The 67,714-nt window shown below is 43.1% G+C and overlaps 9 protein-coding genes and 1 long non-coding RNA gene across 23 annotated transcripts in view; 6 read left to right on the top strand and 4 right to left on the bottom strand.

Moving 5' to 3' along the window:
• The first annotated feature begins 3,906 nt into the window (after window positions 1-3,906).
• prss56 (serine protease 56) lies at window positions 3,907-10,492 on the top strand. 2 transcript variants are annotated; one of them, XM_031855097.1, is made up of 14 exons: window positions 3,907-4,154; window positions 5,785-5,943; window positions 6,060-6,314; window positions 6,471-6,660; window positions 6,773-6,881; window positions 7,043-7,199; window positions 7,388-7,530; window positions 7,733-7,892; window positions 8,009-8,197; window positions 8,331-8,522; window positions 8,665-8,867; window positions 9,054-9,600; window positions 9,720-9,826; window positions 9,920-10,492. In XM_031855097.1, exons 1-14 carry the CDS (start codon window positions 4,055-4,057, stop codon window positions 10,091-10,093), a joined length of 2,685 nt encoding a protein of 894 aa, XP_031710957.1. In that variant the 5' UTR covers window positions 3,907-4,054; the 3' UTR covers window positions 10,094-10,492. The 2 variants fall into 2 exon arrangements, with proteins under 2 accessions (XP_031710957.1, XP_031710958.1); XM_031855098.1 differs by having other exon boundaries at window positions 6,060-6,227.
• Window positions 10,493-12,030: 1,538 nt separating this feature from the next.
• chrng (cholinergic receptor, nicotinic, gamma) lies at window positions 12,031-17,331 on the top strand. The gene is made up of 12 exons (XM_031855063.1): window positions 12,031-12,113; window positions 13,056-13,192; window positions 13,274-13,318; window positions 13,401-13,525; window positions 13,651-13,806; window positions 14,859-14,956; window positions 15,066-15,266; window positions 15,869-15,983; window positions 16,087-16,201; window positions 16,331-16,592; window positions 16,681-16,814; window positions 16,912-17,331. Exons 1-12 carry the CDS (start codon window positions 12,050-12,052, stop codon window positions 17,131-17,133), a joined length of 1,674 nt encoding a protein of 557 aa, XP_031710923.1. The 5' UTR covers window positions 12,031-12,049; the 3' UTR covers window positions 17,134-17,331.
• A 283-nt stretch (window positions 17,332-17,614) lies between these two features.
• LOC116387672 (phospholipid scramblase family member 5) lies at window positions 17,615-23,156 on the top strand. Of its 2 annotated transcripts, XM_031854966.1 has the most exons (8): window positions 17,615-17,824; window positions 19,617-19,974; window positions 20,075-20,152; window positions 20,281-20,473; window positions 22,003-22,114; window positions 22,210-22,309; window positions 22,588-22,646; window positions 22,866-23,156. In XM_031854966.1, the coding sequence occupies exons 1-8, from the start codon at window positions 17,822-17,824 to the stop codon at window positions 22,890-22,892; spliced, it is 930 nt and encodes a 309-aa protein (XP_031710826.1). In that variant the 5' UTR covers window positions 17,615-17,821; the 3' UTR covers window positions 22,893-23,156. The 2 variants fall into 2 exon arrangements, with proteins under 2 accessions (XP_031710826.1, XP_031710824.1); XM_031854964.1 differs by lacking the exon at window positions 17,615-17,824 and having other exon boundaries at window positions 18,860-19,974.
• eif4e2 (eukaryotic translation initiation factor 4E family member 2) lies at window positions 23,064-27,121 on the bottom strand. 6 transcript variants are annotated; one of them, XR_004213033.1, is made up of 8 exons: window positions 26,942-27,121; window positions 26,100-26,202; window positions 25,864-26,019; window positions 25,426-25,530; window positions 25,166-25,318; window positions 24,930-25,066; window positions 24,304-24,702; window positions 23,064-24,203 (listed from the first exon to the last, which is right to left on the bottom strand). XR_004213033.1 is itself a non-coding variant. In XM_031854971.1 (8 exons), the coding sequence occupies exons 1-7, from the start codon at window positions 26,959-26,961 to the stop codon at window positions 24,331-24,333; spliced, it is 702 nt and encodes a 233-aa protein (XP_031710831.1). In that variant the 5' UTR covers window positions 26,962-27,121; the 3' UTR covers window positions 23,064-24,203; window positions 24,304-24,330. The 6 variants fall into 6 exon arrangements, 5 of the variants coding, with proteins under 5 accessions (XP_031710831.1, XP_031710828.1, XP_031710830.1 ...); XM_031854971.1 differs by having other exon boundaries at window positions 24,304-24,379; window positions 25,864-25,998; XM_031854968.1 differs by having other exon boundaries at window positions 24,304-24,379.
• An 87-nt stretch (window positions 27,122-27,208) lies between these two features.
• Window positions 27,209-34,536, bottom strand: capn10 (calpain 10). Of its 2 annotated transcripts, none has more exons than XM_031854962.1 (13): window positions 34,276-34,536; window positions 33,449-33,703; window positions 32,896-33,027; window positions 32,541-32,737; window positions 32,205-32,431; window positions 31,980-32,121; window positions 31,498-31,664; window positions 31,146-31,402; window positions 30,869-31,071; window positions 29,377-29,632; window positions 28,850-29,043; window positions 28,672-28,717; window positions 27,209-28,300 (listed from the first exon to the last, which is right to left on the bottom strand). In XM_031854962.1, the coding sequence occupies exons 2-13, from the start codon at window positions 33,590-33,592 to the stop codon at window positions 28,271-28,273; spliced, it is 1,995 nt and encodes a 664-aa protein (XP_031710822.1). In that variant the 5' UTR covers window positions 33,593-33,703; window positions 34,276-34,536; the 3' UTR covers window positions 27,209-28,270. The 2 variants fall into 2 exon arrangements, with proteins under 2 accessions (XP_031710822.1, XP_031710823.1); XM_031854963.1 differs by having other exon boundaries at window positions 28,281-28,300; window positions 28,672-28,713.
• Window positions 34,537-35,475: 939 nt separating this feature from the next.
• On the bottom strand, window positions 35,476-36,209 carry LOC116387432 (eotaxin-like). Its single transcript, XM_031854513.1, has 4 exons — window positions 36,106-36,209; window positions 35,822-35,927; window positions 35,635-35,715; window positions 35,476-35,535 (listed from the first exon to the last, which is right to left on the bottom strand). The coding sequence occupies exons 1-4, from the start codon at window positions 36,173-36,175 to the stop codon at window positions 35,526-35,528; spliced, it is 267 nt and encodes an 88-aa protein (XP_031710373.1). The 5' UTR covers window positions 36,176-36,209; the 3' UTR covers window positions 35,476-35,525.
• Window positions 36,210-39,292: 3,083 nt separating this feature from the next.
• Window positions 39,293-40,334, top strand: LOC116387825 (C-C motif chemokine 20-like). Its single transcript, XM_031855243.1, has 4 exons — window positions 39,293-39,439; window positions 39,600-39,708; window positions 39,813-39,887; window positions 40,005-40,334. Exons 1-4 carry the CDS (start codon window positions 39,364-39,366, stop codon window positions 40,051-40,053), a joined length of 309 nt encoding a protein of 102 aa, XP_031711103.1. The 5' UTR covers window positions 39,293-39,363; the 3' UTR covers window positions 40,054-40,334.
• Window positions 40,335-42,893: 2,559 nt separating this feature from the next.
• Window positions 42,894-52,208, bottom strand: LOC116387831 (uncharacterized). The gene is made up of 3 exons (XR_004213042.1): window positions 52,021-52,208; window positions 45,456-45,507; window positions 42,894-43,232 (listed from the first exon to the last, which is right to left on the bottom strand). It is a non-coding gene; the product is annotated as an uncharacterized LOC116387831 (long non-coding RNA).
• A 9,276-nt stretch (window positions 52,209-61,484) lies between these two features.
• ticam1 (TIR domain containing adaptor molecule 1) lies at window positions 61,485-65,250 on the top strand. The gene is made up of 2 exons (XM_031855383.1): window positions 61,485-61,764; window positions 61,896-65,250. The coding sequence occupies exon 2, from the start codon at window positions 62,045-62,047 to the stop codon at window positions 63,836-63,838; it is 1,794 nt and encodes a 597-aa protein (XP_031711243.1). The 5' UTR covers window positions 61,485-61,764; window positions 61,896-62,044; the 3' UTR covers window positions 63,839-65,250.
• Window positions 65,251-65,821: 571 nt separating this feature from the next.
• camsap2b (calmodulin regulated spectrin-associated protein family, member 2b) overlaps window positions 65,822-67,714 on the top strand; it is a 45,000-nt gene continuing 43,107 nt past the window's right edge. For all 6 annotated transcript variants that reach the window (XR_004213044.1, XM_031855373.1, XM_031855377.1 and 3 more), the window contains exon 1: window positions 65,822-66,554. Coding sequence is in view for 5 of the 6 variants with exons in the window: in XM_031855373.1 (XP_031711233.1) it covers window positions 66,416-66,554 (139 nt within the window). In the remaining variant the exon portion in view is untranslated. The remainder of the gene's footprint in view (window positions 66,555-67,714) is intronic.

Consider the following 67,714-nt stretch of genomic DNA (forward strand, 5'->3'; position numbering starts at 1 on the left):
GCTCAAAACCACGAAGGCACACCGAGAGGAGTCATCTGAGCCTGGACTCCCTCCCTGCAGGTAAGGACAGAAGAACACGTGGCCCAGTTAGGGGATTAACTGCAGGTTTTCACCCCTCACATTTAGCCCAAATGTCAAAGATACAGCCTCAGTATCACTGACCATCAAAGCATCATTGTCGGAAGGGGGCCCACCCCATGTTACGGCTGGGCTGAGAAGACAAAGGTCCCTTTGGTTTCCCATAAATAAACATTCACAAACAGAATCAAATTTGAGTTTAATTTAATCATTAAATCAAATTTTGATTTCATCAAGCTACTTGTAAATTACATTTTAGCAAGTACTATTAGTCAATAAAAATATGATATTGTAACACAAGACGTTGTTGTGTGTTGTATAATTATCATCGGGGAAAAAAATCGAAGCAGTGTTTCCATATAAACTTAATCAACCACATCATCATTATCACTCCATTTAGATAAAGCGGGTAATTAATCATTGAACAGTTGGTGGTTAATGTGCATTTAATGGCAGTTAATGTGATTGTTGAGGTCATAATAGATCTAATTAACGACATGTCTAACAATGACCCAATACAGGCCCGAGCAGACGAGCTGCTTCTGCTTGACTATTGTCACGAGGTTCAAGTGTCTGTCTGTGCTGAAATGTTGGGAACCTCTTCTCCGCTGCGTACCCCACTGACCTAGATTTCAATTGTTTTCTGCCTGAGACAATGGGAGAAATGGTTTCATAACTGAACACAATACCTGGGTGTTATTCAACACGACTGTTGTTAAAGTTCTCATTGTGGTGTGATTTTGTGCGGAGCATTGTGTGTTTTCTTTATGTAACCTGCTCAAGCAGCCAGCGACGGGACGGTGCAACCCACAGTAAATCACTTCTAGATGGTTCAACAGATGAATTCATGCAGCCCAGCTAGTCCAATCATTGCTGTGTCAAACACAAACACACTTCCCACATGACTTTACAAATCTCAGACAGCTGTCACCTGGTCTAGAAACAAAATCACCATGGCTATGAGCTACTCATTTGTCACTGAATATTTAAAGTCGACCCACCTACCAAAACGGCTGCAAACTTAATTTAGAGGATCAATCTGTGCACAATGCTTAGACAGACAAAAAAACTTTACGTTTACTGTTAAGCAATGCAATTGTCTTGCTGGCTCGTGTAACTTTTCAGTTTAGGCAACTTTAAAGGGCAATTTAAACATAAGACAAAGAAATACATTAGAAAAACATTTCCAAACACAATAAATAGAATGAAATGAAACACAGAAATGAAATGAAATAAGATAAAAGACCAGAAATGCAGTTGAAAGATAATAGGAAAATAAAAGCACAGTAGATAAATGAATCAATCAAAAGCACAGGAGGTCAGCAGATGATTTAATTTAGATGTAGAGTTGATTTAAGTTCTTCCTGATGATCTAAGAGCCCTGCTGTGAATATATTCATCAAGCAGATCAGACATGTATTTATCATTTGAGATTGTTTTAAACAACCTTCATGGGTACATGATGTACCTAATTTAGCACTCTATTAAAGGCCGGTGCACAGAAAAAGCACATAAACTGTGCCGTTAATTAAAGAATGAATGTATGTAGTCTGCTTCAGCCAAATAAGTATATTGATACAGATCTAGCTATTTCCAATTAAATAAGTCATTACTTGATCACTAACGCATCAGGTTGCATTAAGTTCAGCTCATCTAACAAAGTATAAATATGAAGTGCGCACAATCGTTTGACTCGCAGTGTTAATGACTGAATGTAGCCACCGCTGGACGAGAGAAAGGTAGAACATCACCGCTTGTGGAGATGGAGACAGGCAGGCGGAGGAGAAATGAGAGCCACAGTGCGCCATGCTCTGTGGAAAGATGAAGGAAGAGTGAGCAGAAGGCAAATTAATCAAAAGACATCAAAGGCAAATGGATTGAGGGAGCAAAGGAATGAAAGAGTGCCGCCCGTTTGTCCCCGCTCCGCTCCGCCTGAGCCTGCTCTCAGATCTCAGGGCCATTGTGCCGCACGGGCATATGGAGGGGGCTGCATGGGGCACAATGCACACAACAAATGTCTGAAACCAAGGCTTCAAAAGGAAGACTTGTCATTTTTCTATCTAGTCTCACTCAAACTCTGACTCTTCCTCCTCTGTATTTAGTCTCTGAAGCTTGTTTTTGTTTGTTGTCCTTGCACATGTATGGTTGCTTGTAGTTTGTTTTTGCAGTCAAAGCATTTGAATTCACCAGATTTGAATGCAGAAACGTTGAGTGAAACATCAACACAGTCACACATTCTCAGCCTTTCTCATTTGAATCACAGCTGGCTTCTGTGTTGTGGGAGAGAAAGATATGTCCTTAAATATGGAGATGCTTTGACACAGAGTTATAGTGACAGGATCTAAGCAAACTAGCTGATTTTGACACATTACATATTAGAATATTGTGTCCTCCAGCACACACAGAAACCACTTTTTTACTTCAACACAGTGACTATACACTATGAAAAACCTGAGATTATTCAATGCTGAATGGTGCTCTGAAGGCACATACGTTTTACTTTACTCTCCTCCTACAGTAAATCTCCATTTCTCCACAAACATAAAAATGTATGTGGGGAAATTGACAGGGTTTAAGTTACATTTAGCATTATTAAAACAGTGGGTGGTCATCATACTTTACACATTCACTGTGAAATTTTTTACATAGGTTGATGTATCTCATGTAATATTATTGTTTGAGCTGTAAAAGGCTGACAAGCTACAGTAACTACACACTTTAATACTTTTTTAGATGTAATGATTTAGACAAATCAGCTGTGTTCTCTGGCATTTTTACTTTTCTATAGATACAATATAAATGTGTGTTATCTAATCAGAAGGACGTCACCATATCTTCCTGATTAAATAAACATTTTGCCTGAAAGTGTCAGTTTGACTTGTGTTTCAGCAGGTCCAGTGACAAGACACGACCAAAACGTTGACAATAAATGCAAGACGTTAAAACAAAGGAATGTTAATTTGTTCAATGAATGATTTTTTGGGGGGACTTTAAAAATACATCATGTTCTTGAGGCCTTTTTTTTTTTTTTTTTTACTGTATCTTTATGTAACAAAAGCAGAGTTCAGCAGAGAAAGACAAAAGTGATGTGAACTGACAATATTTTAATGGGGGGGATAAAAGACTGTAAGTGATCAATGGAGGCGGCGGCCAAGTGATGCCCGGGGGACGGCTTTGATGTGGGCATCCTCAGAGGGACGCCGAGGGACAATGCCCTCTTTGAGGGGCATGCAGAATGGCAGACACTTCCCTCTCTCTCTCACACTCTGTTACTCAACCTCCCTCCATCTCCTGCTCGCTCCGCTCACGCTGCGACTCCTGGTTCAGACGCCCGTGGACGCCTCTCTCGCTCTATATTCCTCTACCCCAGCGTCACATCAGCCCATATCCTTATCTGCATAACTTTCTCCCTCTTCCTCTCACATTCATTAATTAGCATAACACCCCCTTTCCTGCCGCCCAGCCAATCACTCCGCCTTCCCCTTCTCCCCCCCCCTCCCTATCTGCAGCTCTCTTTCCCTCCCTCTGTCTCTTTTCATAGAACCAAACCTCTTTGTAATGTCCAGCCTTGGCAAGTTGCACCCGATTTGCTGTCACAGTCTTAATGAATTCATCTGTTTGAGTATTGGCCATGGGAGCATTTCTCCCTCCTCCCTCTCTCTCTCTTTCCTATCCTCTCCCCCCTCCCTCTTACTGGTGTTCCCCTGGGGACTCTATATATACCAGAGACCACTCCAGGCACCTATTGTTCCTCTAAGTAAACTTACAGACAGATGCCCTGCACCACAGTGTGGGAGAGAGCCCAACGAGTCAGGAGGAGGGAGACAGTTCAGCATTGCAGAGAGCAACCAGGCAACAAGGACCTGGAAACGCTGCAGGCTAAAGCATCACCTCTGCATCCTCTTCAGCCGTTCCGCGTGTCTCCTGCCTGTTTGCTTGTTGTCACTGTGGCGTTGAGGTCTGATGCTCTGACACCATGCTGCTGCCGATATCACTGCTGCTTATGGGACTCGACTGCTTGCTGGGAGCCCCGACAGGTCGAGAGGTCTACAGGATGCCCCAGAGCGCACTTAAAGGTAAATGTACTAAACTTGTGCACTGTCTCTCAAGTATGGCACTAATATACAGTATGTTAAGAGTAGTGACAACAGCCGTGACTTTAGGTTAAAATTTGATTACTGCATTTAAAGCATGAGTGTTGCGGATATCCTCAGTGGTGGAGCCAACTAATTAGAAATGAATATATATACATAAATAAAGTACTTCACTATGTCTTATAGACAATTCTTTATCTTTTTCATTCAATGCACCATAGTGAGTCCTCAAACACTGGAGATGCTGTGATGCTTCAAAAGCATTAATATCTCTCTAGGATATCTGGTGACCGTTAAGATAGCCCAGTAGTAATAGCTTAAACATGAGTGTCATACACAATGTCGGGTGCAAGTTGATACTTTTTGGCAAAACAGCTGACACATGTACAAAGAAGAATGAAAAAAATGTACAAATGTTGTTGTTTTTGCTATGGGCATACTTTGTTATTTGATTTGGAGGATTGCTAATATTGTTGGATACATGCAGTATGCTTTAGTGTGTTACTGATGAGCAGGTGTCTCGCCTTAAAAGAAGTAATACAACACATTTCATCACACTGTGCATTTCTGCACTCGTACTGTGTTTTTACATTCAGCCTACATTTGTGTCATTTTTGCACATTCTCGGGCAGGCTGGTCAGACACCCACTGCAGAGAAACTTAAATCCTGCAATAAAGCACCTTAGCGAGGAACCTGTGGCCGTCTCTGGTTGAAGTTCTGAATGCAGCACAGCCTTCATACAAACGGCTGGTGATGGCAATGTGTGTTTGGAGTGTTTAGAACAAGGGACTCTGGGTCCCAGCCACCCCAGGGCTGCCTGCCCATGCCCCTTGGGCCTGTCCCTGCCCGCCCGCCCGCCTCTGCCAGCTCAGCCCTGGCCTTCTAATTAAGTCTTCAATCAGCATTGTTGTTGTTAGTGGCCTATCCTGTGATGTGGTGCGGCACAGAGGGGGGGCTGCAGGGTCGGCGGCCCGATTGATCTGTGTCTGCAGAAGCCTCACCAGTGTGCTGAGCGTGAGCTAGCTTTCCTAACGCGGTGCCAATGAGCTCAAAGAGCAGCATGAGAAAAAGGGGGCTACTCACACACATACCAGGAAGCTGCACCGCTTTATACTAACGCTCACATACACACATAATGTTCCCACAGCAAACAGCAGTCTTCCATCCTAACGACTTAGATGTCCTTCCTATTTTGTCAGAATTCAGTAAATGTACATGCATTCATCAAAAATCTAATACCCTAAAATATATGGTATTAGAACATTATGCCCGGGAGCCCGACCAGGCCGCTACTGTCCATTTTAATTTCCTACAGATTTGAATAAGAATTCCTTAAGTTTGTTCATAAAGCAGTTGTTACCATACATATACTGACAAGGATAGTTATAATGGAGGCAATACCACAAAGTTTGCCATTGTACTGCCAGTTCTTGTCACAAATTGGCCAACATATGCATGATGCAATATATCTGCCTGACCAAAATATTGCTGTGGCTCCTGTCTGTGTTTCCTTCTCACTCTCTCACCATACCTCCTCTTCTTTTTCTTCTTCCCTAGCTTGTCTCACATTTTTGTTCTCTCTTTTCTCTGTCATCCCGTCCTCTCCTGCAGCTCTGTCTGATCGTGGCACTGTGGTTCTGGAGGCGGCCATGACTAGTGCCCTGTCCTCTCTCGAGCGCGCATCATCTGAGAGAAGTCGGGCTGAAGCAGGCTGTCGGGGCTGTGTTCCCTGTTTGTTTCAGGACTGTGGACAGCTGTCCGGGTCCTGTTGTAAGTAAAATATTACACTTCTTGCCCTTTTTCATTCTTGAGCATCTCGAGTCATGTCCTGTATTACCAATGAATGCTTTCTTAGTACGTCCATAACTCCCCCTCTCTCCAAACAGCGTCTCCTGCCAATGCCTTATCAGAGCCCAGCTGTGATGTCATCAGTAAGGCCCAGAAGCTTCAAGATGAAGCTGAGCGGAGTTGGGCTCTGAGTCAGGCCTGTGCATACTATCAGCATCGCTGCCCGTCTGGAGAACTGGACAAAGAGAGCTGCATACGGATCATGGGTGAGAGTTGCAGCGCCCGTGTCCTCCAGTGCAGCCTGCTTAACACAATGCAGAACCTGGAACCTGCTACACAGACGCATGCACAGGGTGAGGGTGATACATGTGTTCACAAAAAAAGTATTCATGCATTCATACAGATTACATCTGTCACTGAAGAGGAGTGAGGCTCATTTGCTAAACTCCAAGCATTCAATGTTGATTTTGCTGCAGTTTCTGACCCTCAGCGTGTCTCTGTCCCAGCAGCAGTGTGCGGTCAGAGGTCGTCCACGGTGCAAAACATCACGCAGCCTCGCTCGCGGATCGTGGGCGGCTCTCCTGCGCCTCTAGGTAGCTGGCCCTGGCTGGTCAACCTCCAGCTAGACGGTGGCCTGATGTGTGGAGGGGTCCTGGTGGACAGCTCCTGGGTGGTCACTGCTGCTCATTGTTTTGCTGGGTGAGTGTGCATCACTGCTTTTCTGCAACTATGATTAGATCTTTGATTTGTTGAGATTATTCGTTTTTTTTCCACTCTCCCTCACTTTCTCTGATTGTTCTGACCTCTGTAGCAGCCGAAGTGAGAGCTACTGGACGGCCGTGGTGGGGGAGTTTGACATCACGAAGACTGACCCCGATGAGCAGGTTCTCAAAGTGAATCGCATCATCCCTCATCCTAAGGTAACAATCCAAAGTGCAGGATACAGTATATATAGTAGGATTGTAACAGGCATAATATAATATTATCTCTCCCATTACACCTCATTGGTCAAACAATCAAACAACCAGCTCAGTCTGTCATTCTTCAACTCAATCTATCAAACTTTCTCCTTCTCCTACAGTTCAATCCAAAGACATTTAACAACGACATAGCCCTGGTGGAGCTGACATCCCCCGTGGTCCTGTCCAGCCGTGTCACTCCGGTGTGTCTCCCCTCTGGCATGGAGCCCCCTACTGGCAGTCCATGTCTGGTGGCAGGCTGGGGCTCCCTCTATGAGGGTGAGTGGGAGATAATTGGCATGGATTTTTACTTCAGAGCTATATATAGCTTAGTTTTCTGTGAGCAAAGCTTAAATGCTTTATTTTTGAGAGAACATGTACCTTCGATGAAGACTGCAAGTCAGCAAATTTGTCTGAATATTTATGTAGTCAACATGGTGCATTTCTGTGTGTATTTTTCTCGACAGACGGCCCATCCGCCAACGTGGTGATGGAGGCCAAGGTGCCCCTGCTGCCACAGAGCACCTGTAAGAGTACCCTCGGCAAAGAACTTGTCACCAACACAATGCTGTGTGCCGGCTATCTCTCCGGAGGCATCGACTCCTGTCAGGTGGGCAGAACAACATTTTTCTGTTAATGCACATTTTTTTCAGATCTTTTGAGTCTGATTTGGTAATTCAGTTACTGAAGTCTCTGTTAAGTTTTGAGTCCTTTCTGTTTTGAAATGTTTAAGCAACAGCCAAACCATTTTCCGTTAACATACTATAAATATGCTTTTTTTTAACTTTTGGGCGACTTTCTGTCATCTGTAGGGAGATTCTGGAGGCCCCTTGATCTACCAGGACCGAATTTCAGGTCGGTTCCAGCTCCACGGCATTACCTCGTGGGGAGACGGCTGCGGGGAGAAGGGCAAGCCTGGAGTCTACACACGGGTGTCTGCTTTCTCTGACTGGATTCAAGCTGAGATACAGAGTGAGTTTCAAGCAACAATAAAACACCACGGAAACTCAAATATTCTGACTCACTACATACCTCAAAATATTGAAATACTCCCTACAATACTACAATCTATGCTTGTATCTTTTTAGAGTCGTTTGGAAGCAGGGAGCCAACGTGTTCGGAGCTTCTGAAGACAACAGAAATGACAGCGGAGGAACAGAGGTCGGAGTTCAGCTCGCTCTGTCGCTTCTACACCCTGACCTGCCCCCCTGGTCAGTCTGCCAGCACTTGCAACCGAATGGCCGAAGACAAGTGCCTCACCCGCTTTAAGAAATGTCGTGAGTACTCTTGTTAAAAAGCTCAGCCTGATGGATGTAGGACAAAAACATGAATATACTCATTATCATTTATGTATTCATGTTGCTTTGAGGCTATAGGTTTCTGATCAGCTTCTCCCTCTCTGCCATTCAGAGTTGCGTTCGTTCCTACAAACACTGCTGGACTTGCTCCAGAGGGCCGAGGACTACATACGGGACAAAGTGGACTTGACCTTCTTCACCCAGACTCTGCCTCAGCTGGTGGAGCACATCTACAGCACAGCTTTCACTCACACCAGAGAGAGGAGGGACCTGTGCCTGAGCCATGGTCTCACACAGATTAAAGGTACGGGATTGACAACTTGTTATTCTATCTTCTGTCTTACATATAACAGATAACGCAATTATTACATTTTCTCTGTCTTTCTCTGGTGCAGTGGTAAATTATGTTGCCGGTCACTATTCTAACACACGTTTGTTACTTGCAGAACAGCTAGGTGGAGCTGTGGTGCCAACAGAGCAGGGTCCTTCTCCAGTTCCCCCAGCCTTATTCAGAGAGGTGGGACCCTCAGTGGATGACTGGGAGAAGTACTTGAGAGGCATGGCTGAGGACCTGGACAAACAACACACTGACACGTCCACAGACACGTCCACCACACCAACAACACAGGAGAACAAGCTTTTCCTACAGGTAGATTTCTAAAATATCCAAAGGTGCAGGACTTCTGGCTTTGAAAGGCAATCTTTGAATTGTAGAATGCCAGTGATTGAATATGTAGACATCGCAATTAAACATAACAATAATTTAATTGTGGATTTATTTTGATGTTACTTAGAAACTTAATAGCCAAATGTATTTTTTACATGTCATCTCCAGACACAGGACTCCTCAATACATCAGCTGGAGGGAGAATTTCAATCTGTTATCTCAGCTCTGCGCTCCAAATTGGACTCCAGATCTGCTCCTCCCAGCCTGCACTTGGACACGGCTTACCTCCAGGAGGATTCTTCCAACACTCACCCTTTAACTACTTCTTCCACTGGAGCACCTGTCCACACCGGCCCCTCCTCCTCCCAGGAATCACAGGAGCCTTGGTCACTTCTAACTGCCCTGATGCATGAATTTCAGGAATCAAGCACACAGGATGAGATTGTGACAGAAGATGCGTCACAAAGGGAAACCTCGTCCGATAGAAACGCTTCTCCTGATGAAAAATGGAGCACAACGTCGGAGGATTTTACTTTTGTTGAGAATGAAGAAAGAACAGAATTAAAATCCTCAACATCTGTCGTTCAGCCGGTCACTGAGGGTGCTCACGCAGAGACGACCGCTGACCCCAGACAAGCTGGAAAGACTTTAAGTCCACACAGAAAATACAGGAGCCTTCTTCGCAAGAGGCAGATACCTGGGGCCAGTGGGAAAAGTAGGTACAACACGTAGTTCAGACAAAACTTTCATTAAAACACCATCACAATGTATTCCATGTAATGTTTTTTATGGCTAGATGTTTCTCAAATGAAATGCTTTTGTTTGTTCCTGTAGTTTGTCCTGGAGTGAGAGAGTCCTTGCAGCAAGTTAGCCAAGTCAGAGACTCCTACAGCTGGGTCTTAAGCGTCCCAAGCAAGAACCTACGCATGAACTTCCAAGAGGTAAATTATAAATTTAGATGGAGAAGTTAAGAGCAGTTGATATTTCTTTTCTTTGTCTCTCTTTGCTTCATTTGGGTTTCGTTCTTTGTTCAGGTGTTAGTTGATCTGAGCTCCAAAAATGATCAAGGACTTTATCAGGCACGAGTCAGAGCAGTAGTGGGAGGACGACCTTTAACCTTCTACAGTCTTGTGGGCCTAGAGAATGAGTCGTTCTACCGCAGCGCGCCAAGGATCATCGCTTTGGGACTGGAGGCACTCAAGACTTAACTTTATCTCAACAAAAACAAGCAAGACGACATGAAACACAAAAGACAGACTCAAATGAGAGATGATGGCACAAAGACTTTCAAAAAGACGTGTTTGCACCAGAAAAGCCTCGTCGTGGGACAGAGAGAGACGCACGTGCAACGCACAGTCACTCAAACTTTACTTATTCTGCCATCTCCTGAGAAAAGCATTTTTTTGTTTCCCCTGTCGGACCACCTGACTTTGGCTCTAAATGAAAACACAACCATGAATGTATCAATCAAACTATCGCCACCCATCATGCCACAGGATTTTTTTATGGGGTTGGAGACGCAGCCTTGTCTAACTTATGAATCTGTATAAAATGATAAGTTATTCGTTTTGTCTTTTGCAAAGGTTGAGCCTCTTGTGAAGCACACAGACTGTATATATTATTCTTATTCTTACCATATTTATTTGTATAGAGAAAAGCATTTGTATTTTTGTAAAAAAAACAAAAACTATATATAAATAAAATTGTTATTAATACTATGGCTTGTTGTGTTGAGTGTTGGGGTGATCTGTCGTTATGTAATTCCAAATTCAACTTCAGATAGGAGATATTCAAATTAACGGACAGTAATGCTGCTAATCCGACAGCATTTTGCTGCTGGTAAAGCAGTTCTGCTGACACTCAAACATATTCTCTCGAGACAGGTGTCAATGCCGATCGGTTTACTTTTGTGACCCCATATTGACCTCAGTCCTCCGACCCTTTGAGGGTAAGCTTTCCCATCAACACAGCAGCTGCTGTGCTGTGGTGACCAGTACTTCCCACATTCTCCCCGTCCTCACGCCTTATTTCCAGGATGGAAAATTGTAACAGGACACATACAGTATCTATGCTGAGCTTTAGAGTCTCGTGTTGTCTGTAATGAGTCCGAGCATTGTGAGTGAAGACAACTGTTGCTCGAGGAAGTGACACTCTCGACTTGTAGACAAGCCTCGTCATTGCTGTGTGTTGACTTTTGTCCTCCTCGCTGTGGTTGCCAAGTCTTGGCCACTGTTTGAGCACGGTGATGATATGACCCCCCCCCCCCCCCCCAGAAAAAAACAAAGCAACTTCACAACTAATATGTGCCCACTAATCTGTGCTAGTTTTCTGCCCAGTCCAAATGCTTAAAGAGGGATATACAGGGATATGAGTGGAACAGCTGAGTAAACATTCACACATACTTCTGCTGCAACGCTCTTGCCTCTGGCTGGTGTGTTTATGTGTATGTGGGCAGTGTGCCAAATCATGGCAGGAACGAGTATTTTTGTGACGCACACACACACACACACAAACACACACAGAGCCTGGCCAGTCATCACAGCGGGTGTGCTGTAAATGGACAAGACTTATCACCTGTTCTCTGGTCCACTGTGCAGCTTCTTCTTTTTTTTTACTTTCTGGCTTGCAGACAGGCACAGTGTTGCTGCTGTCTCCCTCTCTCTCTATTGTCTAATCTTTTGGTCTGTGATCTTTTTATTGTAGAGAACACATTTAACCATGGCTGCTGGTGGAAAAAAATAGTTTTTTATAGATCGCTAAATTTGCCCTCACAGAATCCACAAGTTATTTTACTTTGTTCATGAGGACAACAGCCGGTGCACCGAACAGAGCCAAGATACAGAGTGCGCTTTGATGGTGCATGTCATGTTATCAGTGTGTGTGGGTGTTGTGACAGCTGGCTATGCAGTACTAGAAATAAACTCTTGGATTCAATCCTAACAATCATCAACTCCCCACCAAATCCCAACCATTCCTCTAAACCTCAACTCATCCCATCTGCCTAAGCCCCGACTTTTGCTGGGAAACACGTACACACACACACACACACACACACACACACACACACACACAGTCTAAGTGCCAGCAACTCCATCAAGTAGCGTCCATGTGTATCAGATTAGTGATCATAGCTTTGTCTCGGACAGCGCAGCACAGACACACTAATGGATTCTGGACCTCCGCTCGCTCCGTCACTCCTCCTGAGGGTGTTCATGATTTCTGCCACAGGTAGGCTATTCAACCCGCCGCCACATATGTGAGACATGATACAGTATCTTGTTAGTCTCTAGGGATTAGAATTTAAAAAGTCAGATTAATGTTGACTTAAGTGCAACATAAATCACAGGTACAACATCCTTCAAGGAGGCACCTTATTAACTTTTTGCTCAACCAACTGTAACATTTAATTATTTTAAACATACTTGAACAGTTCAAATATTGCTTTCTTGTTTATTCATTAAGCATCTTGCATTCAAACTATATGTGGTTACACCCCCGAGACAATTGTCATTACAAAGCTTGCCGTTCACCAAACGGTGACAGGTTCAGTAGGGAATGGCTGATGAAACAACAAGGATCTACTTTTGTGATAAAAATGCTTTGTTACTGAATCGTAGTGCATTATTTGACAGGGCATGTATAAAAAGTTGCAAAAATCGGACTTAATGTGTAGTGCTGCACCATACCAACACTGTGTTAATTGTTAATCTATAAAATAGAGTAACAAAGTAGGCTTCCTTCCAATTACACAAAGACATTTGTTTTAATGTTATTTTACTAAATTTAATTACACAGAAAGAATGAATGGAAGAAAGAAATGTTTCTTTATTTCTGTCATGATGCGTTTGTATTCTAACAAAGTTTCTACTGGAAAGTAAGCTGGGACCATTATATAAAAAGGGTCATCTACTCATGAAGATTAAAGATGAGAGAAAATATCATTTTAACATGGTACTCCAGTAATTTCGTGCTGCACTTACAGGCAGATCAAAAAGAATTGGTCAGAAGTGAAGTAGCAGAGGCTGAGATATCCTGACTTTAAGTCTAATCATGGGCTGAAAAATATTGAACTTAATATGTAAAATTGATGGAAGTGCTCCTTTAAATTAGTCCCTTATCACTTGTTTTAGTCTCTCATATTTTCTCGCCCTGCCCTGTGTTCGTCTGCAGCATCAGCAATCAACCTTGAAGGGGAACTTTTCAAGGATTTGATGAAAGGCTACAACAAGAACGTCCGGCCCATGGACAACAGTGGTGACGTCACTCAGGTCGACATCAAGATGACGCTCACCAACCTCATCTCTCTGGTGAGTTCAGTGTTTTTGAACACTGCCAGTGGCTGCTCGGGCCTGATGGTTCACGTCACTTACCAAACTGTCTCTCCTTAGAATGAAAAGGAGGAGGCTCTGACCACAAGCGTCTGGATAGAAATGGTAACCGTACACACATCTCCACTGCTGGATGTTTTCTTGCTGCTTTGCATTGATGTGAAACCCTCAGTATTTCTGTATGTAGCAATGGTGCGACTACAGGCTCAGATGGGACCAACCGCCCAGGTCGGCTCTGTATGGGAACATCACCTCTCAGCTGCGGGTCCCCTCCAAGAGCATCTGGCTGCCCGACGTCATACTGGAGAACAAGTGCGTGCAACAACCGTCACATTTTCACACAGTAAATGTTGGTATTATGTTCTGTATTCTTACAATAAATACAATATATACAATGTAGAATAAATGTGTTTGTGTGTATTTCCCTCTGTTAACAGCGTGGATGGAAAATTTGAGGTGGCACTTTACTGCAATGCACTGGTGTCTCCTAACGGTTGTGTGTACTGGCTGCCTCCTGCCATCTACCGCAGTGCTTGTGCCATCACTGTCAACTACTTTCCCTTTGACTGGCAGAACTGCACCATGGTCTTCCGGTGAGTAGAGACGAGATCTGTAGGGATTTGATGACTGGCCAGTGAGCAATACACGTAAATTTATGTACAAATAAAAAGCTAGATCCCTCTATAAGGAGTTAAAACGCCTCAGATTCACCATGCATCTCTCAAATGGGTTGTCTTGTCACTCACAGATCAATCAATCAATCAATGTGCAGTCACTTAGACAGATTTCAGATGAGATGTTGTTGATCCTTTAAGGGGAATTCACGTGTTACAGCAGCACATACAGGCTGATAGGTAGGGTTAAGGAAAAAGATAAAGAACTCTGAATTAGATTGTAAAATGAGAATTATATAATACATTTATAATTAATTATATTGCATTATACAGCAATAATACAATACTATGACATATATATAATAGAAATCAAAGAGAATATATAATATAATAACATTAGAGAGCAATATTAACTATATAATGGTAATTGTATTGTTATATAGTGATATTTAATATGTCGAAATGCTTGTTACAGATATAATTTCTAAAGAATTTATTTTCCTTATTTTAGAAATAAATATCCTCACATGTTCACAGAGCACTGAGAACACAGAGGGCCTGTCCCCAATGGTTTCTAGGAATTTGTGGAGGACATTTTACCAGCATAAACTAATTACACATAGTTGAGTTTAAAAGTTAATTCAAGCCATTTAAAAAAAAAAAAACATTTTAAAATTTGACAGTTTAGGTAAAACATTAAATTTGATTTGGTAGAAGGATCTAGTATAGAGATGGCTTTGAAATTAAATGCAGACCATTGTGTGAGGTCAAATTTAGAGAAAATGTAATTTAAGACAAATAAGTAAATTAGTTAAATTAAATAGATTAATCAAATCAGGGGAAACAAAAGTAAAATTTCTAATTGGGTAGGGTGGCACTGTGGAAATATGGGACTGTCCCGTTCACTTGTGTCCAAACCAGGAACAATGATTCCTTCATTCGTGGTCCCTTTTCACCGTGCTGTCTTGTAAAGTGGATCGATGGCTGTGTTTGTTGTGGTAACAGACCGTATGTCTCCTCCCTGTGTTCAGCTCCCAGACTTACAGTGCCAACGAGATCAAACTGGTTCTCAAAGAGGAGGAGAACCACACACTGGAATGGGTGGATATTGACCCGCAGGCTTTTACAGGTATAGCAACATTTGAATGATAGATTTTGAACATCTATTCAAAATAAAACTAAGCACTACCATTATCTAATGTGTAGCAAAATGTCCTTCTGCAAACTAATTTTGTCAGAAAATGGAGAGTGGGCCATCAAACACAGGCCGGCTAAGAAGGTGATCAACACTCGGTACACTAAGGACGAGCTGGAACACCAGGAGATTGTCTTCTTCCTCATCATCCAGAGAAAGCCCCTCTTCTACGTCATCAACATCATCGCTCCCTGTGTGCTCTTTTCCTCCCTCGGCCTTCTTGTCTACTTCTTACCTGCCAAAGGTCTTTTTCCTCTCCATGTGTATCTAAACCTAACCTTAGGTAGTCAGACCTCTGTCACTTTAACCTCCTTACTCCACAGTGAACCACTCTTGGTCTTGGCTTAATTTGACATGCAGCAGAGTTTTCTATGAGTGGAGCACACCTTTTAAACAGTCAATATCGCAGTTGATCATGTTCATTTAATGGTGGGAATCCAAAATCGTGATCGCTATTAATATTCAGTTAATTGTGGACAGCGCTAATAAAGACACATACTATAGAGGGAACTGCCAAAGAAGCGGTTTTAAGTACTTTGCTAGTTGTTTATGTATCTGGACAGATTTAGTCACTGCCATAGTGACACAACTGGGCAAGATGCAGTCACAAAACTTTACAGGTGTGTAGGACAGATTTAGTACCGAGTTTAAAGATGGGTATTGTCTAAGCAAGGGCGCTGGAAGTAGGGGGGTAGGTAGGGGGTAGGGGCCCCCCACTTAACGCCCGTGGCCCAATTTGGCATCTTGGCTGGTGTGATCCCTTCGCAAGATGGTCTGTAGTTAATATCAGTTTTCATCAACACAAAACCTCACCACTCTTTCTGAATGTTGGTTTGAGTTTTACAGCTGGTGGTCAGAAGTGCACCATGTCTATTGCCACTCTTCTGGGCCAGACTGTGTTCCTCTTCCTTATCGCCAAGAAGGTTCCAGAGACTTCGAGGGCGGTGCCGCTTATTGGAAAGTAAGTTTGTGTGATCGCTTTCAGATTTCGGTTCAGAGTTTCGGTCGAACTACAGCTGATCTGAAGAGAGAAAAAGATGTGATTTGTGAACCTTTGACTGCAGGTATTTGATGTTTGTGATGTCAGTGACCACCATGGTGGTGATGAACTGTGTGATAGTCCTCAACGTTTCCCTGAGAACCCCAAACACTCACATAATGACAGATAAAGTCCGAAAGGTGAGACTGCGGCCAGACCAAACCCTTTTATTTCCATTAAGAAGCTACTGAATGAACATACCGTGTGCCGTGAAGTAAACACGGGTTTATTTGCCACTGGATTACCCTCTGACCCTGCGACCTCCTCAGATCCTCCTAAACATCCTGCCTCGGCTGCTGAGGATGCAGATGCGACCCTGGACACCAAACGGGGACACCACAGAGAATAGAAATGGAGAAACTCTGGCTCCAGACAGGAACGGTGTGTTTCTGGTCCCCTGCCGACGCCGCAGCTCCATGACCCTCATTACCAAGGCAGAGGAATATGCAACGAAAACAGCCCGGTCTGAACTCATGTTTGCCAGACTCAAAGAAAGAAACGGACTAATTAAATCAGTATTAGAGAAGCTAAGTAGGTATTTCAATGAGTTTCCATGTTAAAGTATACATGAAAGTTTGTGTTCCCCTCGTCATGACTTACTGGTGTGTTTTGTACACAGATGATGGGCTGGAGGGGGGTACAGCTGAGCAGCTCAGTGCCAGCCTGGTGAAGGCCTCTCCACAGCTAAAGCAGTGCGTGTCCTCTTGCAAACACATAGCTGAGACTGCAAGGCAACAGAACAACTTCCAGAATGTAAGATCTACATGTTTATATTTGCTTATCTTCTCAGGTTTCAACATCAAATCAACATCAGTCAATATAATCTCCAATTTTTTCTTCCAACCCCAAGGAAAATGAAGAGTGGTTCCTGGTCGCCAGAGTGATCGACAGGGTCTGCTTTATTGTCATGGTGTCTGTGTTTTTTATCGGCACGATTGGGATCTTCCTGATGGGCCATTTCAACCAGCCTCCATCCTCACCTTTCCTTGGGGACCCCAAGAAGTATCTCCCTCCAATAAACAATCTCACTGATCTAATTGAGAATGGGATCGGAGCAAACGTCTTTGGGTGAAACAGGAGAAAGTCTCCAGATTTGATCCCTTTAATTGAAGTGGAAATCTGACGGTGCCCATCAGTGGTCTCCTCAATGAAGAAGATGTGGGATATGATGACTACCACAAAGGTTAAGACAAACAATCTTGTTCATGGTGATAAAAATAAATTTAAAAAAGAGCATGTTTTTTTTGCTCTTCCTGTTACCAGCTCAGTGTTTGATGCAAGTTTACTTTTGCCAAATAAATGCTTTTATCAATAAAAGTACAACTGTAATGTTGTGATTGCTCAATCTCAGACATTTCATAATCAAGTGACACCTTCTTTGAGGCACATAGAGAGCACTGACACCCCCAGGCTTCCCCCGAAACACAGACACACTGCACAGCCCCCCCCACCTCTGGAAGCAGGATTTCAATTACATGGCTGAGTGGTGCCTTTCTAACCCAACAAAAGACAGATCCGGCTGGTTGGGATGGAAACATGGTCAGGGGGTGAGACAGAGCCGGCGGACAGGAGACACACACACATACACACGCTCACAAAGCCAAACATTAATACGTGAATATTCACACAAACACACAGAGGTGGTAAGGAGGTTTGTGCTTCACCCCTCCTGATCATGACGACTCATAGACGTTTGCCTGGTCTCTACCCTGTCACACTTAGATTGTCAGAGTCAGTCGGCACCAGGAGGTTGACTACAGATGGTAAGTAAGAGACTTCTTATGCTCAATTGTGCTATTTCACGTCATTGCATTCCTTCACCTTGAGATAATAAGGCTGTAGAAGGTGTTGGGCACCTGTTGTACTCTTCACTGCCTATATGCAGGACATGAGGTGGGGCTTCATTATGGTACTTTGTTGTGGAGGATAATGCGCAGTGTTGCATGCAGCTGTGGAAACAAACTGTGCGTGATGTGAATAAAAAGGAGGCTCAGGCTGGCTGCTGTGGTGAAATCACTTTAAGGCGAGAATGTTGATATTGGTGCCAGACAACTTTCTAAACCTGCTGTCCATTTCTGGATTTTCTTCTTCAAAACAATATTCTACGACACAAAATTAAACTATTTTTCCCTCCAAACTTTGCTGAATTTCTATACTTTAAGTGGACCTTGCACAAAAAATGTTGCTTCACTGTTTGCAACTGCGACAGGGAGTGGACATCGCTTTGTATTTAACACACAAAACAGGTTGGGAACTATTGATCATACCAGTAGCTCTCAAATTATAGTTGTAACTTAGCTTAAAACTTAAGATAATTGTATATATTTTAACATTACTTTCACCCCTAATTTACATCCATCGCCAGAATATTTAGCAAAACACCTCCTAAAACTTGTTAACTCCTCCCTCACACTATAATTCCACAGCTGATGTGTGGGGGCTAATTTTAAGAGTGTTTAAGAGTAGTGTTCGAGGGCACATCATCACTGCTAATGGCTACTCTAATTTCTAGTCTGCGGTATTCATTTACATGTCATGAAGAAGCGACTGCATTCTTCCTTCCGGCATTGTATAGACTATCTGCAGCCTCTCTTGTGAAAACACTGTTTTCACAAGAGAGGCTGCGGATAGTCTGTACAATGCAGATGGAGATATATATATCATGTTTTCAAAACACGATATATATATATATATATATATATATATATATATATATCTCTATCTGGTGGATGAATAGTGGTACTGCACTCATCATTAAGGCACTGGCTTTCAATGCAGGCCAAATAGACCAACCGGCTATGGTTATCTTAGAATAGGAATATACACTTTTTTTATTTTGTTGCGTTGTGGTGTGTGTACAGGTTTGTCAGGCCGAAATGAAATCTTTTATTGATGCTGTGTTCCATCATCATTTACTTATACCCAGTTACATATATACATATCAATCTCGGAATCCATCGGATATCAATCCGACGACGGATAAGCCTCTGGGGGCAAGGGCCAAGACTTCCTTTTCAGTGCACTGCTCATTGTTTACAGCCTGATAAGCAACTTGAGATGCAAGACTGGAATTGGAGTTCAATTTCGACTGGCTTATTTCACAAATAGCCAACCAAGATTCTATTTCAGCCACTACCTTCTGCTTCGTTTGCTCTCCACACAGACTGTTTACCTGTTCCAACCAAAGCCTGCTCGAACATTATTGGTCCATGCTACTCTGACTACAAACGGAAACCAAAGCGCTTCCGATGTTTCTTTCTGATTCAAATAGATCTTGTAGTTGCAGAGATACACTCAATTCATTTTGGGCATATAATTAATTAGAGTTAGTTTGTTATTAATGAGAACAAATACTGTCAATTTACAATACATTTTCCTGTAACTGAAAACATCCTGGTGAATTGTGTCGCACCATTTTGGAACCTAAATAATTACATCCAAACATAAACGAGTGACATCTGACCTTTATTTCATACACACCTGTGGCACAAGATGACTGTTTGTCTGACTGTTTGTCATAGTTATGTCATTGCTGAGTTCCACATATATTTTCAGTTTTACACCATGTCAGTAGTGACCAATCAGCCTCTTCCCTTTGGACAACTGGAGCGAGAGAAGCACATCCAGATGATCTTCAGAGCTTTCCACAACAGCTGTGGGCCTTCATGCGAGTGCCACACTCAGTCACTTGGACCAAAAAAACATCAAAATCCTCATGATTGGGAATCTGATGAGCAACTGCCGGGTCTGGCTCCTGAGAGGAAGATGGAGAACGGCTACACACAGCCACCAGGTGAAGTGAGCAGTCCAGGAGCGGAGGAGCAGTGCCATGGAGGTGCAGCAGGATCCCCCTTTATGTCTGCGCTGGAAACAGTCAGTCAAATACATATCACTGCCAGACCAGAGCTGCAAGGCGAGTATGAGGGATTACGTTTGTGTATTTGTGTGTAAAAGGGAACTCTTGCAGTGCAGAGATTTGTTTGTTTTAAAAGACTGATGCTTCGTCATTGTAGGTCCACAGTGTGTTCCTCAGAGGATCTACAGCATCACCACAGGAAGCAGCAGGTCACAGTTACTTGTGGCTGTGGAAGGTACTGGTCGCTGTTCAGCTACGTGTCCTATCTGAGAACATTCACATCCATCTTTCATAAAGAGAGAGTGAGTTATAGTGTTTTTTCAATGTATTCTCAGTCTCTCCTTGATCTCTTCCTCTTGTCAGAGAGTTCCTGTGTTTGTCTCCAGTGTTGCGGTCCTGCTCGGGCCTGTTCCTTGCAGGGCTTTGACTGTCAGGGTCGGCAGGTTTTTTATTTTGAAAGGCCCCTCAGGGTGGACGCCTGCTGCCTCGGCTGCTGCCTGATGGAGATGAGGGCCTACACGCCTCAAAAACATCTAATTGGCACTGTATGTCAGAGGTAGGATGGTCTCATCTCCGTTTTTATTGCCCTTGTAGCTTGAACAGTGGTGAAAAGTAAACGAGTACTGCTGATCAAGTACACTACTTAAATACATGTATAGTAGGCCTATTTTATTCAATGCAACTTTAGACGTCCACATTCTATGTAAACTTATTTTACAATCAACAAAAAACACTTTCAAAGCAGACAATGTGGTATAGGCACACGTGTGCTCTACTGTCACATCAGGGATCCACGGTCTCAAACAGCAGGAAGTCCTCAAACACCTCACTGAAGTGTCATCAGTGAATGCAGAATTCAGGAAGCACATGTTAGCATTTAGCATGTTAGCCTGACCCAGCGTGCCCCCACTGTAGGCAGCCTGTAGCGCTCTGGCCAGGTGGTGCATTAAGAAAGATGCAACCATGCCAAGGTAAACTGCTGATTGCAGCCACGCCCCATATGTGATCTTAATTGGATTATGCTTGAATGCCATCACTGTTGACTCGTGAACGCAGAGCTCTGCCCTCTTGTGGCTGCAGAAACACCTGCAGCTTCTTCTCTGCTGCTGCTGCTGCTGATTCATCTCCTTTCTTCTGCTCATTCTCACGCAGTTTATCAGGACTTTTTATGTGACTTGTGTTTTTACTTTTTAAAGGATGTGACTTGAAATATAGTGCAACACTTGTGATAAATAGTATGCTACTCATGTAAAAGTATAATTACTCAAAGAAAAGTACTCAAATTACTCTATTAAAAAATAGTGTTGCCGTTACATTTTTAAATGTAATCTCAGTTTTTTTGTCATTTAGGTGAATTAACCCTTTGACCCCACCATCAGAATACCAGCAATCTTGATACTTCACATTCTCAGACTGAACAGCTTGTCATGTGAGCCTTTTTCCATGTCACTCCCAGCCTCTGGCCACCCTGAACCACTGTAGATGCCCTGGCCCGTCTGTAAATAGCCATGAGAGCTTTTACTGTTCCACTCAAGCCGGGGTGTAGTCTAAACCTGGGAGACTTAATGCACAAAACAGCTGCTTGCACAGAGACACATCTACAGAGCTGCCCTGTGCTGGGAAGGAATGCGGCATCCTCCCTCATGGGAGTGTTGGCTGATGGGAGAAATGGAAACAAGTCTCTTGTAGTCAAACCAAAATACTTCCGTCTTCATTTGGCCTAAATCTGACTCCGGGGTTAGTTTTGCCTTTGTGTGTCAAAATTAGAGTTTTCAAGAAGCAGCACTCGATGAACTTGCCCCCAATTAAGACTAATCTGGCAGAGGTTTCGGTGACCAGATACCTACTTTATAAATATTCTCTCAGCTGTGCTTGAATAAAGCATGCCCCAGTTTGAACCCTTGTGGAACCAAGCAAACAATGGTTTTTGGTGCTTCAGAATCATGACAGCTGAAAATGTGATCAACCAAGCATCAAGGCTGGGCTGTGCCAGTGTGTGAAGTACTGGCCAGTGCATCTCCCAGGTTGCTTATTGCATGATTACGTAAGGAGATGTTGTTGTGTGATGGCCGACTGTGTTTGCAGGTGGAGCATGTTCACCCCTCTCCTGGAGGTGCGTGGGTCAGAAGGAGAATCGGCCATCAGAATCCAGGGCTCCTGCTGTCCATGCCGCTGCTTCTCCAACCAGCAATTCCAGGTAGAAACATTTAAGCAACGCAAAATAATGCAATAATAATGTGTTTCTACAAGTGTGTTTCAATCAGTATTTCTGGCTTTTTGTTCATACACTAGATTGTCTCCAACATTGGTGAGAAAATGGGCACAATATGGAAGAAATGGCCCGGCTTCAATGTGGAACACAACATGGACCATGAACATTTTGGGTTGGAGGGTGAGAATGATTTTCTAATTCCTCATGAAGTGGTCCCAAAACTACTCCCGACATGTCCAAAGATCAAAACAAAGCAGAGTTGAATTGGATGTAATTAACAATGATGAGAACATGACATTTGACTTTTGACTTAGCTTTCTCATTCATTTCTTTAGTGCAAATGAAAAGTAGCATGTGAACATTGAGGGTTTCTCAAATCCTCTGTAATCATGACACCGCATACTTTGGAACCACCGTCGTAACGCATTGTAAATATAATTTTAATGTCACTTTTTTAGTGCCACTCAATATGGAATCACATACTAAACTGCTGCTGCTGGCGGCCACGTTCTTGTTGGTAAGTATGTGAATTATTATCACTCTCGCTCCTGTGTTTCGTTGTATTAAAATAGGCCAAAAGAGACAGCAGAGGTATAAATAGTGAAACTAAAGATGGCTAATCCCATTTAGCCGCTTCAGTTTCAGGGTTGTGTTGTGTGTGCTTCCGTCATCGTTTACTAGATTACTTAATGTCTGCTGTGAAAAAGGGGCTACATAATTCATGTTTTCTCTACAGAATTATATGTTCTTTGAAATGAGCTGATCAATCGAGGGTAAACCGGACATCGGTGAAAGTGGTCTACAAAAATGAGGCGCACCCGCCGAGTCAGTGCATGGTACAAGAAACTGCATCGTTGAATTGTATTTGTAAGACAACCATTGAAATGTTCGGTCACAACTTCCAATTTATGAAATAAAATGACATGAAACCAGCTTTAGCAGCAGATGCATATTTGACATTTATTGCTATAATCCATCAGGTGTAGATCCAACAGTGTCTCTTCACTGCCGACGCACACCTGCACCCATCATCGCACCACCAAACACGGGCAGCATTACAGTTTTTCAACAAACTATAGGCGCTTTCTTGACGCGATTCCAAAAAATGCTCCCAAGGAATTGATAGAAACTTTAACAGACCCTGACCGTCGGCCCAGTCTCGTTTCTTTTTTTAATACAAACTGGCAAAAGGAGTGACGGTCAGTGTTTCAGAACTCCTACACACATTTGATGAGGACATTAAAGCAGAGCCCATCCCCTGGATTCTTTCAAGGCGGGATGAAGACAAAACAGACAGAAGGGGAAACTGGTTCAGGGTCAGGCTCGAGGCCAGGCACAGTGATTTAGGCAGCTTGGCAGTCCATTCTTAAGATGCCAGTTATACAAACTTCTGCCCAACACAGGATGGGCCTCATCCTTTGGGATTCGACTTCCAAGTCAAAGATGGAGAATCATTGCGGATCCAGTAAAGTGATCTTTGAAGTGGACTGTATTTACAAACATATCGTACACAATAACAGTTAGCATTCTAGTTCGAAATGACCAGAGAAATTGTAGTTAAAATACAGCACTGTAATAAAATAACATCTACCTGCCACCCTGTTTGAGTCCCAATAAAACAGATTAACAGAGATTAATTTGAAACAGCAGGAGGTGTGATGTTATGTTAAGCAATAAAATCAGATATAGTACTATAACAGATTGGTTTTGTTGTATTTTGTCAAGTACACTTTGTCAACAGCTAGTAACCAGATCAGCAAACACCAGTCACATGGCCTCCCTCTGGTGGCAAGTTGACAGATGTTACATCTTGCATTAAAAAAATAAAATGAAATTGGAGGCTTTGTTCTTCTCTGGTTGATTAAAAATAACGCACGTTTCTCTCTTCGGCTTGGTTCGGTGTCCGTGACCGGCTTCTCTGTTCATTTCCAATTTGACGCAAAGAAGGAATGGTGGTGTTCTTGCCTCTGTTCCTGACTTTTGCTCCGTCTTCATGTTACACAGCGCCAATTTCACGTAGAAGTATCCTTCCCCGGACTCGTCATCCTCCAGCACATCACATATACATACACACCTACGCACCACGAACAGAGACAAACAACATTAGCAAGAGACAAAGTACATAAGAGACTATTTATTTCCCTCCGAACCACCAATGTGGCAACAGCTCTTACTCTTGCAGAGGTGGTCTGTGTGAGAGGCTAAAGTCCACCACTAGGATTCACCAGTCCATGGAAGTCTTCCCATGCTCTGCCAACAAAGGATGCAGCACATCATCATTCAAAATAAACAAACCGTTTGGATATTTAGGTCTTTTCAAAAAGAGAATCACAACTATAATCCCGACACTAATGAATTTAGATCAAAAGCAGGTGAAACATGTTGAAGTTACAGACAAGGTTGTATTTTACTTGATAGTCTTTTCATAACATACAACAACAAATAATAGAAAAACTGATTTATTGGTTATATTGTTGACATTTTAATTTAAATGTACAATTTACAAAATGTCAGAAAACTGTAAACAAAATCATCAGTTTCCAGAGCCCAACCAATAGTTTTCAACCAATAGTCTGAAACCAAAAAAATATTTAAATTAGAAGCAGCAAATCTTCACATTTAAAACAGCTGGAACAAACAAAAACAAGAAATCACCACAATCTTCTGTCTTTGTGAGAAACATTAGCTCTGTTTTATATCATTGAAGCAACACTAATGCATTATAGCAAGTCAGTAAGAGTGTAATTTGTGAGTATGTGTGAGAGAGAGGGAGAATAATTGAACGATGAGACATACATACTTGATGCTGTCATTGTGAGTCTTGTACTCCATGATGGTGTTGGGGGGCAGGTTGAGGACTCTGCGCAGGGTGTCTCTGATACGGGCGGTGGTCGCCTGGTCGCCAGCGGTCTTGTTCCAAATGGAGATGATGTCCTCCTGGAGAAAAGAAGCAGAGAAGGCATGTCTGAGTAAACCGAAGTAGGCAGCGTGCGTGACTCGGTACAAACAGGCGCGCGTGTCCGATTGTGGGTTTACCTGGAAGCGTACCGACACCACGGCCCCGCAGATCTCCTCTCCGACCATGAACTGCTCCCCGAGCATGGCCAGGATCAGGTTCTCCCAGCAACGAGATGCCAGGCCTTTCCTCAGACGGATAATCCACTTCCCACCCATCTTATTGGCATCATCCTAAAAGCAAGAGACAGGGTTTCAAAGAGGGCTTTGCATGTATAAAACCAAATAGATACGATTCATTACAAGATACGGTCTTAAGTGTATAAGATCGCAGTACTCACCTCCCACATAGGTTTAATACCCTCCTTGAAGAGGTGGAAGTCACTGTGGCCTGTCAGATCACCGGGCCGGATCATGTGACTATAGAAACGCCAGAACTGCTCCACCTTGGGAAGGACGAAACAATGTTTGTATCAGAATGAGTCAGTCAGGATAAACTACATTTTCATTGCAGACTAAATGCAACAGCACCACCCATGTAAGAAGGCCTTACCAGAAACAACTGGGTATTCAATACAAGTGGAAACTTTTCTGTATTCACAATGAAGAGATATTTTAGAGACAATTGCAAGTGACAAATAATTGTTTTTAAAGATGTTTTCAGAGACCGCCCCCCCTCCCCAAACTTTTGCTTTTGAAGGTTTTTTATTCAGAGGGTCTCCCGTGTAGTTCGCACACCGGTATGCCCCATCTAAAAGAAGTCATGTGGAGGGACTTACCGAGGCGAAGATGCCAATCTGTTTAATGTTCTGCTCGTAGCTCTGAGTACTGGCTGGTCTCCCTGGGGTGCGTCTGGAGTACCAGAAGGTGTAGTTGTATTGAAGAGGGTGCTCTCCTGCCCCTGGCACCACCATCTGCAGAACATCAGAAAGTGACTGAGACACACAATTAACCTTAAAGCTCCAAAAACACACACACACACACACCAGTCATTCTCTAATAGCTTTAATAATACCTTTTTCTTGATGTTCTGGTCCTCGTCTTCAGTTTTTTCCTTCTCACCGTCTTTCGGTGAGCCTTGGTCCTGGTCGTGGTCTCCACTGTCATCATCTTTCAGACTGGAATTGATGAGCAGCAAAAACAAAAATGTTTGTGTCATGCACCGACTTCTTTTAAAGTAAGAATGACTTACAACTCTGTTGGCAAGTAATTAGGTACAACGTTACCTGGCTTAATACAATGCTGTCTAAAGCAACAGAAAGACAGGTCACTTTCTGGTGTTAACAAGTTTGTGGTGCTGTTTGTGTGTTGTGTTTTAGTCAAAGGTCTTTATGCTATTCAGTGTGCCCTCATTAGTATAACAATGGGAAACACTTTTACCGTTTGTGATGCACACGTACACACCTGTACTTAATCTACTCTGCTCGTGAATATCCTACGACACACGGTTAGCTGTCAGCCCGTACTTTAAGGCCATGGGAGTCGAGTTTGAACCGAGACTGCGCGCACGTCTCACCGCCTCTCGACAACTGCCACACCGAGGATTCAGGGCCTGTCCGCCTTCCGCAATGCTAAGCTACAGCTAACAACAGAGCACATCCCCATTTATACAATACTATGTACTCTTTGTTGTTACTTCCCTTCGTTTTAAACGCACTTGTGTGTGTGTGGACCTCGCTCTCGTGGGGGTTTATAAGCCTAACGTAGCACAGAGCGTGCAGGACCACGCAATTAAAGCTGACACACCTCTTTTAACACGCAGCAGCTTTCATTAGCGTTATTCTCCCACGTAAATGTACAGTCGCGACGGGGGCCCACTCTCTGGCAGATATCCCACGGAAACTTTTGATTACTCACGCGTCAAATTTGTTGTTCATTATTTTCTAGGTAGGAAGCCTTTCGGAGTCCGACCAGTCTCCTGAATTCCGCAGGAACAGCAGCGAGCAGAGCAGACTCACGTGCACGCGCACGCAGTGTATTAGTCGTTGTGATGAACGTGGGGGTGACACATAGCTTTCCTCAGTTTTTGACCTAATTAATTCATTTATACGCACTGGAAATCCAAATATACACAAATATAAAGCCAAAATCACATCAGATAATATGGGAAATATAAGCACCAACTTATCTTTTAACATTTTATTCATCATGTCTAACTCCCAACCATAATAAATACACATCACTGTACCACTCTAATCAGTTAATTATAGCTTAGTAAAAGTCTCTGTTAACACTGGGTCTAATGAATCATCAGAAAACCCTGTGACTTCGACACAGACATGGCTACAGGCAGGCAGACACACCAACACACATACGCAGCCTCGACACAACAAGGGCCGGCGGCCTCTTTTCATGAAGCGGCCTCCTCTGATGTGCCGCATCCCTCGTTTCATCACTTCCATCCATCCGCTTGTCATCTGTTCTTGCGGCAACTTCAAACCATGGCTCTGTTCAGGTCCAGGCAGAGCTGTGGACCGAGTCTGGGGGGACAAAAAGGGAGCTGGAGGGGGGGAGGGTGAGGATGGAGTCAGGAACAAAGTGGACTTCTTTGGGTCCAGCCTGGTGAGCATGTTTGGGAATGAGGACTGAAAAAGAAACTGTCTGAGTCTTGAGACAAACCATAGAGGCTAGGTAAGGAGTAGAGCGTTTGGGGGTGAGGGACGGGAGGATGGCTCTGGCATGGTATGGCACGTTATGGTGTGGTGTGGTTTGGTTGGCTCTGCTGTCAGAGACCAACCCCTCGCCCCTTGCCCCCTGTGCCTCTGTGAGGACCTTCATGAGAGGACCCTTTGTTCCAGGCCGGCAGGCGTACCAGTGAGTGAATGAGCAAGAGCAGCGGCGGCCCTCTTCAATTGCGGCTGTTTGTTTACACCACCAAGTCCCGTCATACTTCATTAGCAGCCCAGCCCACCGACAACCTCTGATGTCCTAATCGCCGATGAGTGTGTGGCTGCCCATCAGCCCTGAGCCTCAGCGGTTCAGAATAAAGAGGTTTCCAGGATTCCCACTAAATCAGCCTGCCTGCCTTCTCAGCCACTAGTGGTACAAATAAATACACATACATGCACACACACACACACACAGCCTCCGTGGTGAGGGTGGATGGGAGAACTGGTTCTTTCATCGTGGGCCAAGAGGCACCGGGAGGTGAGCCGACGTCAGTGGAGCAGCAACAGTCCCAGAGAACTAGCTTTGCATCACAGAGATGTGAGAGATCTGCCGCCCAGAAAGAGACAAAAGCAAGACAGAGCGATTATTCAGTGCTGCCATCCTCTGAGCACAATCACAGACTTTAAAATGTGGCTTTAAAAAGGTAGCATTCAGCTATAGATTGATTGAATGTTTTTGATTAATAGTTTGAATTTGGTGTCTATTAAATGTGCAGCATCCTTTACTATCTATGTGTCTATCTGTCATTGGGTGACTGATGAAGATTCTGCTTTATTGTAGAGTATATAGGTTGTGTTTTTACAGAGCCTGTAAATCACAATAATGAAGCATTTGGTGAAATAAAGAAGACCCATCAGCTAGTGTTGTCTTTCCCACATTTAGCGCTGCACAATAACAAGTTACTTCAATGAACTGACCTCCTGAATGGCTCTTCCCAGTCTCTCCTGGCTCTTCACCACCTTCCTGAAAGAGACACACATACATTATTATTTCTGACAACAACAACAACAACAACAACAACAACAACAACAACAATATTATAAGCTACTGCTATTAGCTGTGTAATCCCGTTCTAATGACAAGAAGAGAGCCCACCTGTGTATTCTGCGAGCCAGGCTGAGGGTGAAGTTTGCCGAGCAGTCGGGCTGATAGGTGGACGGCACGATGGTGTAGTCTCCGGGAGAAAGACAGCAGGCCAGACTCACATCCTGGGTGTAGCAGTGAGGGACACAACTGGCTGCCGGATCCTCGCCCCTTGGTAACGTCTGCTCAGACTCCCCTTCTGGAAACTGGATGCAGAGTGATGATCAAATGCTGTATAATTACATCCATTAGCTATTTTATTTTAACATATAGTGTATTAAGAATATTTTTTATATTTCATATGTTTTTCTTTACAGCAGATAATAATTATAATAATACAGATATCTTAAAAGTCTGTTTATAATCTATTTATAATTGTGTCAGAACTACAAGTGCACATGATTTGCTGATCTAACACTGGCACTTTCACATTGATGTTTATTTAAACGTTGATGAACGGCTGAGGTTGAATGTTCACAGAGGTGAATGGCCCCGTACTTTTAAATGACGCTGGTACTCTCCCTGAATGTTTCACTGACCTTGTATATGTGAAAGCCAATAGGGTGGAGATCCGTGTCAGGGCGGCTCTGGTGCAGGTTAATCCTGATATTAACTCCTGACGTCACTGCTGACTCATCGCACACTGTGAAAGGGAAGCAGGGGTTCTGCCAGTGAGACAGGAAATTCCTGCTTCCTCCGGCTGTCCTTCCCTCCGCCCACGAGCCCCGGAAGTAACTGCTCTCCCACTCTCCATCTGTTGTCAATGGCAGTGTAGGTGCTGGGCTTTTCAGGGCACTGAGGAGGACACCAACATTGTCATGTCAGGAAAACTTCCATTGAATCACAGCACTTCACGTGGCAAAACACGGAAGTAGGAAATAAAAATGAACCAGCAGATGTCACTGTTTACTTGCTGTCATTCATTTTTAAGGGACATCATGACCACAGAAAGTCTGTGTGTGTCATTTGATTTTATCAACCGTTCCGTCTGATGGAGTTCATACTCGGCGGGTGTTTTGCTGAGGACCCAAGAAATTACAAGTGTCAAGTGTGAGCTCTTGAGATCTACGGGACAAATGCAGTAGAAGTGCATTATGTACACACTGCTTGGTGTAACGAGAGGGGACCACCGAAAAGCATTCTGGGTAAAGCTCACTCTCCGTCGCTCACTACGGCACATTCAAGAATCGCTGAAGTAAGACAGACCTTAGAGACTAGAGATCTACCTACAGTGTGGGATGTTTGTATGAGCGGTTACAGGAGGCCTGTATTCTGAACAGTCACGTGTTGAACAGGCAGTGCACTAGTGAAGCATAAATCGTGATCTCAAATTAATAAATCGTGCACACAAATACGAAGAACACATTTAACAATGGTGTTGATAACATGCGTAAGGGCGCTACATGATATTCAAAGCATCAGTAAAGCATCAAACAACTATTTGCAATTTAAAGATATAGTAATGATGCAATAATAATGATGTTAATAATAATAATAATGTAATCCGAGCTTCTCTGTGTTTTGTTTACATGGCTGAGCGTGCCTTTTAACCCATGTAAGTGCACGAGAGCGTGAGCCATTGGCTCGCTCCTGTCCAATAGATATGCTCTGAATTCTGTATCGAGTACATTTAAGGGATGTTAAAGATAACACAACACCACGAATGGAAGCAGATATTGTGTTATTTTTCATCCATTAAAATGCGTGAATTGTAACCTATTGTTTCACAATTTCTGTTCAGTTCCGTTCATTTGTGCATCCAATTTGACTGATTTGAGATATTGAATTAATAATTTTTGCAAACCAATTAGTCCCCCCCCCCTCTCTATGACACCCTTTGGGCTCCAAAGAAACAACGTTACACATATCTCTAAAAGTACCGTAACTTTTTAAAGATGTAAATACAGTAAATCTCTATGATCTGTAAGTTCAAACGTTATTATGAAAAACAAACATAACCTGGATGCGCTGTATGTTTCCTCATAATGTTTCCATAGAGAAGACGAGCTTGTTGCTCCAACTGGTCCTTACCTGAGGGACGTGGAAGAGGAGGAAAAGGCCCTGATGAGGAAGCGGGCCTCAGCTCCTGGCTGGTAGGTGCTGGGGATCAGCAGGTAGTGTCCAGGCTCCAGCTGCTCACGGAGGACCACCTCTCTCTCGTAGGCATGGCAGCGAGTAGAAGCACAGGGAGGTTTGTTCAACATCCGGCTGAGATTAAAACGCCTCTTCTCCACCTATTGACAGAAACATGTGAGTGACACGATGTAAAGACACAAACATTTACTTTTCTAGAAGTGATAGCACAGACCTTCCACATGTGTAGAGCAATAGCCTGGTAGTGCTGGTGTGTTGTGTTGTTGCTATCCTCGAGTGCCGTTTGTGCGCATTGCTCTGTGTGTCTCTGTTTTCTATGCTGTAGCAGGGACACCAGCACCTCTCCTCTCTCACACACTTTGAGCCAGAACTTTGGGTTGCTGCCGTAGCTGCTGCTGTTTCGGCTGCCCCCGGCCGAGTGCCCTTTCTTCCACCGGCCCGCCAGCTGATGGTTGTGTGTCAGCAGATTTCCTGTCGGAGAGAGGAGCGTTGCGAGGTTTTAAAAAAGGGCAGACGAGGAGGTCAAAGTCAGTTTAAAACAGTCTTGAGCGAATTAAGGGAATCACCAGTATAGATGCTCTTTAGGTGCCCCTCGTCACTGATGGGGTAGCCCACTGTCACATCATCAAACTGGGACAGAAATTCAGTTTCATCCAACCAGAACTCGCCCTCCGCAACCCTGGCTTGTAGGTCCAACGCAGAAACGGGGTCGACAGAACTCCAACCCAAACCACTGCAGACAAAGAGGAAGACCGAGTGACTGCAGACTGGGGCTGAATCTAAATGGCAGACTTGTGGATTTTAAAAGGTGCGTACATGTGAGTAACTAAATCATGTCCGCAAGGTGCTTTAGTGCATCTTCTCTGGACTTTCTACAGACTTTCAGAGTGCTGAGCCTTAGTGCAGACTTGATCAGATAAACCATTCATATATCATCATTCAATAACACTGAGATATAATTACATTGTCAACACATAGGTCATACACAAGGCAATGACTGTGGTGTGAAGGCTCAGCTCTTAATCTTAACTATGACACACATGCCTACCTCCCTATCCAGGCCCCTCCCCAGCAGCATCTTCCCCAGGGGTTTCTGATCCTGAGCAGCAGTACTTTGCTCCCTGACACCATCTGGACATCCAACCACTCCATCACAGTCATGGCGTGGTACTGACCGAGCTCACTGGCACCTGCAACAGTCATCGAGGTCATCAGGCGATGTGACACAGGATCAACATCGCTTCTATCTGCAAGAAAACAACTTCTTTCTGACCTCCTGGGCTGCTGTGAGTGGAGCAGCTAACCGCACACTCGTCTTTCACTGGAAACAGAAGGTTCAGGTCCAGGATTCTCCCCGTGACCTGGTCGCTGTCTTGTTCTGGTCTCTGCTGCTCCTCCTCTGCCTCTCCCAAGCTCCAGCGTTCAGCCAGGCCCCCGGTAAAATCCACCAGGGCCTCGGACACCTGCCCTGCCCACAGTCGCTCATATGAGCCATGAAGCCTGAAGAGGAAGGAAGGGAAAATTTCACTAAACACGTAGTTGGTTCATAGTGTTGTTCAAAGTAGGTTTAAAGTGAGAGATAAGATGGGAAATTCCACGCGTTACTTACTTGGCGTAGGCTTTCTCCAACAGGGCAACCCAAAAGGCAGTTGGGGAGTGGCAGCGTGAGAAGCAGAGAGTGGAATTGATACAGGGCAGGCGGTCGTCGATGGTCACTTCTGTCCAGAGTCCCTGCTGCCAAAAACAAAAGTGGAAGGAGCCCCTGTACCTGCTGTCGTCCCACTGGGGCTGCTCTGGAGGCAACACCTGCAGAGAGTCACAGATCAACACAGCAGTAAAGGACACACAGCAGACAGCATGCTCACGACCTACACAGTCAATGCAACCGAGTCTAAGCACTGGGCCAGAGCCGTAGATCATTAACATCTATTGAAGTCTAAATGACAATACAGTTGTTGCTCTACCTTGTTCAGTAGCTGTTTATTCTTGAGCAGGAAGGTGCAGGCACAGAGAAACCAGCAGTCTCCTAATAAGCCTTGTTTTGCATGACCCAGGCTGACGTTGTCAGGGAAGAGAGCGGGCGACTGGCAGATCTCCTGGAGGTGTAAAAGAAGACAGAAATTGAGAAAAACACACTTAAAGAAGACTTGCAATAACTCTGGCATTTGGGTTTTGGGGAGTTGAAAAAAAAAAACGAGGTGCAGAAATGAGTTAACAGAAGATGTCAACATGAAGGTCAGGGCCTCATAAATATTGGTTGTCACCCAATAAGTTTCTTCGGGTTGCAAGATGATAAACAATTTAATAAAAAACACATGTCTTTTACTACATATATTTGCTTTTTGTAACCTGTACGCACTCTTTCATAACCCAATCAACCAGCTGATGAGGGGAATCCTTCTGTGGTTGAACAGATCAACCTGTGACAGGGTGATGCAACATTCAATCTCCGACAAAAGAAAACGCACAAGGAATACACGACGGCATTTCCCACTTCCTCTTAGCACTGGGTCTGACCTGCGGGCGTCTCCAGGTGATTTCACCCTGCAGCCGGGCGATGGGCGTGGAGCTGTCAGAGAACAGGGAGGCGTCGTCTGAGGGGAAGTCCTGGTCCTCAAACAGAGCCTCGCCTCCACACTCTGCTCCACCTGCTTCTTTCATGGCTCCTGCTTCTTTTTCAACCTGGATGGAACCTGCTGGGTCCGTGGGTGAACCTCAGCCAGCTGTGACCATCCTCACGGCCTCTTTGTACACTTCACACATGCATTACACCTAAAAACAAAGTTACATTAAATATGAATGAGATGTTGTTTATTTGTGGTTTGGTGCAAAGATCACCAGCAGAAAGATGCAACCTGCTGTAGATGTAGGTAGTTTAACTCTATTTATCTGTGATCATAAAGGGACTGTTTTGTGTGTGTGTGTGTGTGTGTGTGTGTGTGTGTGTGTGTGTGTGTGTGTGTGTGTGTGTCTTTATTTTCTTCTTTTTGTTTGGGAATACTTCAACAAGTGTGTTATGTTTATTTTATTTACGACAGAAACAAACAATATCAGTTCACCTTCCCTCATAATCCATTAATATGTGTATAATAAAATGTTACAATGAACATATATTGTAACAACATTGTATGCATGTAGTTTTAGGGGGAAACATACTTTGGTTATTCGCCTAGCTTAAGTGATAAAAGAAAAATATTAACTGTTACCCAGAACCGTAATAACTGATATAAAAAAAAAGCTGTATGAATATATCTCCAAACCAAACTGTAATATTGCAGGTAATTGCAGGTAAATGCAGGTAATTGCAGGTACTTGTGTGGAGCACCTCTGTTTCTGTTTCTCACCTTTCTCCTCTTCGAAGCATTCGTTCTTCATCACAACACATCAGCTAACCGTTAGCTCCAGCTAGCTTAACCTGCACACATGTAGTAGCATCGTATCTCCGTATCGCTCCATCTTATCGTGGTTTCACAGCCACAACCACGATTACATCGAGTTCTATTTCTCCCAAAAACATGAGAGATGTCATTATGATCAACAGTTATACATACAAACCAGGCGCGTGATTCTTGCTGAGTATAAATACACGTAAAAGTCTCTTCCGCCTGGACGTCCAGCAGTTCATTCATAAAGTGAATCCTTCCTGTGCAGCTGAACACGCCCGCCACCTACTGTCGGTATCGGGAATTACACACGGTCGACTGCCGTTTGTACGGATGAAAATAAATTATTATTATTATCAGGTACATCTGGCTAAAACTAATGCAGCCTAATTATATTTTTTATATATAGATATATATATATATCATATTATAATATAACAACCCTGCAATAAATCCTACCTTAATAATGATTATATTGTAAAAATTCCATGGTGATGTTGGAGGATGTAGTTTGTGATGCTGTTGTGAATTGCATTGCGTTATACTAAGGGACGCTTCCAATATGTTGTCCTCCTGTTGTTTTTATTATCAGTGAGTGTATACTAAATATGTGAAATACAGTAAATGCAGCAATTAAACACAGTTTTAAGAAGCGAACCTCCATGAAGTTGGGGTTTATTGCAGGGTTGTTGTCGTAGACTGCAATATAGTTAAGTGGCAACTGAGGATATGTAAACTCAAGCACTGTCCTTAGTATTACTGCCAATTTTACTTCCCTGTTTTCTCGCCATCTTTCTTTCTTTCTTTCATGTCTTTCTTGTGTTTTCCCTTTTTCTATCAGTGTATTCACTCCTTCCATTATTTCTTCTTCTCTTTTGTCATTCTTTCCTGCCTTTCCTCCTTCAGCCGATCAAAAAGGGCTTTTACTTTGGATCCTTGAGTACTCCTAATGCTTGTTCATTTCAGCAAAGAAATACAATTGTTCTCTGGCCATACAGATGGTTTTTCATCATTTATATTTAAAACATCAGATTTAGGTACTTGGATAGATGAACACAGAAAAAGTGAATGCAAAAATATAGTTTTTATTGGCTTTAAAGTAGTACGAAAATATATTAACTGACTTTGAAACAATACATTTAATTCTTCTTGCATATCTTTGTGTCTTTTAGCTGATTTGCTCAGGTGATCCCCACGAGTTAAAATGCTGTTCAATGTTTTCTAGTTGGAGAGACAAAAAGGAAAACATCACATTGAGTCACATTCACAGATTGTTGCATCTTGACTCAAGAAATTTGTTGAATACCGAGATGAACTTACTCTGGTACAGACTTCATGGCCTCTTTCACCCATTCTCTTTCAGGATCAGCGCAGAGAAGTCTGTTTTTCAAAGTCTTGAAACTGTATTAAGACAACAGAAGAAGTTAAGGCATTACAATGGCAGAGCCAACATCTCTGTTTGTTACAGTAGTGTGTTTCTTCTGAAGCACTGGTTCATCTTTCTTACATTATTGCCTTGATGTTGCAGTGATCTGTGACCTTCTGGATTTTGTAGCATTTCAGAAATTTCACAGGGATTAAATTTTCTTGGTACTGTCTGCAGCAAATGGGACCTTTAAAGAAAGACATTGCAAACATTTCAGCATAAAATAGGCAAAGTTACAGATTAAAAGAGACACTTTAATGTGAAAACAGTGCATAATCTATAGAAATACAGGCAACAACTGGTAATTTCCTAAATAAATAAGTGAAATGTATCATGTACAGTGAATAGTTGCTGAAGTCACTTACTGCTGTCACTCAGCACCACCAGCAGCACCAGTATAAGAGAGAGGCACACAGTAAGCTTCGCCATCCTCATGCAGCTTTTCTTGAGCAGGATGTCGGTTTTCTGATCTGGATTCTCAGACAGAATGAGCTGATGGCGTTAGTCTCAGTAAACTTTAAATACTCAAATGCCAAAGGTAATGTCCCACCACAGAGCAAGAAAGTACTGCTGGAAATACCGATGCTGCAATGTATCTGGGTCAAGTGGGAAGAGTGGGCATTGCGTACTTTTAATCACAATAGTGGTACAAAACCCCCTTTTCTCTGGGTCACGAGAGAACAATTAAAAGATGAAGTATACTGTACATGTAAAACACTTTCTGTTTTTTAAAGATACCTGCATGTTGTTATGTTGACGATTAATATTACAAAAAAGGTTGTACAGAACAATAAATGGTGTTCATTCCTTTGAATGTAAACACTATTAAATCAGTTCCTTTCAAATTGCATTATTTTACAACTTTATTTAATAAGCACACGTGGAATGTAACTACGTACTCATTCACTCAAGTACTGTACTCAAATATCCCTACAAATTTGAGGTATTTGTACTTGCTTACCCTCAATCTTATGCTACTTTAATCTTCTCCGCTATTTTGCAGATTCAAATGTCACACAATACAGGTGATCATTTTATACGATATGACATATTTTCATAGTTAAAACTGACGCGGTTCATTTTGACTATAACAATAACATGACTGTCAGGAGCGGTTCTGCGTACTTTTGCTCTTGATGTTTTTACTGTATATGCTGATGATACTTTTAGAATAGTTTTACTTAATTAAACAGTTTGAACAGAGTATTAGAATAAAGTATCTTTATGTTGGTATTGCCAAGTGCAATATCTATATACTTCTTACAGAACTGTTAACGTGGTAGGCTCATTGAGATCGGTATCTATTGTTCAAGAGAGAACTGAGAACCAGAATTATGCAACATACAATAGCAAAGTTTGACAGGAACCCCAAACCCCTACCTCACTGCACGACATCCTGCTGACCTTTTTTCCGCACACAAACAACATGATGAGGCAGCGTATAGAAAATACATCGTTTGCAATTATGACCGTAATTTTCATTGTATTTATTGTCCTCACATCAAATGACCATTTATAGCAATTTTTATAACATGTCAGTTAATATAATATACTCCTGGTTAATATAACACGTCGCCATCGCTCATACTAATTTGTAAACGTTGAGATGATGCAGATATGATTACCAAGTGAATGTAGTGACAAGCAAGTCAGAGTCAAATCAAACACACGTATGACAAAAGGTCCAAACATACGAGAAAATATCTTCTCTTTCATCAAAACACTGTCGTTTATTTTTCAGTGCAAAACATTCATTTAAGGACATGATTACATACAGTCTATGAGAAAGAAAAAGACATCTTGACACATCTCAGGAGGTATAAAATGAGTGACTGGATCGTTTTAGCTCCTTTAGTTTCAGGGTCGTGGTGGTGTTCATGCTGGTTCACTGTCACGCTGTCATGGCTTTACTGGGACAATAGGACAGAACAATCGTTAATGTTATTAGTGACAGATGTGCTTTTTCCTGCTATGACAAGTCAAAACGTCTGCTCAATCAACTTCGTATTATTAGCAAAAGGGCCCTAAAGGAATGTTTGGTAATTTCAAACTGCTTTGGTTAATTCACTGGCAGATTTGTGCATTTCTGTGTTTTGTCTCAGCTCCTCTGACTGGTTTGGAGTGGGCTGTGAAAAGACATACTGAAAGATCACAGCGGAGCTGTCACCTTAAACCCCCTTCTTCTTTCTGTGAGTAGGTCTTTTGATGTCTTGTTCTCACAGAAACCTGGATTCCTAAAATATCCCTTACATTAAGAATGATTTTTTTAAAGTTATGTTTTACTTTTTTAAAGCCAGTCTTAAAGCAAAATTCCCCATCTGCTCATAGGTACATTCACAGAGCTTTTATTTTAAAAGCAGAACACTTCATTTGACTAACAAAGTTCTGATGACTTATATTAACTTCAGCTGAATGAGAAATTTGAGTTTTGTCCACCGTCACCCACATTTGAGTCGCACTGGAAAGGAAACACTTCACGTCTAGTCTGCACAAGAGGAGCGATTACAGTGACCAATAAATCTTTATGTACATATGTACATGTGAGTATTACGTGTAAGCTCTGTCTCACTGCTAAAGTACATCAGAGACAATACTACAGTTGAGTTTTAATGCTGTAAAAATGCATAATGCAGGAAATTAGTGTACTTCAATTATGGTGTGGTTTTGCTGGAAAGTTTGTGATGTTTGTGCACAATTATACAACTATTAAGTTAAGTGTTGCGTGACCTATTTCACTTTTTCCCTTTGATGCATGCTTCTTGAGTAATACGTGTTCCTCTGACCTAGAAAAGAACCTCGGTACAACCTCAAAGCAACCTACTTATGGAGGTCCACATCTAGGCGGTGCACAACGAGGTCTCCGGTGGAACTTCATCTCTTCATCCTCTCTAAATTTTAAATCTCCGATTGTTTTCTTTGATCAAATAATATTCTACCTTAAATAGTACGTGCACTAAGAGAGGAGCCACACCTGCGTAACTTCCCATGTTGAACTGGCTCTGTATAGAACTCTTTGTTATATCAAGTTGTGGTGATTACACCTAATGCATGTATAATCAGATGTTCTATTATTTATATATTCACATTTGGTCGGCTCAACATGCGAGTGATATTAATTCATTCATATTGACGGTAAAATCACGAAAATTACAACACTGAATGTTCATATTAGTTGTTTTTTATTTCTTCCGCTGCAACTTTACCTTTAAACACCGTAAAATGTTCAACAACATAACATTCTACTACATGGGAATTTTTCCAAATTGATGTGATCTGTTTGATAATATCCACACAAATAATCATCACATCACTACCTTATTCACAATGGCAATATTGCTACTGTGTGTGTGTGTGTGTGTGTGTGCGTGTGATGTATTCCTCCCCACATCTTCCCCTATTTTCTTTCATTATGGAAAGTGAGGGGGGGGGTTTTCTATGATGGTGTAATACTTGATGTGTGTAGATCTCAACTGATCTCAGCGGAAGTTCCCTGCTCCTCTGAGGAATATAAAAGGAGGCAGTGATCAATAGCTCAGTCACCACCAGCTCTCTAACAGCTCCACCTGAGGACAGACGAGACAACAGCTCAGCTCAGCGTCACTGCTGCCAACACAGAGAAAGACATGGCGTCAATCAAAGCTACAGTGGCGGTGCTCACACTCCTCTCCGCTTGTCTGCTGATAACAAATGCATCTGCAGGTATGTTCTGTGTTTCCACCATCTCTTTCTTTTTCATTGTTTTTACTCATTGGTTTAATATCTAATTCCATACTCAGATATCTGGCCATAGACAGAACAAGTTCTCTTAACTTTTCTCTTTCTTTTCCCGTATCTAATCATCTTTTTCCTTGTTTCACAGGGCATTACGGATGTTGTCGAAGTTACATGACAGCCAAAATACCATTTCATAAGATCAAGGGGTACTCGGTCCAGACCGTCACAGAAACATGTCAAATCAATGCCATCATGTGAGTATCTCCTACTTCTCAACCAGAACATAAATAACACAAGACATAGCACCAGTGTTCATTAAAAGTGTACTCATGTTCATTTTGTTTATTACCTTTTGTAGTTTCCACACAAAGAAGGGTAAAGCGTGCGTGAATCCTGCTCTCAACTGGGTGATGCAGTACATCAATCATTTGGGGTAAGATCTTTAGCAAAGAAATTGTGCAATAGAGCAAAGACACAGCTTAATTCTGCTGTGAAATGTATTTACACAAGAGAATGGCTGAAATTATAACTTGTTCAATTGTCATTGCAGAAATAAAGCCCAAATGGTTCACATCAAGACGTCAAAAGCGCAGAACTAGAGTTATTTCTGCTTTTTGAAAATGGATGGTGGAGCCCAAGCTGTTTACCTGCCTGTTATCCAGTAACCAATGATGTTCCACAGTTTATCATTCAGTGAACTCCTGGTTGAAGCTAACAAAACTGCTGATAATAATAAAAAAAAAAGTATTTTAATACAGGCATTAGCTCAGTTGTAAGAGCAATGTATAATATTATTTTAACATTTTCATATTGTTTGCTATTGTAAAATGTTGTATTTGCACGTTTTTTTTAATATAAAATCATTAAAGTTGAAAAAACAAACAAACAAGTTGTGACAGGTCTCTTAATGGAAACACTACTCTGTATGTATTCTTGAAACTTTACACCGAACTGAAATGAACACAGGTGCACTCTTGCCTCATTTCTTTTATCTTAACTTCCTTGTTTATTTTGTCGCTGTGAGAAATTCCAGCTCTGGAGATTTTGTGTCCTGTAATCAAAACATGGCAAATAGTTGAACACGCAGTGGAAAACCTGTGACATCAGCATGAGGAAGTCGTGACAGCTGTTTATTTGAAGCACGTAGCAGAACAGGTATTAATTAAACGCTGACATCAGCTGTAAGGAAGTGAAATGCTCCTGGTGTTTCATTATAGGTCTATTGTGATTTTCTGCAGGGGCTACTGTTTTAAACATAGTAGTGCATATATATAAATGTATATACATACACATATATATACATATACATACATATATATACACATTCACATACACAGTATATGTATAAATTGTTTTTTTTAAATCAAAGAAGTAGAAAAGACATCATAAATCCAGTTAAAATCATAAAACAGAATAGGTTATACTGTGAAAATGAATGACCTGTAAACTTTTTCATGTAACAAAGATCCGCGTGTGCATGAAGTTATGTAATAAACTCTTTGAACACTAGGTGGCGGTAGTATCACTTCAAAGAAGAAGTCGTGTAAAATGATAAAAAATGAAATTTCTCAGCAACACTTTCATCAAGTTTAGCTGTTTCAGTGCTATTTGTCAGTAAACACAGTTCATCCCACAGCACGACGATGTTCAGTGCTGCATCAATCAATGATGTCGACTTTTAGCCGCATCCCCGCTCTCTTTCTTTCCTCTCTTTCAACATCTGAACACTTGCACATTTTGGGAGGGTTTCAAGTCTTTGAAATGTGACTTTTTGTGTATTTAAACTGCTAAAAGATATATATAATTCTGTCATGGATGTGCTTCGTGTCCGATCATTGGCCATCAGCTGTTGGCGTAGGAGTTGGCAACACCGACAAAGCCGAACAAATGAGTTTTCTCCTGTCGCATGAATCCATCCCAAATGACAGTCTGGAGCCACGCTGGCAGCCACCATTACATCACCTCCACTGTTCTGCACCAGCGTGCAGAGTGCTTTTCTATGAATAATACAGAGAGACTGGGGAGAGAGGGACATGGACATGGGTTACTAAATGACAGCGGGAGTACATCCTGTTAGATGGAAAGATGGGAGTCAGAAGCATATTCTGGAGGGAAACGCCACCGAATATGAGTTATACGTGGAATCCCCACCGTAAATAATCACATCAGACACTAACGCATGGATTCTGATTCAGCTTTATTGAATTAATCAGTCACACTTTCCCAAACACATTCCTACACGACTGTGTGTTTACATAACGTGAATTACTGATAAAGGACACAGTGTGGCAGAGTTGTTACAGATGGGTACAGTGGGAAATGGCAGCAGCATGGCCGCTCCCCGACGTCTGGAGGAGGACAAGTTTATAGACCTGTGTTTTCCCATGAGGGAGCAGGCTGCTTTGGTATAGAAAGAAAATAACATATTGCACTCTGAGATCAGCAGACAGGTCTTCTATCATGGCATATGTGCACACACACACACACACACACACACACACCCACACACACACACACACACACACACACAGGAAACCAGACAGTCTCTCATGAAGCTCAAACAAAGATAATGAGACATCCTCAGTCAGAGCGGTGAAAACAATCTTGTTTTTCAAATTGCTTGTATACCGGCACATTTGCAGCAACAACAGGGAGAATATTGGAATAAATGTACTAAAAACGAGATAATAATTTTACCGGTGCTGTAATTTTTCCACCTTTTTTGCTTCCCCTTTGTCCCCACTCTCGCTTTGTCATTGCTCATTCTTGCCGGCACAGTTAACAGTTTACCGAGCTCTGTATATAATTAGACAAACAAAAAAGAGAGGGATGAAACATCTGAAGGAGAAGAGACTCCAAATGATTACACATTCACTCTGCTTCCTTCCCCCTTGCTGCACACATAACCACCAATTAGAGGAGAGGAGGATGAGGACATGCAAGCCGCCAGGAGTCTATTTGTGTCTCTATCTATCTCTATCGCGCACGCTCTCTCTCTCTCTTTCACCCCCCGAAGACCATCCAGCGCTGGGGAGGGAGAAGGAGAGGAGAAAATAGAAGCGAAAAACAAGAAGTATATAAATAAAAAAAATCTGTGTTTCACATCCGGTCGGCTGATTGCTGAGATGCGAGTCAGGCAGATCTGGGCCACAGTTGCACTCATTGTTCAGCGAGCTTTTCTACACAGTCCAACCCAGCGACAGCAATGAATGTTGATTGTGACCTTTGGTCTTTGGGTACAGCGGAAACAGAGTGTCACTTTTGTGTGTGCGTCTTCTTCTCTAGATTCTGCATGCGCCCACATGCCCTTTTGTTCATTTCTTTTTTCTTTGTGCCCATTCCCGACGTCGTCAGAGGCAAGCCTCGGGGTACAGTCAACGGTCGATGGTTTTTATGTGATCCATACCAAAACTCACCGACAGCGTTGAATGTTCACCGAGGCAAGCAGGACTGTGACCGTGAGCCGAGCTGACAAGACGAGGCAGGGCGTAGCGGGGGGAGAACAGACAAGTCAGACAGGCAGGGGACAGGGACAGAGCCGAGGACGTGATTCAAACCCCAGAGGCCAGGTCGCACAGCAGAGGGATGTAATGCAACAGGACAACGACAGAATGAGTCCACTGTCCACAGGGCAAACGTGGTTCTGGTTATGTTATACATGATCATGCGTGTTTAAGCTGGAACATAAACTGAGAGGATGTGCTGTACTGCATCACCACCACCTCATTAATCGCAGGTCCTTCTTTCATCTTCACTTCAAAATTGTCCGGAACAGCATCTGAAACACAGATGAAGAGGAAGATGCTAGCACTGATGTTGCACGGCATTTTTTTTTTTTTGGTGTCCAAAAAAATTGCAGATACAGCTGCTACATACAAGTTTTGGTTTTCTTTTGCTCAGGTTTTCAGATATCCGTCTCTGGGATTTCTGCTGTTACCCCATAAAAGAGGTGAAGGTAACAGCATTGAGAAAACATTTCTTAGGATTCAAACACGTTTCTTTCCAGAAACAAAGTCCCAGCCACTCTAAATAATCATAGGGCCTTATAAAAGTAATGTTTCAATGCAATAAACTACACAGATGAAATTCAAATCACCTTCATTGTTTTGGGGTGATCAAGAAAAATGAATATATAACACCAGGCTTAAGTTTTTGAAATTCGAGTGACCCGACGCTTTCATCAGATACGGTTCACAAAGAAATAAATATAAATGTTTTAAATAAACAGAATAAATAGACGCTGCACTCCCCCCCCCCCCCTCCCTCTATGGTTTGACATTGCTCAGAACAACATGAGAGAAATATCTTTGAGCCGGCCACGGTTCTTATAGACATCTAGTCCGGAGAACAATGCTGCGATGTCCCACTGTGCAGCCAAGCTTTTCAGACCCCAGCCATCGCCCAACCACAGGCTGAGAGCTCCCATTGTCAGACGCTGGGCAGAGCCGGGGAACAGCTCCCCGACAGTGTCATCGCGCTCCTGCGCAGACCGGGGGGCTGACGTCAGGAGGGTAAACGCTGATCTACGGTCATTCATCGCACTGTTTCATCGGCTTAGTGCGCTGATGTCATTGAGCAGGCTAGACCTGCATCCATTACTCTGCTGAGCGAGGCAGACGTCAGGCTAGCATGATCACACGCACTGGTTACAATGAATGAGTAATGCATCGCGGTGTGGCAGCTATAATTCAGAAGGTCATGAAACAGACAGTTCGCTTTTTGTCTGCGTCTTTGAATTATCGCCTCCGCATTCTTTCACCGCATGCTTTCCTTCATGAATATGTTAAAATCTACATTTATTTGGATGAGCATTAAAAAAAAAATAAAAATGTAACCAAATAATAAATAGTGTGCCACTTAGTAAATTACATGAAACACAAGGTTTTTTGGAGCCTTTTCTGTTTTTTTCTAGTGTCTGAACTGCAGCCTGTGAACTAGAAGTCTCTCTTCTCTCATGGTGAAGCAGCTCAGATAAGAGACTAAATTCATAAGCCATATTACATCTCCCCTTCTCTATCACAGTCTCTCTCACACACACACACACACACACACACACACACACACACACGCCTCACCCCACAATGAGACCTAAAACGATAAATAGGCGGAGGGTCGAGGGAGAGAAGGGGGGGCTTTGCCATGGCAACCCCAGTGTCAGCCAGCCATTTCTTCTTAATCCCCCCCCAATTCAATGTCGCACCCTCTGACAGACCCCCTCTCTCTACAGCTGAATATTTCTTTTGTGTGAAGAGACTCAGTGTACGTGTGTGTATGTGTGTGCGGGAGGGTGGGATCACGGAGGGGGGAGGGATTGGGGTTAGAGGGGGGGGGGGGAGAGATCATAGCTAACCCAGCTTAAATATGGGGCCAAGCTGCAGGCCACAGAGTCTCAACATTACACCGGGGGTACTAACCAGAGATCAAATCACACAGACACTCACACACACACATTTAAACACTATATTGATGGAGCGAGATCATCTTTTGAAATGGCGGATAATTACATCATATGGCAAACAGCCGGGCCTTTCGTCTCTCTGAGCCCATCACCAACAAACTCTGCACTTTATCTTTTTTCCTGCGATGAAACTCTCGCCGTCTCCTGCTCTTGCGTGAGCAGGCCGCTCGACATTACCGAGAAAAGCGTTTTTTGTTTTTTTGGAAGAGTGGGAGGGGAGAGGCGTCAGCTGCTTGACAAAATTAAAAGGCCTCCGTTTGTTCCCGACAATAAACGTCCCCATCTTTGGAGCTCCTCCACAGCTGCAGCCAGATAGGCTTTCATTTCTAAGTGCGGACTAATAGAGAGCGATGTCTCCTTCCTCGACGGTAAGCCGATTTAGTGTGCAGGATATAAAATTCAGGGAGCTTTATAGTCATCTTTCTGTGATGCCTCTCCTCCAAGAAAGAGGACAAAAGAATGTGACACATGGTGGATATTCAGTAATGGAGAAACTTAAGGATTTCATGAAGCCGTTTTAATGATGATGTGCCGTATATATACCTGATGGAAATGATCTTCACGGAGTCACAAGCAGGAGGCACAATGTGAAAACCTAGAGGCAGAAGACAAAAGCAGACAAAGACAAAACGGTTAGGAGGCCATGTCTGATTTTTTACAGTGTACGGAAACAACAGAAGAAAGCTTTTCTGGGTATCTTGACGATCTATTATATAAATTCACAATTAATCTGATTTCAAGTAGTAAGTTTCCTAATCAGCAGATAATTAATGTCCGGAAATCCCAAAACAAGCTTCCCCTCAAGGCTGAGCGATGGCAGCGGGTGAAGGAAGCGCCAGTGGTGCGTCTCTGGGGTGGTCCGAGGTGGCCGTGGGCGAGACTTTAATGTAGCTGCATGTCCACTCCGGTGTATACTGTACATTCACCCGTAATGACTAACAGACCTGCAGTCTGCCTCTTTGGGGCCTCACACGCCAGTCCATGCCTACACATGCATATGCTCCACTTTAATGGCAGCCTTCAGACTTTATTTGAAGTGAGCTGTGGTGTTCAGAAAAAAAGAAGAAAAAAAACTAAAACTGAACCAGGATTGTTCAAAAGGGAGTGCAAACATGACCCTGAGGATCTACAGTGCCCTCGGCCCCAATATTTGACCCTGATGAGTTCATTATATAAAGTGGCCATTTAAATCTATTCAAACTGTGGATAATTGCAGTTTGACTGCTTTGTGGTGGTTCTTTTTCAAGCATTTACAGAGCTGGGCTTGCCCAACATCTGGCTGGGATATTACATGCGACATGAGCTGCAGACATAATTCTAAAAAAGTATATTGTGTAACTTGGCCAAAGAATCGAAAACTTGATTTGAAGGTCTGTGCCGCTTCTAGCAAATTGATTGTCTTCTCCTGTGTAGCAGAACTTGCACGTTGTACATTTAAACTATCTCTACCTGAGCCGACAGGGACTTAACAAACATTATGAAAGCGTGAAAGTGCCCTGTGTCAACCTAGTCTATCAGAGAGTAAAGGGCACATTGTAACACAAGGTGCAGAGTCTGTTCTACAAGTGCCAGGACATGAACCAAAAACAAAAAGGCACAAAGTTAATGCCTTGGGACGGATTGGCAGGGTGGGGTTGTTTGGTGACCCTTGACCTTTTTAACCCTGAGGAATGTTGTCGTGCTGGTGCGTGTATTGTTCCAGCCTCCCTAAGGAGCCCCAGCAGTGTATCGGATGAATGTGGGCGCTGAGGGCTTCTTGTTTCCACACTCCCCCCCCCAAAAAAACCTCCTTTTTCGTCCCCTGATCCGTTCTCTTCTGCTCTTTATCCTCAGTCTTCAACAAACAAAAAGGTATCAACAGGTCTAAGAGTTGGCTGTTGTTGTCGGTCTAAAGTGCACATGTATGCAGAGAGGCCACTAACACGGGTGCCAGGCTGACTCTCCTCACTCACCTAAATGATGCAGTAACAACTTCTTTGCCCCTTCGCTCACCACTTTTTATTGGTCCACCGTCCAGATCTAAGAGTATCTGAGTATCTTCAGACAGTCAGAGAGTCTGGCTCTAGAGGAAGTCACCGGTAGTAGATGGCGACTGACAGATGAGAGGGCCAGACAGACAATTACTGGCCAGGTATGTCCTTTATATCCACCTAGGGCTGGTCAAGGAAATGGAGGAATTTATGATGTCATAAAAAAGAGCCAGAAGAGAAGTGGCTGAGAACAGGTTGTCTCTAGAGCCGGAGCCATAAAAGACTCCTGCAGCTTCTTCTCCCACCCCCTGACTACCTTCTGAGATGATAACACTAGACCGAGCGCCAGTGGGTTTGAGCAGCCAGAGATGTTTTTGTATAATTCAACTGATCCGTAACAATGTGGCAAAATATTGTTATCGACCGCGAGACAAAATGTGACATGGAATAATAAATCCTTGATAAAACTAGAGATGGAAAGTAACAACATAATTTCACTCAAGTACCGTGCATGAATACACTCGCACTTTCATTTTAATATTTTCATCCTGTGGTACTTTATACATGACCGTGACAACATAAACTATCCACTAGTGAATGAATAAAGCAATAAATGCTAAATTGTGATATTGCCACTATTGCATAAGTAAAACATTTGTATACCATTATAATCAATAATTTAAATTCAAAAATGTCATTTAAATCATTAAAAGCTTTCTTTTGTGCTACTTTCCTTAAGGTGCAACTCTTTAAACCAAAACCAGAACAAACCGTAATACCGGAAACATCTTCAACAAGAGAAGCACCATCTGTCGCCCCAAACTAAACAGGTGGAAGTAAGAGAAAGCCTAAAATGGAGACATAAAGGATTCCCGTTCCTCTTTGCGCGCACATCTATATGTTCACACACAGCACTCTTCTTACTGCAAAAAAAGATAGACACACTCTCAGTGCCTGTTTAAAAACAAGGAAGAGAGAAGGTGGTTATTTGCTCTACAACCTCACTAAGGAGGTTTCCCATTGTATAAAGGAGTGGCTGCACAGCCCCGTTTCCTTTCATCCCTCTCCTTGAGGCACGCAGCCTTTGTCTCACAGAGGGCAGAACAACCAGCCTCCCGACCACGCTACACCGGACAAATACCTGGAAACTACCACTGGCCTGGTGGGACAACAACAAGAGGAGGAGAGACAGAGGGGGGGTGTACGGCAAATATGACCAACTAAAAAAAAAGGTCCTGTTAAATAAAACCTGTTATTAAATCTCAAAAGGAACGAGGACGAAGTTGAAATATGAACACCCGGTACCAAACTACACTTTAAAAATGATTTTAGACTTGTTGAAACTGAAGAAAAAAACATTTTAGAAGCTTATGACCACCTGTTTTTACTTTCATCCTTATTAAAAAGGTAGCGACTGTGTGTATGCAATTAAGGGCCGAGGTTGAAGGAAGACAGGTCTGTTTTTTTGTTTTTTTTCTCCTTCCAATCTGCACTTTTATGCCGGCTCAGCAGAATGAAAGCAGTTCCTGTATACGAGGAACTGTATAGGGGTGAAGAGAGTTTAAGTCCTCCCCAAAACCCCGACCGCAGCCGGCTGACTGTAAAGCCTTAAGTTCCAGTCCACACGGACCGCCTCAGCAACCAGACCTCACTGTCACACCTCATAAAGCAGAGCTCAAGCAGCGGGGTTGTGTTTAAAGCCAGGGGGAAAGATAAGGCAAAATAAGGAGGAAAATAAGAATGCACCCATTCAAGAAACTGTAGAGAAAAGAGTGAAAAGCCCGTGACAAAAGCGCTTTAGCTGAAACTCTGATGGCATGTCTCCAGTGCGCCAAATAAGAAAATATACTTAGTGGACAAATTGCAGCAGGAAACACAAGAAAGTAAAAAAGCCATTGAGGGATTTTTAAGACCATAATCCTCTCTTCTTATTTCTACTTTTTGCTTCGCTGTCGAGAGGGAAGCGAGCACCCACAAGTTTATTTTCAAATAGTTCACAAAGAATGCCTGTCATTTCCTGGCGTTCCCCACTTCCATATGAAAGCCCCCCGTTCCTTCAGGAACAATGGGAAAGATTCCAAAATTTCCATGGGGAGTTTCTTGCGCGGCGATAAAATAGAGAGCATGTTGTGACAGACTTGAGGCAGGCTGTTTCTCTCCAGCCGTGACAAGATCGGGACTAATGCAATGTTTTTGTCTTACATGTCGCGTATGATTAAAGCAAGCCACGCAACAGCTGTGACTTCGGATAAATGAGCTGAGAGTGAAGTCTAATGGCGGACCTGAATCGGTCCTTGACAACTCACCAGGATATCTGTTATTTATCATATGAAACATTTAGGTATGCGCCTCTAGGTAAAAGGAGCTCATGAAGCATCAAACTGTTTGGACAAGTGTCAGACTTTATTAAGCATAGAGGAGTGTTTAAAATCTAACATGTTTCCCTTACCTATTATTGTGTTTTCTTATCCAAAACCTTCCCTCGAACATCAATACACACACACACACACACACAAAGTACACGAAGTCTCACACAAGCCGTAAGAGTTTCTTAATTAACCAAAAAAAAAAAAGCTAAAATATCACGTGCTCATGAACGTGCCAATATGCTCTTGAAAGCCACCTTGACCCGAGCCTTTGGCTAGACAAGAGGTCAGAGGTCATCCACTCAACTAGATAGGCAGAATGCTGAGATGCCCGAGGCTACATGACGGAGTGCGGAGGTCTCCACCACCTAACCTTTCCATTTACCCAACAATGCACCCTCACACCCAAGAGAAGCACAAACACACACATGTGGACACACAAGTTCATGCTGTTATGAACTCATTCACCACCCCTGGACTTCATTTACCTGTAATGCATAAACACAAAGTGTATGTGGTAAACAGCTGCTCTCAGATCTTCTGCTTTGGATCCACAGATGTACAATCAAGTCTGAGCTGGAACAAGTAAAAAAAAAAAATTAAAAAAAAACAATTCTGCGCTTTTTATGTCTTCCAGATGCCTCAGAAATAAGAAATTAAAAAGTTTGCAGATTGTATTTTAATGATTGAAAAAAAGGGGGTGGGGGGAGGGGGGGGGGAGCATTTTTTTCCTCATTATTTGTGTGTTGAATGTTTTATGGCAGCGGGGGAACAAAACTGGGTGTCTGCTGGGAGTCATGTGATGGTTGAAGAAGCGAGATGGGACTCCCTGTTGTTAACGACACGACGTCTTCGCCGACTGACAAAAACAACAGGAACATTATTTTACTCATTTGAATTGCTCGATCAATGTTGTCCAGAAGGAGCCGGGGAGTAATGGAGGAACAGGGGTCTGTGGTCGAGAGTCGCTCCACTCTGCAGGTTGATTCTCGACATAATTGCAGGATGCAGCTGATGAAGCTGATCACACGTGATGATGCTCCATTCACGCAACGCGCACCGACAACTCTCTGAGAGCAACTTCAAACTGAATTAAAGCCCCACATGAGAGATACGCACTCGGACACTCGCTGCTCTTTGCTGGGAGGGAGCAAAGGGACAAAGTGAATTATGTGTAATTCAGCCCTGAGAGGGACGGAAGTGAGGCTATCACAGCACATCAGCACCTATAGCACTGTTCAGCCATTGTGCATTGTGCATTTCTCCATTGACATGACAGATCCCCCCCCTTGTACAAGAAATTTAAGTACCAGCAGTTAAATGTCAGTATTCGGTAAATATTGTTTTTTCAAGAAAAAGCCATGCATTTTTCATTAAAGCACGCTGTGTACAATACATAGCCAGTAAAATGTAGTGCTGCACTAAGCGTCTAGACCTACTGTATCCAAACGGCAGAAGAATTTATGGAGACTGCCTCATTAACCTGAAGGCATATTAGTGCTTGGCACAGCATGCTGAGAGACTGAGCACGGCAGCTTCTAAAGCCTCCTGAAAGAAAGATGGTCTCAGCTGCTTTAAATTACCTGCAGAGTCAAACAGCCCAGTGGCCAATTAGACCCAAAAGTGTGGAACGCTCGTGATGAGGTGTGTTTATCTGGTCAGTGCATCCACTCAACTGTGCCCATCCTGAAAATGGCAGTCTGGCTGTTTTTTTTGCCATGTGCTGGAGGCCCAAATTCCGGGAGGGAAGTCAGATGCGCACACAATGTTTCCGAGAATTCAGGATGCGCAAAGCCACGCTTGCGGTCTACTTGCACTATTCCAACGTATCTCCGCGTTTGGCACACAAAACAGTCGTGCACGCATTATGTTGCACCGCGCCTTTTGCACGAAAACATGACACATTTTCAGTGCGTATTTCTTTTTTCTGGCTACGTTACGCACCGATCACATCATGAGTCACGGGCTGAGGCGAGAGACGGGGTGGCGGCTGGGAATGAGCGGTGTCTGCTTTCTGCTCTTCAGGTGTCTCGCTCGGATTGTTTTGGGGGCCAGGAGGGCTACCGTAACGTCGACACAATGACAGATGGTCCACACAAAAGCCGGCGCGCATTGTTCAGCTGAAAAATAATAGCCACCATCTATCAGTGTTCGCCGACTTGCAGGCCCAATAGGAACAGCAGATCTGTCTGGTGAGTGAAATGAATCAAAGTTATATTGTTTGGGAGGCTCCCACCGGGATTCCTTTGGGCTGCACCGGCTGTTTAAACATATCGGTCAAACTTTCCAAGCAGCGGAAACAGCGTTTGGGATCTGTACATCGTGTACCATCGATGCGTCTTGAGGAGCGTTACAAAAGTTCAAGTGTGCAGGGAAAAAAAAGGGGGGCTGCACAGACCAATCGGAAATCACGGGGTTTTTTTCTCTCGAGTCACACGGATGCGTTATGAAAATGAGCGATGAAAGACACGTTTTTCTGTCCGCTGGCATGTTTCACTTGCGCTCGTTTTTGGAGACGTGAAGCCGCTTCATTAGTAGCCCACGGAGCGCCAAACCCCAGACCCGTCACATGTTATCACGCTTTCACATTCCTTCAGCAGACTACACATCATTTCTTCTGACAATTTATTTTTCTTTTTTTAGGACGCATAATTTCTCACAATTACGGCATATATATATATATATATATCCGCACTCTGCTGGATTTAACAAAAACAACGCGTCTCTATGTTTAGGTTATAGTTGATGCATTTTACATGACGGCATACTCACAACATTTCCCTTCACCCGCTGCTTGTAAAACAACAGGATGCACGGTCCCGTCGAGCTGGACTGATGAGGATTTCTTCAAGTGTGCCACAGTGGGTATTTTCACTCTCATCACTTCCGTCCGAGACCAACTCTCCACCGACTGAGCGCCTGCTCCTCTGATCCACAGATTACGTCTGTTTGAGAGGCAGGAGGGAGGGCATCCGGTTTACAGGGATCACCGGGAGGACCGGGATTGGCCCAGAGGAGATAGCTTGATAAAATGCGCGCCTGCCATTGGACGGAGGGGCACGCGTGGGGTGGGGGTATGGGGGATGGGGGGGCGCTGTCGTGTATTATTCAGGAGAAACCGGGTGGGGAGTGGAAGAGGAGGATTCTCGGGGCAAAAGCGGCATATGCAGACAATGCCCTGTCTCAGAAATGTCAGATTTCATTGGTGGACTTATCCACCACCGTTTATGGCTTCTAATAATCTCCTCGTGGACTAACAGGCAAACTGGAGCACTTATTTTAACCCGAGAGTGTTTGTGGTAGCTATATTCATGTTTTTAATGACCTCAGATTTCTTAATATCGGCTCTGGGATCACTGTTAGAAACCCATAATGGCAATTTCACATAGCGGAAAAAATGATATATTACATAATAAGATTTACACCATTACAGCAGTGTACTTCTCTTTTTAGCTGTTCTTTCTACATTTGTCCTGTTTTAAGATTAGAATTAAATATGCTGGACTAACCAGACGGAAGGGAACAACTATAAATAAATCAAACAATTATTTTTTTGCAGCATCAAACCTCAAGAAAAAGGGTGGCTGTGTGCATGTGACTTTCTCACTGTGTGTGTGTGTGTGTGTGTGAGTGTGTTTCTGCTGTATGTAGGCTAGGAGACAGCTGGAACTGCAGAATTTTCCACACAGGAGTAGGGGAGGAAATGGTGCATGGATAATTCTCTCTTCAGATCCTCTGGTACTCGCTCCGAGAGTACTCAGCTGAATCAATACTGCTCAAAGCTTTCTCGTGTTCCCACTCTCACATCAGTGCTACTGGAGGGAGGCAGAGGGCCAGTCCATGTTAGGCGTTTTCTAGAGATGATTATTTGAATTTTTAAAAATGCCACCACTCCGTCTGGAGAAGGGATATTTACTGTACGATGCTAAATCACCCTTGACCCACAGGCCTCATGCGCGCACACACACACACACACACACACACACACACACACACACACACAGATTCACATCCATAATACAGACTGTGGGTTATTAACCTGCATACTGAGCCAGTTTGTGAGCAGACAGAGAAATCCTAATAACCACAGCGGGGGCTCTTCTCTGACCGGTAGCCATGGTGATTGAACACATTTCTCCACACAGCAAGAAAGGCGGTGAGTCTGTGCTGCACCACGCAGGCCTTTATTAGGCCCAGACCCTTGGACTGGAAGGAAGGAAGCACCAAGTGGAGGATCACACCCATTTCATTGTGACTCTACAATTTTTTTACGACGGTCAAGAGGCTGTCTGCCGCAAATTACCTCTTTTCTGGAAGACGCTTCGCTCTTGTCTCCGTTAAACCGATAAAATAGCACGCTCAAATCTCAACAAAGCAGCACGTCATCTGATTATTGTGCTGATCTGAAGGCTAATTTGCATAACTGGTGGGAATGATGCTCTCAGACGTAAAGCACCTAGATTTATTCAGTATTCAGTCTAATTTCAAACATCCCAACGAGAATAACAGCTGTGGCTTAATTTCCTTTAAGTTTCTAATCTCTCTTTCCTCTTAATTGAGCTTCAGCTTCAATCACAGCTGTTTCACAAATCTAACTGGAGTTTATGCTTCTGACCGCCATTATGTGAAACCCTTATAATTCCACATTCTGCTAAATTCATACTTGATTTTTAGCTGAAGGGTCATATGGTTCTCCACGGGTTTAAGATTTTGGCACCACTTTCTGATAGGGAGCCTTATAACAGATCTATAAATTGTAGTTTTATTTCAGTTATAAGCAAAGTAAAGTAACCACAATCATTTATTAATTAATAACATTTGTAACTGCATTATTACCAAGAAGAAAGGACAAACACTAGTCAAAGGGAATTTTCACAACCTGTCAATACAAAAGTTGTTTATATTGCAGCTTATAACTGGTCTATAAAGGATTAGTAAAAAATGCTATCAACCAAAACAATACTGTTGAATGAGTAATAACATAGAAATGAAACATCGCATTCATTCCTCACCCTTCCCTAATGTTATTTATTGTCAACTAACTTTATGTCGTGTTGTGATATTACTGAGCCAGCCTGCTGACTTCATGACTCCTCTCTACTTGTGCTAGAAACACTATGTTTAGGCATGTTGCAGATCAAGATTTCAAGAGTTTTACCTCAAAATTCATACATGAAGTAAATGAAGTGTACCGCACCATGTTGGAGTTTTCCCGCTTTTGTTCCCATTTCGCTTGCTTTCAGGCATTTCGATATCTTTCGAGCAACAAAGTCCCTTTCACACAGTCACACACACTGCAAGCCTGAACTTAACTAGACAGATGTTGGACCGGACATTAAACGGACTGCCAGCTCCTTACTACAAAGTCTATGTAATGTCTGATCGAGCCCATGTGTGAACTCATTGTCTGGAGAACTCACAGCAAGTGAGTGGGCGTGTTAAAGGCGTTTGCATGCGACTGGCGCAAAACCAGAAGAACATCCAAGGGTGAAGAAGAGGGGTCATTTACACAAAGACAGCAATGAAAGTGTCTAACTAGAGAGACTACAAGATTCAGGGACTTCTGTTTGTTAGGGCCAGCATTTAGTCGTCAAATCCAAGAAACGGCCATAGGTCGGTTGTTTAAGAACAAATAACGAACCGGCTATGTGACCTCTGTGTTTCTTGCGTAATGTCCGGCCTCCTGCACGCTCTAACCAGGTGCCGCAAAACGTAGTATTTCCAGTAGCTGGGGACGCATTGGTCGTAGGTCAAGAGTTGGCTACCATCATGTAATTGCCACTTGTGGCCAAATCTTCTCTAAATAAATCTAATAAACTGCTTAGCATAAGGCCCATGTGCAGCTATGCCTTTGTATGATGTGCATATTTACTCTTCTGTCATATGTGTGTGTGTGATCCAGAGACAAGTCGACGCTGGACTCAACACTAATGGAAAGTGTCCGATATGCTACTGCTGGTCACTATGACCACATATTAAGCTGGGGCTTAAAACCATGGCTGTTCCACACTGTGCGTAGTAAGAGGGACATCTCCAACTGCTTCAGTAATGAGCTGTCTAACATGCTGTCATCCTCTACAGATGGAGCACATACTGTACAGTAGGCCACATTGACACGACTCCAGAGATGTTATGGTAAATATGAAGCTAAAACCAGTTAGCTTAGCAGGTGCTAAGTTTTTTGCTACATTAGGACAGAGCTGTTTCCAGCTTTTATGCTACGCTAAGCTAACCAGCTGCTGGCTGTAGCTTCACATTATCAATCTTCACAAACACAGTTTCAAAAATGTCAAACCAATCCCTCAAAGTTTCAGTAGTTAAACCGTACACGTGAGTTACATTTATCTACAAGCTAAGCGCACATGCCCACCATACAGGGCTATATAGTGCTATGGGTAATTTGGGAATACAAATATCAACTCTTTTAGGGGGATATAAGCAATAGCAATCAACACCAATCGCTTTTTTTGCCTCCAAACGCAAGTAGCTATAAAAACTGGATCATCATTAGACACACACAGGTTTTGTTTACTTGATGGGTCAGAACATTTTCATATAGCCGTTGTCTGGTAACTGTTCTCATGCAGCTAATTGCGAAACCACGGCGTGAGCACCTTATCTCACATCATCAACAGTGTGGCACAGTCCCCGGCAACCCCCGGACCACCTCCACCAACCCCGCGTGCAACTCTGCCATCATGGATGCCTCCTGTCGGGTCTCATTCTTGCTCGACGCCAGGAGCAAATTCTCTGTCTCAATTAATCACTGAGTTTCTAATGGAATGCTTCCCTTCAGGATGAGGCCCATCACAGAGGGGGCTGCAGTCAGTGCTGTCGGTGAAGCTGCTCTGATTGCCTGAATACATTCCCAGCTTTGGAGTCACTGCAGATGTCTGCTAATTGTGGTGATTATGGGGAACGGAGGGGGGTAGGAATATGTAATGAATTTCCCATTGCTTTCATGCCTCACATCCTTTGGTTATGTGCATCTGCTATACAAGCGGAGCATCCGCAGGGTTTGGAGATGGACAAAAGTGACATGGGGGATTGGGCACAGGCTTTTGGACGGGCAGCTATTCTAACGGCAAGTGCTGCCAGATTGGGTCCATTTATTCTTTTAGTTCTGTTCATTTCTGATACAATGCTGGTTTTAATTCCTCTCCTCTTCTGCGCCATGCTCTTCCGAATTCTGTCACTTATTTTCTCCTCTGCTTTGCAAATCTATGAACGGGTGGACGACTTAAAAAACCTCATCAACCTTTCTCACTGGCCAAAACGATATACAATTTACAAAGTCAAAGTCAAATCAAGACAATTTAATCTATATAGCCCAGATTCACAGAAATACGAAACAAGAAAGCAAACAAATATGGGCTGATGAGTGAAAAATAAAATACTGCACACGGTACACACCAAAATGATGAAAGATCTGTCTCCTTGCCTTAATAAGCACACCATTTTTCCCACCGATGTTCTCCTATGGAGTAGGTCATCTCTTCTTCAAGATGTAGAAGCCAACATTTTGTAATGGCCTTTTTACTTAATGCCGGCAAGATCTTTAAGAGGTAGGTGTCATCTTTACTTACGTAATATTTTGTGTAAAAATGTCAATTTGGGTTTTTCGGCAGGTTCGGTCTGCTACTATGGAGCCAGGCTAGCTGTTTTCCCCTGTTTCCAGTCTTTATGCTAAGCTATGCTAACCAGCTGCAAGCTGTAGTCTTATATTTAACATGCAGATAGTGGTAACCATCTTATCAGCAAGAAAACAAATAAGCGTATTTCCAAACAATGTCAAATTATTAATTTCAAGGAAATTAGATTACAAATATATATTATGTAAATATTAAACATAATACCTTGGAGAATATCAGGCCGAATGTAAACTGGAGTGAAGACTATGGACCAGGAAAAATGTTGAGGCACGTCCAGGTGCCACTAAGCATTTATTCTAACTGTATCCTTGACAAAGCACTGCAGCCTCAGACTCCAAAGGCAGAAATAAACGATACGTTGAATTCGTTATAGTCAGAAGCTGTTATTGTGTTATTTTTACATTTTCTACAGGAGAAATAAAACTGTGGTTGTGGGTATTTAAAAGCCAAATGTAAATTGCTTGTGCAGCTTAACAACCTATTAGACTCAGAGGATTATACACGCAACCTGGATTTCTGCACATTCTTCTCTTTAGGGTTATCATGCCACTCTTGGACATGCTACTCTGGACGTTGAGCTGGAACAAATCATATTCATACATTTAGCATATTAATGAGGCTAAATATCAGACATTCTCTGTTGCAAATGCAAACATGCCAGATTTATTGTGGATGTTCTTTTGCAAGGCAAGAGTTGGCTAATTCCTCTGGGGCGAGTGCCCTTCCTGTCACACTGATCAAAGACTTTCTCTTGATATGAGCATAAACTGCTCCATGCCCCATCACCGTCAATGTCTGTGCATGCGTGTGCGCTTCTGTGTGTGTGTGTGTGTGTGTTTGTACGAGTGCATGTCTGTGTCTGTGTGTGTGTGAGGTGGGGGTGTCGTGTGTGTGCATATCCATCCCCCATCACCAGAGGCTGTATTATGCATTGTTGTTGGCATGGCCTACATGCTCACCCAAGCATGGTCCAGTGTGGTACAGTACACACGTCTTCCCATCCCCACCGCATTCCCCTGTCGTGTCCGCAGGCCCGCTTCATTTACCTTTGCTCCTGAATTAATGCTAGTTAACTGTCACATTAACTCAGATCTGTTGGCCCGCTTTGTCAACAACATAAACTAGCCTCAGTGTGTGATCGCAGGCATTATTTTTGGCTTTGATACACAGCACACGCATGGGCTGAGTTTGCCTCAATGTATGTGGGCCATACCTAAAGCTGCAACCATCCATAACGTAATCTGAACAAAGCGCGCTGTTGCGTGAGACTTTAAAGCTATATGCTGCTTTGTATTTTCTCAGCAAAACTGCAGAGAATGCGGGGAAAATGCGAAACTTCTCTGCCGAGTGTAGTCGTGGCTGTAGTGCAGGTGTTTCATTCAGTGGTTCAGTAGAGGCCAGACCGCGAGTGCACGTGGACACTCGATTGAATGAGTGCATGGCCTTGTATCTGTGTGTCTTCACATGTACATGTGTGTGGAGCGTATATTTGCCTGCCAGAAGCGAGTGTGTTAAATTCTCTAAGCATGTGTGACGAATCAAGTGGCTGGGAAAAGAGCAGCGTGCTTCATGGCCTCTCTCGGCCTCTCACAAACTGAATTCTAAAGAGGCTATCGATCTGTTAAGGTCTCAATTCAAATTTTGCTCTGCACCTATCTCCCTATCATATCTATATGGCTTTGTATCATCCTCTTTGCATCTTCCGCCGTGTCTGTCTTTGTATCTGCTTCTTTATTTAATAGATATCCCGCAGAATGTGGGAGAGAGATGCTGCAAGCCTGTGAGACAGATAAAAAAAGGAGAGAGCATCCCCCACTGATATATGTCTTTCATCCTAATCCGTAGCTCTCTGTCCAAGAAAGGGCCTCCTTTTCACTTGTGTGCCCTAAAGCCTCTTATACGTGACCCCTCTGTCTCTCCCTCAGGGCTCTCTCCCACGGCCAGAAACCACACACACAAACGCACAGACACCCACATCTGTGCATTCTAGTTCATGGTAATAAGCCACGTGAAGCTGCACGTGTTTGAGTTGAAACAACGTAATGTTTCAACTTCTAAAACAAGCTGAGGTCAGAATGCATTTGCGCCAAACACCATTACGGAAGCTGTCCAAAGTCACGATTTGCCGAACTGACAGAGAACTCTTACTATATGTTTTGCTTCGAGGTGAAGGCAAATTTACCGCCAGGCTGACTAACACAGCTGCTGGGATAGCGTGTTCCTTGTTAGAAGAACTGACCTCAATAAAGACGGACGTTTGGCAGTCCGTTATGTAACTAACTGAGGATGATCCTGAGGCTGTATGAATGTGTGTGTTGTTGGGGTTTTTTTCGCGAGTGCTTTCATGTTAGGGACCGTACGAAAGTTACTGGAGTGGGGAAGGATCTGTATCTTATGCTCCACTTTTTTGAAAAATAAGTATTATTTTGTACCCTTTCTTTAACTTCAAAAACTGCCACACCCTTCTGCCCAATACTTAAAAAAAACAATACAGAACCGCATTGTCAGTACAACTTCTTTAATTGTGTACCCCAATTAAAACTTCCAATTTATTTATACATCAGGCTATAATGCTTTTAACCCCACACCAGATTTCAGATATAAAGAATAAATGTCAGTTAGATCAGATGATGTTGTAATTTATGTATAAATTAAGTTGTATGTCTGATTGTCTGTCGTACATGGGTTCTGGCTCCAGGTTGGTAAAATCCCTGGTTAACGAATCCCTTATCAAATCTTTCCTCCACAATCTCTCTTCGATGGTCTCTTTTGTCTCTTTCTGACACCACAGGCATCTGCAAAAACACATGCATATGTTAACTCAACAAAGGGTTGTTAACAACACTGTCTGCCTGAATATGGCACACCGCTCTAACTTAAACGTGTGGACACACTTCGCCAAAGTCAACAAAACAACTGTTAAATGCAATATTTTCTGGAGGGCACGCACAACAACAGGGGGGCCGACTAAAATCTTGTGCTGAAATATTCATCTACAGTCCTCCAAGTAAGAGCGTGTTGCATTTTTGATAACCTGAGAATGACGTGGCAGTGTTACACCATATTCTGTGACCCATCTGATCCGGGGCAACGACCATTTCACGTTAACGTTAAGTGCATCGTGCATGCAGAAAGATCTGCGATATATCTAGTCAATATTTGGTGAATGGTAAAGTAGAATTAATATTATTTCCACTGCGTTCTTTTTGTATTTGCTTCTATGTCTTCTGCAGATGTAGCACAGCCCCCCAGCGAGGAAGAACCGCTGTTTTCCCTTGCAGCAAAAGGAAACATGAGTCAGGAGGGTTTGTGAATGTCACATAGCAGTGACAAAATAAGTGGGGAAAGCTGCTCACCCTTTCAGTGCGGGAGAATCTCTGTGGTTTAGGTATGATACTGAGGGAAATAAAAAAACGCAGATGTATTCATATCCCACCAAACAAACAGTCCCAAACCCCAATAACTATACACCCCTTGTTATAGTTATATAAAAATGCCATTACTACCGTCCTTTCAGTCAAACCCTTTTCAGACCTCCCCCACCCACTTGTCCTCTAATGATTTCCACACAGTCCCTTAGTTGGGGTTATGTTTAAAAAAAGAAAGCTACGGTCTTGGTGGTATATAGCTCAACTGAATGGTGATGTTTTATCCTGTATATGCACTACATACATACCAATGTGATAATACACATAGAAACCACACTTCCTATAGAGTTACTGTAATCCCTCAGAAGTGGTCATACAGTAAACATTTCACACTGCACTCAGCGGTAAGAACAGAGAGGCTCTCTGTCTGCACTGTAGTGAGGGATTTGATGCTGGCTTGCACTCTGCGTGGCGTGACCCCACCCCTGGTAAATACAGGGTTGGAGGTTTCCTCTGTGGATAAAAATACACTTGCCTCTCTGCAGAGAGGGGGGAAGAAAAGCCAGAATTCCTCCCTCTTCTGCGCCCATTGTGCACGAGGAGCCAGAGTAACTTCCGCATTCATCACAAGTGTTGAATGGCGATGTTGAAAGCGATCCGATTATACAGAGGTGAGTGAGTGTCACGAAGTGCATGTTATAGAAGTGAGCAGCAATTCTGGTGAATGCTTACATTGTGTAAAGCATCTGTTAAGGATGATGCAACTCAATTGGTAATTTGCAGAACTATCTGTGCGGTCCAATTCCCATACTACCAAACAATCTTCTATGCCAGAAGAAGATTTAGTATGCCCCAATACATAGGATGTCACATTCAGTATGCCAAAAATACCGGGATGTCGTACTGCATCCGGTCACAATCTGCAGGACACATGCCAGCATGCTTTTGTGGCTATTCTGACCCACAATCCTCTGCAGAGCGGATATACGAGCAAGGGGGTCAAAGTTCAAGGTGTCAAGTTGCGACAAAGTTGCGAATACTACAAAGTAGTCGTACAAAGTAGTATTCTCAACTGAATACATACTGCATGCAACAGTACGTACTTTGTAAGGGCATCTGAAGTACGTAGTCAAAGTAAAAAGAAAAGGGGATTTGGAAGGCAGAGTATGTTTTTCCCTCTTCCTGCTTTTGTCTTTTGTCCTTCACGGGCTCCCTTACTTCACAATCTGTGACATCATCAGCCTGTTGTGAAAAAGTTTCAAGCTAGCAGAGGTCTTCGACAGCCACTGATAAACTTGATCCCAAAAGTTTGACAAGACTCACCAGAGGTGTTCTGTGGTCAACCTCAAATGTGCACTGCGAGCTTCCTGTTCAGAGAGAAGAGATTTCTACTGGTCCAACTGAACTGGAATACTTTGAGTGACTTCCTTGTTTGAGCTGGCAAACACACAAACTCAACTCATTGTTATGGCTCCTTGGACTCAGGTGACATGCAGGTGAGTTATATCATCCGGTTTATGATAGTTGTTTTAGTGTCTGTTTGATCTTGGTGGATCAAGTTTGTAATTTGGGCTACTTATACAAACAAATGTACTACCTTTATTCATTTTTTTGGATCTCTTTACAGAAAGAAGAAAGCCCATAAAAGTTCTGCACCTCTCTGCTCAACAACTCAAGTTTTTTGAAGAAATAAGGAAGAAAATGTCGGAAAATCAGGTGTGATCCTGTCCGCTTCTCTTACAGGCTGACGGTTGAGTAGCAGGTTAAACTGAAAAAATGAGTCACGGGGGACAAGAAGATCGGGGGACGGGACTGAAAGACGTCTTCGACATACTAGTCAAAGCACTTCCGCTGCAGCTGCTGAGCTTGACATTCCAGCTGGGCGAGTCTCCTGAAGAGAATATCGTACACGCCTTATGTCTGATTATTCTCCAGAAAGAGGCGCGTGCCCTGGACAAACTCCAGAGGCTGAAGAACAACCACCTCGCTACCCAGCTAGTTGAAAAGTGGCAGATGAGTGAAGGCAAATTAGAGGATTTTGCCGTTCGTTGTGGACATTTTCAAGAGCTTGCCGGAGAATCTCTGGCCCTGTTGGCTCGTATTTTCAAGGTTTTGTCAGAACGGAGGCTGTGTGATCCATGTCTGAGAAACCTGGCGTACAAGAGAGCCCTTTCCAGTGACGATCAAAAAGCAAGCAGTTGTGAGAAACTGGAGCACGGTCACCTCACAGAGGAAGCTAAAGTCGTCTGTGGGCCTCAGTTCGCAGAGTGGGTGTGCTCCTCGAACGATCTCAAGTCAGGGCCTTACCGTGATCCTCTCAGCAGCCTGGACGAAGGTAACGCAACGTTAAGAGTTACCCTGCCTCAGGATCAGTCAGAGAGAGCTCACAGTCTGCCCAGCCCACTGCAGGTGGCCTCTTCGATGCCGTCGTACCCTACTCATCTAGAGATAAGTATAGCTCCGACAGCCTCGTTTCAAGACGACAGAGTAGCTCCAGAAACATCCGCTGAATCCAAACTAAAAACCGAACCCGCCCTCGTTGTCAGCGAATGTGAAGCAAAAAATGCACTTAGCCAATCCCTCGCATCTCAGCCTCGGCCCAGTCAACCTCCTCTGTCTGGTGCAAAGCAACACTCAAAGATGGATGAAGCATTAGCTGCAGAGGGCAGTAAGTCGTACAGTCTTATCGCTCAGAATAAGACTCTAAACCAAACCACCAGACCGAACTTTGCACTACCTACTGCGACAAACATTGTTCGACCCAAGATGCCCGCTCCATATGAAATGCAAGACAGTAAAGATGTCGAAGAGGAGGAAGAGGCGATATTTTATTCATTTGTTATCTTGCATGCACCGGAGGATGACGATGTGGCCGAGAGCATGAGGGAAAGAGTGAAAGAGGTCATTGGTAGTGATGGTGCAACTTTTTCTGGGGACTTTGCCATCCCTGGAAAGAGCACCCTGAGGTGTGTAGAGGATGCTATCGACAACTCGGCCTTCACTCTCCTGCTGTTCACCCGCAACTTCAACACTCGCATGCTGGAGGTGGAGACGGACTCGGCCCTCATCAACTCCATAAACAAGAGACACAAGTACAACACAGTTATCCCTCTTCTGCCACGGGAGAACTGCATGCACAGAGATAGCCTCCCTTTGGTTTTGCAAACAATAAATCCACTTGAGGAGAACAGGAGCTTCGATAGGAAAATAAAAAAGTTATTCTGTCGAGCGACGATTGAAAAGCAGAGGAAAATCTGGAACGCAGATCAGTTGGTGAAGAGGGAGATAGAGCGACAGCAGAGACTGAAGAATTTAAACCAGTCCCAACAGCAGCTGATCAAAGAGTGTGCAACAGCACATTTGCTAGAAGAAGAGATGATTTCATTGGCTAGAAAACTTCATCTCGGCCCCTTTGTGCCACCTGAACAAGACAACAGTGAGGGCAGGGTTCACCGGCAACAACAACAGAATATTCACATTGAAAATGCTAATTACATAATAATTGGTAACGAGTCTCACATGACTGTGGGTGGAGGTGCAGACAAAGATGATTCAGTGGAGGAGCAATAACCTTAAAGATGGGGGGAAAAATACTGTGGAGTCAAATTATTTGTAGACAAATGAGAGGAATAGTCATGTTTATTGTCTGAACAGTAAAATGTCAGAGCTGTAACTACCGCGGAGTATTGACACACGCAGATTGTTTCATTGTATTTAAACCTGTTGGTGAAAGGAAATTCAATAAAATGTTCAAAAGATCAGTTCAGTGGCGTTTTAATGAAAGAGGACGCTGTAAAGAGTCTATTGAGCAGAACAATGCTTCTGATTTTCAACAGACGACTGCCATCTACTGACCAATATGTGACGTCTACTTCCTGATCTCTTCTGCTGTATGAGCCCACTGTGGACACTAGGGAGCGATGTTGTTACACACTCCTCACTGTGCCTCATCGGCCTTCACAGGACCTACAAAGCCAGCGCCACCCAACAACACTGCTGGTCTGGTATCTGAGAGCTAAAAGAGATCAAATAAAATCTTGATTTTGCACATCATTATTTCAAGTGTTCGTGTGTGAGTGTGTGTGTGTGTGTACTCAAATCATTATGTTGAGAGATTTTACTGATTGGCTAATGTTCAGGTGAAAGAGGACCTACCCAGAACCCGCATCCTGAGATTCTCAGGTTTTAAATAGTTCAGACTGAAAACGATTAACACTTAATTTGACTTTTTTGTTCATCTTTTCTTCTTGTACCTCCAAGTATTTTGTTCGTTTCTGCAAATATTTGTGCTGAGGTAGTTTGTTCCCCGTGTTGTGTTTTCTGATGCACTTTGTAACCTTGTTGTTGAAGGTGCGTTATAACTACATTTGTATTCTAATTCTGACTGCACTTTCTACACTGTACTAAGATAAAATGTACTTGGTTCTAAAAAAAAGACGAGTAACCAGCTAACATCATTTTAGGGATTAAGTGTATTTCAATGTTCTTAATCGTTTAGGTGAAGCCAGGATTGACTGTCACAAAAAACAAGGTGACACCCACAGGAGCATCCTATCGCTCAGACTTCAGACGGGCTAGTATCCTAGTGTGTGTGTGTGTGTGTGTGTGTGTGTGTGTGAGAGACTCAATTCAGCCTAAACTCAGTCATTGCAGGACTATTTCAGCATGTGCACATTCCCCTGTGCTGCCATGCCTTTATCATTTTGTCTCCAGCCCAAAAGAGTCTCACACCACTGATGACTTCTTCAAATAAGAACATGATCTGACCTGCTGCATGTGTTACCCATACCAAGACTCTAAATATTGTAAAAATGTAAAGAGCACTGTAACGAATGTAATGAAGAAAACACTACACAATTTGTGTAGTTCATGAAACATTGACAATTTGGAGACACAAGAGTTAAAAGTAGTGAAGTGTGTGGATGGTGAAAATGTCTAAAAGTCTTAGAAATACTCAGGCTACCAGAATAGTGCTTTGTGCTTAAAATCAACATTTCTTTCCCTTTCTTGACATATTTTAACTGAATTATTGTACAATAATAAGTAATAATGATCAGTGCCTACCTTAGGGTCACACTTCTTATCAGAATATCATAAATAGACAATCATTTTCAATGTTAAATGACTAAGTAGGTTGTTTCAGACTCTTCTGACTTTTATTTTTTTGCTGGTTTCCTCTTTCACGGAATCTTTGAATTTGTCTAGTCTGCTTCTATATAATCTAATTAATCATACCTTCAGAAGTGGAGAAGTACACGATCATTTTTTCTATCCGTCCAATTTTTTTTGTGAAACAAAATAGAATAAAATACGTTTCTTCACGACTCTTCTTCATAAATATACAGCTATTATGATTGTCTGTACATCTGCCAATATAGTTCCAGGTTTATAGACCTACACATATCATTTCTGTCTTTCCTCACTTCTCCTTTGAAAGATAATTAGGGATTCAGTCCGAATCCATTGAGCCAGTGAACTTGGTCTGTGCTACTTTATGATGACTCCTGTCAGGACTGAATAGACTCGGGTGGGTGGATCGCGCGTGCGCAGTGCGCTCTATCCTCCTATCGGTGCCGCAGGAAAAGCGCAGAGAAGACGCTGCGGAGGAGATAGAGGGAGAGAGGAAAACAGTTAGAAAAGAGACGAACAACATGTACACCAACGGACTATTCGGTTAATGCGTGATACGGGCCCCCGGGTGGCGTCGGACGGCAGCTCTCCTCCTCTGCCGCACAGCTGCGCCGTTATGTCGGACAACCCGAGGAGAATAATGTCAGGGAAGGGAGGAGATCTTCAGAAATCCTGTCGCTGAACTGCGCTGTGCTGTCAGGGTTTAAGGATACCACTGGAACATTAAAAAAATAACGGATGAAGGTGCTCGTGTAAGCGAGGAGCGCCCTGTGTTATCCAACATCGTCGTGCTCTCCAACAACCAGGCCACGCGCAAAGTTTTTTTTTTTTTTTTTTCCCACATTTTTTTGTCAGGAGAAGGGGAAATTTCTCTGCATTGAATTCCTTTGGACGGGATGTCATCCGCAGCCAGGAGGAGTTCCTCTGGCTGACTGATCGTCCGGCTGCTGTGTAGTAACGAGAGAGAGAGAGAGAGAGAGAGAGAGAGAGAGAGAGAGAGAGAGAGAGAGAGAGAAGATGGGAGATGCGGCAGACGACAGCGGGATGAGACGGACCTTCATCGTCCCTGCCATCAAGAGCTTCGACCACTACGACTTCACCAGGGCCAAGATCTCGTGCAGCCTGACGTGGCTGGTGGCCAAGGCTTTCGGCTCGGGTAGGTCATCAAACATTGTTAAGATAATCCTCCAACACGTGTACAGGGACCGTAGACAGATGTCGTGTTGGACCAAAGGGAACTATTTTGTCAACAGCAGCCTTTAATGAGACTGAAATGTCTAGTCTATAAAATAGCAGCAATTGAATACGAATTGGTCTCCAAAACCAGAATAATAGTCCTATTTATCCTTTAAGTGAGTGACATCAAAATAAATAGTATTTAAGGTTAATGGGTGCATTTCTGTATTAATTTTGTAACAGTCTCTACCTGGAGTTCATGAGTCAATGAGCTGCATCACTGCTCATCATGTCACAGTGTCATTGATCCAACCTGTTGCTTGCCTGATGGTAATTCTTCCCCACTGCAGAAGTGAGGCTCAGCCTGTTATGCAACACTCTGGCTACAGATCTGTACCGCCAGCCTTCACTGTTGATCAACAGATGCGTGGACTCCACGTCTGTGTTGTAACTTGAGCAATGTCAGAAAAACTCAATGCATTTGGATTCAATCAATGCGTTCGCAAACACAACACGATGCGCGTAAACATTCACTCACACCCACAAAAACAATCTGAAAAAGTGCAAATGCATTTGTGATTCTATCCAGACAGTAAACACGTCGGTCTCTTGTACTCTGGTTGTTTATAAGTCTAATTATAAAACCAAACTCCCTTCGACTGGTTTACATGCAACCAAACCAAATGTTCTAAAATATCTGACCAAAATGTTAGTTAATGCTCATCCCACTTTGCCCAACGGGATGTCTTGAAATTGCTTGTTTTGTCCAACCAACAGTCCAAAACCTAAAGATATTTAGTTTACTATCACATTCGTCGGGGGAAAGCAGCAAAGTAGCCGTAAACAGGGAGTGTTTGACACATTTGGTTGAAAAATGACTGAAACATTTATCTTTTGCTCTATAAAATGCAGAATACAGAGAATAATGCCCGTCACACTTTCCCAAAGAGACGTCTTGAAATGTCTTGTTTTGTCCGACCAGAAGTCCAAAAACCAATAGATATTCAGTTATCATATAAAACCAAGAAAAAATGCAAAATCTTCTCAATGGCGAAGCTGGACTGGAGAAGTTGCCAGTTAAGTTTCTGTTGATGAGGTAATTGAATAATTGACTAATTCATTATTTTCTAAGCACAGTAT

The sequence above is a fragment of the Anarrhichthys ocellatus genome, unplaced genomic scaffold (assembly GCF_004355925.1).
Source record: "Anarrhichthys ocellatus isolate YVR2014 unplaced genomic scaffold, GSC_Weel_1.0 scaffold15, whole genome shotgun sequence".
NCBI classification, from domain to species: domain Eukaryota; kingdom Metazoa; phylum Chordata; class Actinopteri; order Perciformes; family Anarhichadidae; genus Anarrhichthys; species Anarrhichthys ocellatus.

Excerpts from the sequence above, each read along its gene's own strand:
- LOC116387432 (XM_031854513.1), bottom strand. The coding sequence starts at position 36,175 with ATGAGGATGGCGAAGCTTACTGTGTGCCTCTCTCTTATACTGGTGCTG. Across the intron at positions 35,928-36,105 it reads GGTGGTGCTGAGTGACAGCA|GTCCCATTTGCTGCAGACAG; the intron begins GTAAGTGACTTC and ends CTTTCTTTAAAG. Across the intron at positions 35,716-35,821 it reads TGCAACATCAAGGCAATAAT|TTTCAAGACTTTGAAAAACA; the intron begins GTAAGAAAGATG and ends GTCTTAATACAG.
- LOC116387825 (XM_031855243.1), top strand. The coding sequence starts at position 39,364 with ATGGCGTCAATCAAAGCTACAGTGGCGGTGCTCACACTCCTCTCCGCT. Across the intron at positions 39,440-39,599 it reads GATAACAAATGCATCTGCAG|GGCATTACGGATGTTGTCGA; the intron begins GTATGTTCTGTG and ends CTTGTTTCACAG. Across the intron at positions 39,709-39,812 it reads TGTCAAATCAATGCCATCAT|TTTCCACACAAAGAAGGGTA; the intron begins GTGAGTATCTCC and ends TACCTTTTGTAG.
- prss56 (XM_031855097.1), top strand. The coding sequence starts at position 4,055 with ATGCTGCTGCCGATATCACTGCTGCTTATGGGACTCGACTGCTTGCTG. Across the intron at positions 5,944-6,059 it reads ACAGCTGTCCGGGTCCTGTT|CGTCTCCTGCCAATGCCTTA; the intron begins GTAAGTAAAATA and ends CTCTCCAAACAG. Across the intron at positions 8,523-8,664 it reads TGGTCTCACACAGATTAAAG|AACAGCTAGGTGGAGCTGTG; the intron begins GTACGGGATTGA and ends TGTTACTTGCAG.
- LOC116387672 (XM_031854964.1), top strand. The coding sequence starts at position 19,554 with ATGACTGTTTGTCTGACTGTTTGTCATAGTTATGTCATTGCTGAGTTC. Across the intron at positions 22,310-22,587 it reads TGAACATTTTGGGTTGGAGG|TGCCACTCAATATGGAATCA; the intron begins GTGAGAATGATT and ends TCACTTTTTTAG. Across the intron at positions 22,647-22,865 it reads TGGCGGCCACGTTCTTGTTG|AATTATATGTTCTTTGAAAT; the intron begins GTAAGTATGTGA and ends TTTTCTCTACAG.
- ticam1 (XM_031855383.1), top strand. The coding sequence starts at position 62,045 with ATGAGTCACGGGGGACAAGAAGATCGGGGGACGGGACTGAAAGACGTC.
- capn10 (XM_031854962.1), bottom strand. The coding sequence starts at position 33,592 with ATGAAAGAAGCAGGTGGAGCAGAGTGTGGAGGCGAGGCTCTGTTTGAG. Across the intron at positions 32,738-32,895 it reads ATAAACAGCTACTGAACAAG|GTGTTGCCTCCAGAGCAGCC; the intron begins GTAGAGCAACAA and ends GACTCTCTGCAG. Across the intron at positions 31,403-31,497 it reads CCTAAAGAGCATCTATACTG|GAAATCTGCTGACACACAAC; the intron begins GTGATTCCCTTA and ends TCTCTCCGACAG.
- chrng (XM_031855063.1), top strand. The coding sequence starts at position 12,050 with ATGGATTCTGGACCTCCGCTCGCTCCGTCACTCCTCCTGAGGGTGTTC. Across the intron at positions 13,319-13,400 it reads CAAGCGTCTGGATAGAAATG|CAATGGTGCGACTACAGGCT; the intron begins GTAACCGTACAC and ends TTCTGTATGTAG. Across the intron at positions 16,593-16,680 it reads ATCAGTATTAGAGAAGCTAA|ATGATGGGCTGGAGGGGGGT; the intron begins GTAGGTATTTCA and ends TTTTGTACACAG.
- eif4e2 (XM_031854967.1), bottom strand. The coding sequence starts at position 26,961 with ATGAACAACAAATTTGACGC. Across the intron at positions 26,020-26,099 it reads ACCAGAACATCAAGAAAAAG|TCACTTTCTGATGTTCTGCA; the intron begins GTATTATTAAAG and ends TGTGTGTCTCAG. Across the intron at positions 25,067-25,165 it reads TGGTGTCGGTACGCTTCCAG|GAGGACATCATCTCCATTTG; the intron begins GTAAACCCACAA and ends TCTTTTCTCCAG.